We start from the raw sequence: 72,089 nt of genomic DNA, 5'->3' as shown, positions 1-72,089 counted from the left end.
GCATATAGCTCGCGTTCCTTCTGAGCCAGGATCAAACTCTTCTTTTGAGTATGATTGGGCCCTGCAGTGGTAGAACCTGGTGAAATGGGCGTACTATTTCCCAACCTTCTGTGAACTTTGCTTCTCTTATGATTTTTGCTACTCTTTTTTGGATAGTAAATATTGGTCTCGTTTAGAGTATCAATCAGTCACTCAACTAATCCACTAGTGGAGTGCGTTTGGTATAATAGTAGTCAGGTAGTTGAGACTTCGCCCCTTCTTCTTTAGTAAAGCCGAGCCCAATTATTATATTGATTACACCAAACATAGCTCTAGAAACCAGAATGAGTAGTTTGTAATTGATGTATGGGCTATACATCAATTGATGTATTTCACTTTTTTTGTTACCTTACTAAGGTCAATTGTAAAGGAGGAGTCCTCTAGCCAGAAACTCTTTTGAGCAGTCCACCATAAGGATGTTTAAGAACTGTGTAATGGAGGCCAAGGTTTATATCCTCCTCCATATACTATTTTTTTGTGGTATTAATAAACTGGTAGGGGTCCTGGCCTACCCCCCCCCCCCCCCCCCCACACACACACCATGGTGGTTTTTAATTTTTTTTTTTAACAAAAAAACATGCATTTGGGGTCTGTACAAGCAGTTCTAAGTTGTAATTTACAATAGGTTGCTGTTTTATGAAGGTGACTAGGAAGTAGCAAAGCTTCTATGATATGAAACTACATAATGTATAATCAAATTTAATTCAAGTACTGAGAAAGTGGATCTTTGGTTGGAACTTCCTCCGTTGGATATGATGATGTTGAACCAGATGATGAATATGATTATTTGGCATGTCCAATTGAACACGAAGAAGCTAGAAGAAGAAACAGAAGATGCATTAAGATTTGAACTCAATTGGACTCTTCAGTGTGCAATAATAAAAGATAGCAAGTTGGTTTCGGTAGAATTACCACAAAAAGAAATGAAAGCAAGTGCTGGTGTATATTAAATAATATATCTCATATTAAATTTCTAGGTGGAATATATACGGAGACACCTAAAGTTGACACCATTTTTCACTTAGACACTTAAACTAGGCCTCTTTCCATCTGAACTCATTTCTTAGGCATTTATTATACCAATTAGACACGTTTTGTGCAGGCTTATTAATTCACCAAGCGCGTGTTCTGCAATCTCCGTCTACGTGGAATAAATAACCATTATAAATCATGCCACATCATTTAATTGTCCACCCCACCGTCCACCTCACCTATATAGTCTTATTTCCACTAAAATACACAAATAAACAGAAACAAATTAACCCTATTCTTTTTACCATAGATGAAAACAAAGAAAGAAACCGCCGTTACTAAGCTTCTTCTTCTTTTCGTCAATGGTGTTGGAATCTAGTATTTCTACTGATTTCTCACGGTATTTACAACGCTTAAAGGTCCGATCTCTTCTTATTTTCTATTGCTACAGTTAGGGCTTTTTTCTTTATTGATAAAGCTAGGTTTTTTTTAGGATTTTCCTTTGTGCCGGTCCCTCATAGTCTTATGTAAGGGAATATTATGGATGACTATATTTTAACTTATTTTCACCACGGGGGTACATTTATCGAACAACTTGCCCCAATATACAAAGGGGAATTAGATGCCTTTGCTGTTGCTATCGATAAAGACCATTTTAGTGTTGTCGAGTTGTCTGCTTATGCTAAAGATCTTGGGTATGCAGTTGTCGAAGGGTTTTATTGTAAAAAGGAAAAAATGGTGAATTTATCAAAGTCGTATCTGACTTTCAAGTATATGAATTTGTGAAGATTTATAACATGGTGATATTTTGGATGTCTATTTGCGTCATGGGGCGAGTCAACCTGAAGTACTCGAAGACGTAATTGGTCTTTTATGTGGGACAGAAATAGGTGGGGGTGATAATGACCAATTTAAAGCTAGGGCAACACTTGGGAGTAATATAAATACTGAAGAACCTATTGAGCCGCCTGCTGAACAAACTCACAATGCTGCTGAACCAACTTTGAATGATGCTGAACCAACTCACAGTGCTTTTGAACCAACTTTGAATGATGTTGAACCAACTCACAATGCTTCTGAACTAACTTTGAATGATGCTGAACCAACTAAATGTATATATTCATACATATTTCATCTATAATATGACTTAGAAATAACTTACATTGTGTTTCATGATTTGGCAAACCGCAGCCCGGAACATCAAGTCAAAGAGTTATTGCAAGTGGTTCAACTTATAAGAGTGCAGCTCCAACATGAATAGACCTTGGTTTTAAGGCTAGAGGCTTGAGGTAGAAGGGTCAAGATGCTGTCACAACTTCCCTGTTGCAGCAGATGAAGGCAAACTTCAGCAAGAAGTAGTATCTTAGGAACTTATTTTGACTATATGATTATGTAGCAGCAACCTATTATATTTTGGGATCTAGTTTTGAAGAAGTAAACTCTTATGATTCTATTCAGTTGTGTAATCTTACTGTTCTTATTAAACTTGGTAAGGATCATTTGTTAGTGTTAATGCTACATAGCAGTAATCAATGATGTGGCTATGCCTTGTTTTATTTTGGGCAAACACCCTATAATTGGTGCTTTTTTGTCAATATTACATAGCAGCAATCTTCAACACTTCAACACAAGTCAGTTGTGCAAATTTTTTTATAGCAGATTAAAATAGAAGTCGGCTGTACAATAGTCAGCCAAACTAACACAAATTTATAGCTAATAGAAATTTATAACAAAAGTCAGTTGTACAAAAGTCATTTTAGCAACAACAACTGAAATTACATAGCAATGCTAAGATTACATAGAACATTTCATATCCAATAGTTTCAAAACAGAAGAACCAGCATTACATAGCACTGCTAATATTACCAAAGTGCAGCCAAATTAATCAACAACACCTAAAACAACCAAAGTGTATCAGTCCTACAGTTTCCATAAAACGAGCAACAATACAACAACAATAAAAGGATCAGTCTTCTTTTTGCTCGAACTTTCTCCTCTTCAAAAGCTTTGACTCTCTTTAATAAATCCTAAATTATTTTTTTTGCTTGAGTAGGCATCTCATCATCATACCAACAGAAATAATCACATCCATCCTTTTTCTACAAATATCACAAACACATTTATTCAATTTTTATCAAAGAAAATAATTCATAAAACAGAATACAAATTAAGAACAAAAAACTTACCTTTCCGATTTTGCAAGCAAAAAACCTACGACCTCGGTTTAGTTGGGTCCAAGAAGTATTCAACTTTGGAGAAACACCACACTTACAAATTCGAGCGGCAGCGCAAGGTGACATTGACGAGTTCGTCGATTTTGATAAGTTCGACATTAATGGGTATTATCTAAAGTTTCGACCTTAATAAATGTGGAAACAACAGAAACGAGAGAAAGGAGAGAAGAGAAGAAAATAATTGATACCAAGAAAAGAGCAGAAACGAGAGAAAGAAGAGAAGAGAAGAAAAGAATTGACAAGAAGAGAAGGAGAAGTGCTGGAGAAGTCTGAAATTGACAAAATTGGATTTTTAACAATTGGAAAAGGGATTAGGGTTTATATTGAGATGTATTATTTCACAATGTTACCGTTATGTGTGTAATTAGGAAAGGAAAAATCCCTTCCTGGAATCCTTCATGCGCTTAAACAGGTTGTAAGTCACGCTATATGCCACATGCACAAAACGTGTCTAATTGGTATAATAAATGCCTAAGAAATGAGTTCAGATGGAAAGAGGCCTAGTTTAAGTGTCTAAGTACAAAATGGTGCCAACTTTAGGTGTCTCCGTATATATTCTGCCAAATTTCTATTTGGGAGTTTTGTTCTCATAACCAATGGTTTAGCTATAATTGGATGCATACAATTTCTGCTAAACCAACTTAGATTTAAACCAGCATTATCAAGATAAATCATCATAATTTATATTCTTGAATTGAGCTCTAATAATTTGAACAAGCAACCTTGCAAAAACGAAACTGCAAGTTGATATACAACAAATGCACATGTGACCATACAATATATACATCTATTAAAATCATATAATAGTAAATAGTCCACATGGCAGGTGACTGGGCCCATAAATATATCACCTTTTATTCGTTCCATAAATTAAGGGATTTAATCCCAAACCTTAGCTGGTATATCATGAGAATAAGCAGCACAAGAGAATTCTTGAAGAATATTTCATTTCTTCAATATATGCCAATGTGAATTTTCAATCAATTTTTCGCATCATAATTGAACCGGGATGGCCAATCGGTCAAGTCAACTAATATTTGTTTCAGTAAACCTCTAGTTTATTTGTGGCATGTGATTCCATCATCATACTTATACGTGTGTAGTACAAATAGAAGAAACGTCGGGTAACCTTTTATATTTACCCGGTATAATTATATATGAAGATATTCAATCTTCCCTTCATTTATAGTCTTAATATGCCAACCACTTTGGCTAATATATTTGAATTTTTTTTAAGACTTACTACTATATCAATGTCAATGAATAATTTTATTCATCCGGGTAGTTGATGATAGGCTATAATTTCATATTTTAGTCGCTTATTACACTCGAATTTACTGCACTTTAATTGAGTTTGCGCTTAAATCGCTAGTGTTTTGCACTAATTGTGTGTTTTATGCCTTGTAGGTGTGATTCCGAGCTATATAGATGTTATGGAATGAATTCAAGTGATTTGAAGCTTTGAAGTCTGAGTAAAAGCTCAAGGAATTAAGCCGGGATCGTGTTCGGGGGTCAAATTTGATAATTAAGTACGAACGAAGACTTGAGGAGGCATATTGTGCACTGTCTAGTAAAATAGACATAACTTTTTGCTCAGAACTCCATTTGGGCTCCACAATATATGGTTGGAAAGCTAACTCAAAGGGCTACAACTTTCATGTTTTACATTTTTCCAAATTCCAAACGAAACAGGGTGAAAGACCGCGGTTTTGCCGCGACCGCGGCAGAACCGCGGTGGAAGGCATTTTCTGAAGAATGAAGAATCCGCGAGGGCGTTTGGCCGCGGTTCCACCGCGATCGCGGTGAAACCGCGGTGGGAAGCGTAAATTTCAAGGGCTAAAGTGTAAAACATGGGATTTTAAGTCCTAAGCCCTATATAAAACAAAGGAGGCCGGCCTAGAACAAGAGGAGGACATATTTTGGATAGAAATTAGACCTAAGGAGGCGGAGAGACACTACTTTAGGGTTAGACAACACCCTTGGAGGCAAGAACACATTGGGAGCAAGGCGGAGAATTCTTCTACGAGTTTTTCCTTCCTCTTCCTATTTTTCATTGTTGGTTATGACTTTTAGTATTGTAGTTTTACATACTATTATGAATAGCTAATTTGTTATCTAGAGTTTTGATAGAACCTTTTGTAGGATAAATTCTTGTTATGTTTTTATATAATTGAGCCATAGCTTTTCTCTATTTGTTCAACTACGTTTATATTGTGGTTGGTTGAAGAGCTCTCAATTAGCTGTGCCTATTTAGTATGCATAACTCGGGAGAGAGTGCATATTTAGGTAATTGTTGAACAACACCACTCCCAAAGTATATGAGGAATCAATAACCGAGGGTTTAAAGGCGGGATTAGGGATAACGAAGCCTTGGGTGCGATCTAAAGTGAGCTGTATTAAAAGCCAGCTAGCGTATCTCGGGAGAGTGCGTCTAGTAAATTGTCGTAATTACTCGGGAGAGATTTACGGTAATAAGAGTGCTCATGATCGGTAGAGAATACTTAGGCGAAATTATAGAAGACATAGCGGGAAGGATTCCGACAATTGGGGAAATCATAACTCTAGACCTCCTTAATCTTTTCTCTAACCCTCAGTATCGTTAGTTGTTAATTTACTATTTTAATTTGTTAGTTAAGTAGTTAAACACAAGAATCTTAATATCTATAAGTTAGGAATTGTTCAAGCTTGTCTTCTTGGTGATAGTGAACAGCTGTAGCTAAACCTCAGTTCTCTGTGGGATTCGACTCCGGACTTGTAAACCGGATTATATTTGCAGCGACCGCATTGTCCTTTTTATAAGGCATAGTTGGGCGTGATCAAATTTTGGCGCCGTTGCCGGGGATCGAACCCGGGTCACCCGCGTGACAGGCGGGAATACTTACCACTATAATTTTGGTGCCGTTGCCGGGGAACTAACGGTGTAGTTGTAGGTGTACATATTGCTAGGTTTCAAGTTTGAACTTTTATTTTATTATTTGATTTTTTTTATTTTTTTTTTCATTTTAGTTTTATTTGTTTATTTGAGAAACATGACATCATGGAATTATGAGAATTTTGTTGTTGGTAATTCTACTTTTGATCCTCCTTATGCATATTGTGAAGGAAACCACCCAGGGCAAAATTATCAAAATATTCTTGAGAGCGAGTTTTGTGCACCAACTCAATCTTATGTGTGGAATGTGTGTGATATGTGTGGTGGTCAAGATGGTCACTTTCACGGTTGTGCTCATATTTCTTACCTTCCCCCAACCCCTTACTTTGATGGTTCTTCTTTTTCTGGTGAAGTTAATAGGAACAAACAACCTAGGGAAGCTGACCTAAAGAAGCTCGAAGATATGTTAAAGTGCATTTTGGAATAACAGAGTAAATTACTACTGCGGATAGAAAGGCAGGAGGAAACTATTCACAACTTGAAAGTTCACATGAGTCAACTGGTTGAAGTTTTTAATGCTCAACAAGCCAATATTGTGAATAGTATCCAAGAAGAGCGTGAATTAGATACAGAAATTGATGAGCTAGAGGAGGAGGCTAGAGTAGAACACCAACAATCAATCACACTAGATTTTGAGGATGTCGATGTTGTAGAAGAGATACTAGAGTCAACCAAGGATATTGAGGATACATATTTAGTTGACTCTATTGTCATTAGTGTTGAGAATGTAGATAGTCCCAATGTTCATGTAGTTGAGCGCATTGGTCCTCACTCCAAGCATTTTTCCACATTGTGTTTAGATGATGATATGGAAATAGAGTCGTCCAAGCCATTTGAGGAGTCGAGGAATGAGGAACAAAGTGCTTACATTCCGGAATTCTTCCTTTGNTTATTCAAAAGGTCCAATCCGGTCCGGCTTTCTAGCAGCTTCTCTTCAAGGACCCGGCGCCCCTCTCGCTCCGCCTCCATTTTGTCCTTGATTCGGAGGAACATCGAGTGATATAGCACCGATGCCTGCAAAGAAAAAGTCTAAAGAGTCAGTACTGAGTCACAAGGCAAAAATGTTAGAAATAAAGGAAGAAGCAAATACCTTGAGCTGCGCCTGCTGGGCTTCGTTGAAAAGGCATGTCCAATCTACAGCCTCGGTTGCAGCCCGGTCTTCCTCCGTCATCAGGTGATGAAGATAGCTTGCAACCCCGACCGGGGGCCCCAGAGCCCGGACGTCTTTGGGGATAGCAAAAGTTACTATCCTGTTACAGTCCGGGTCCAGGCTCGGAGCCGGAAACCTATCAACAAGCTTGTTGACGGCCGAAGTCCCACTTGATTCGGCCTGAAGGTCTTTCCGGGGGATTTCGAGCCCGAAAGTGTTGGTGGAGGGTACCCCATCAAAAAAGGTCTCAAAGCTACCTCCCATCATCGGGATGTCGTCCGGCAGCTGCCCCCAAGTCGAGGAAGATGGGGGGGACGTAACCGGGTGATCGGTACCCGGGGATGCCCGCGCAGGGGCCGAGGGTTCACTAGCATCCTCAACCCTCACGTCCTCGGGAGGAGCCTCAACTGGATCGACCACCGGCTCAGGGTCCGGTCGAATGGATCGATGGCGGACGAGCTCCGGCTGCTCCTCATCGTCATCCTCTTTGTCATCCTCTTCCTCGGAGGACAAGACGATTTGGCTTTTTGGTTTGCGGGCGGCCCTTTTTGTCCGCTTAGTCTTCCTTTGAGGCTCGTCCGTACCGGACTCCCCGGGCCTTTTATTTTCTCCCGGAACCGGAAGGGGGCATAGTATTGAAGACCTCATCTCCGCGTCCTTGGGCAAGCCTGCAAAACACGAGGGTTATGATGCATTCCCGATATACAGGAAAAAATGCGCTACCGGTCAAAAAGAAGGCTTACCATGGTTTTTCGCCTCCCACCGACCTTTGGAGATTTCCTTCCAGTTTCGCTCCGAATATGGCCGCTGGGCCACTATCTTGTTTACCCAGCCGGCCAGATCCTTGACGGCAGCTGGAGTTTGGGTCACCGCTGCACAAGAAAAGGGGGTTTCAGGAAGAAGTTGAGGAAAACACACTCTAAAAGATGAACAGTGAGAAAATACTTACGTTTGAGGTTCCACCTCTCCGGAAATGGCATGCAATCGGCCGGAATCAGGTCGGACGTCCTGATCCGGACAAACCTGCTCATCCAGCCTCGATCTTTGTCTTCATCGATGCTGGAGAATGGGGGTTTACTAGCCCGGCGGGCCAGTTTTATTAATCCCCCTCGAAATATTCGGGGGCTGTATAGTCGAAGAAGATGGTCGAGGGTAAAGGGAAAATCGCCCTCGACTCTCTCAACAAAAAACCGAAAGAGATATACGATCCGCCACATCGAGGGGTGGATCTGACCTAAGGTCACCTCGTACCGCCGGCAGAACTCCACTATGATGGGTTCTAAGGGGCCTAAGGTGAAGGGATATGTATATACACTAAGATATCCTTCAACGTGAGTCATAATCGACTCGTCACGGGAAGGGGCGACCAGGTCTTTCCCTTCCCATCTACATTCAGCCCTCACCCGGTCTAGGCAACCGGGAGTGATTAGACTAATATACTCCGATGCCGGTTCGCCGCGGCCCGGGACCGATGATGGGTTTTCAACCTGGAAGTCGGCAGATACCGAGCAACCAGTCGGTGTGAAAGCTTTCAATGGGGGTTCTGGTGCAGGTTCATCAGATCTAGCGGGGCTCGCGGCCGAGCTTGGTCTAGAAGGAACACTTTGTGAAGTTTTCGCCATTTCTTAAAGCTTTACGAAGAGATGAAAAGAAAATACAACCAACGCAAAATTTGAGAAAGATAAGAAATGTTGAACCTGGAAGGGTCGTTTATACTTTTCCCATGAGGCGGTGGCACGAATCGCGAAGTCACAGACACGAAGCGACAGATAATTAAGAGAAGCATTAAATGCCTGCAGCAGGCGTGGCCAGAGCACTCGATGGCTTTTTCACCTGGCGTATGGCCATACGTCACGGGCATCACGTCACCGATCATATCGTTTATTATCATTACTCTCTAATAAACGAGGGGACTATCTGTATTGGGTGATACCCTTTTTTGCTTGAGCCCGACCGGGTTGGGTCCGGTCCGGGGCAAGTCGGGGCCATCGAACCCGACCTGGATGCAAGGTAGAACGACGGCCACGTCTACAACCGAGGTCGAGTCATTTCGAGACCGTTGCAGAGCTCGATATGAGTCACCACCGGATGGAGAAACACACAAGGTCGGAAGCCGGACTCGTAACGGATAACCAAGCGTCGCCGGATATCTCGCCCAAACGTGATTTTCTCAACCACTTCAGGCCATTAAGGCGTAATTACAGGGATCCACGATGTAATTAATTTACCTACCTTATTTTTACCCTTAATCGGAATGTATAAAAGGGGAGAAGACCCCATAAGGAGGGGAGGGAAAAAAAAAACCATTACACTACAGTACCATCTCTCTAAATTCTTGTACGCTATCAAGCACAATTGTTCTAAGCAATATTATATTCTGCGATTATTTACTTTAACAGCAATTGTTGAGTCTTTATCTTTATTTTACTCAACCTAAACCTTTTGTATCTTTTAGTTCACGGATCCTTAAAACCCCATATAAATTCAATTGTTATCCGGATTCCAGGGTAAACAGCCATGTTAGAGATTATGAGAACTTCATAACCCAAAAGTATCACATCCGTATAAATATCCCAATCTAATATAATAGCACCACTTGGAGTAGGGCGTTGACCGGCACCTTTCTAGTGTTCCTGTTTGGTCATTGTCTCACCACAAATAGACACGTAAAACCAAAATTCTACCAATATATAAATTGCTTTCATGTCTTGAAATAAAGAACCTTTTGTCAGAAACGGCCACGTTATTCTTTAGGAGAAAAGTTTTGCAAGAGAAGCCAAGTATGTAAAGCAAGGGTCTTTAGCCATTATTCATCATCTGACTTGTGTCCAGAATTAAGAATATTTCTGATTATCAGTGACACCAAAGCCCAAACGTATGCCTCTCTTTCTGTGTGATCTTCTCATCGGCTTCGTAAGGATACGCTAGTCAAGTTCCATTCCGCAACACAGTGGTATCACACAATCGCTACTCTTGAATTTTAATTTAAATTCCTTAAGATTGTTGGTATTTCTGTTTTCAAAATCGGAAAATTATAGAAGCAAACGAACGTTAGTTCAATAAACAAATCGTAAAATAATTCCGAGCTCACTGAATGCACAATGTATCCTTAAGGAATTTAATCCCCTCACTGTTGCCCAAGGTATACGGATTAATTCCTCCCAGGATAGAACGGAATAACTATTCTGTGATAGCGGCACTTCAAATCACAGAACTTCAGCGAACTCGACAAACGGAGCAAATCACACTTGATACTTATGTTTATTTAGAAAATAATGCAAAAATGTATAAAAGAGGCGAGAAGATTTCAGATTTTCCATATCTGATTTCATGTCTCAAAAATGAGGGCAAGCCTCTAAATTTATAAACAAAGGAAGGGTGATATGGAGAGCTGCAATCTAAAAGGTGCCTACGCAACATAAACAATGTCCCACAATATTTTTGTTTTTCTTTTTTTGAGTTTGATGCACCTAGTCTGCAATTACTAGTTACTCCGTATTATTAAACGACAGCGTGGTACGTAGTTTGACGAAAGATTTTTAGTTTTTGCAAAAAATTGAAAAATATATACTTGTGGAGTAGGTTTTTCAAATTTGTCAAAAACGTTCTATGGTATTTGGAACAAAAAAAATAAATAAAAATACAACTCTTTTTGGAACAAACGCCCGTCATTTTCAAGATATTTATCAGCTCGGCGCTCTTCTAACAGCGGATGAAAAAGAAAGCCAGCAAGAAAAGAGTAACGACAATCTCTTCATATTAATTAATTAATGTAATCCTACTATGTTATCTTAAATTTCATAAATAACTATTTCCTAGGTAAATAAGTTCAAAAGTTCTTTTCACGAAAGTGGTGATACATATGATAACTATGTTTAACTTATCTCGTAGTCCACTTGTTTTGTTGGAAAACGAGGGTCTTCTTAAAGAAAAAGAAGGAAAGCAGACAAGTTTGTTAGTCAAGATTCAAGTCATCATAATCAAAATCTTTATTGTGGGAGATTTATAGCTTAATTTAGTGTTTAATGGTGGACTCCGAGATAAGAAATTTAAAAACAAAAAGCTTGATAAAGCATATATGAGTTTGTCGAAACCTCAATGGTTGGGAAGTTAAAGAGCTAAAAAGCACCAATCTTCTCGTATGCCACTCTAAATAATTAATCTCAAACTCAAGTCTCACATACAGAGTTCTTGAAATTATGTCAGGTAGTAAAATACTATCAAATGGAAAAATAGTTCCTATTTGACAGTTGCTAGCGACAATGAGATGCACCCCGTGGAGATTCAGCTGCATCTACCTAGTTATGAAATGAAGGAACTATGCTAGTATATTCTAAAAACAAAAAGGACAAAGTAGAAGAAAAAAAGAAATGGTATAGCTCAAGGAAAACAAATATTTGTATATATAGATCGATGTATTATGTGGCTAGCAATTAATCTAATAACTGATACTCCTTCACCCGAGAAGCCCATGGATCCACTCTACAGATACCATCAAATCCTTTTTTTTTTTTTTTGTGTCAGCAGATTTCGCTCATAAAGTTCTTGTTTGATCTGATCTGCCCCTGTTAGAACACCACAATATTCCTCATTTGGGGCTAATGTTCTCAATGGTGAATCGATCATTCGATATCCTTTTCCTTCTGATTGTCATTGGACAAAGTTATAATTTTCCCATGAGAATGTTTGCAAAAAAAAAAAAAAATTGACATATCAAAATTAATTGCAATCATAAAAATAATGATATTTTTATTGATAAACAATTGTGAGTACAATTCTATTTGTTCTCTTGGTTCTTCTCTCCAGATTGATCTACATGATTCGAAAGGTTAAGCGGCGTATTTCTCGAACGTAGAATTCGTGTGGTTCTTTTTGAAGTATTTGATTGCCAAAAAGTGTCCCGCCATGAGCTGATCTTGAGGAAGAACGTCTCTTGATCACTTCAAGTCTAAGAAAGACAATATTTAATGTGTCAATCTCTTTGTAAATATCCCAAGAGTTTATGCGATTTTCGGGATATTTGTTAAAGGGAATATGTATTCCTTTTGCATAGACATGTGCTAGGGTTTAAGGCAGAGTAATTGTGACTTTTAGGCTTGAAGACCAAGGATTATACATGTCTGGTAGAGGTCGGACATAAAATTTAGCAGATTTTTTATGTCAACAGGGACTAAAGGAGCGAGGCAAAGAGATCTTCTGTTCTCCAATGTTGTTTATCCTTTGTGCCAAGATTTTCTGAAGCGGGCTCAATGGTAGCATATGACGCCCACGACAAAGGGCAGGCCAACGATCGCAGGTGAAACAGGACTACCAGGTCTCTAAGCTGGCAAAATTTGAAAGGGCGGGCATGGTACCTTAGGCTAATCCCTATCGGAATGGATGAGAAAAATGAAGAGCTTTGAGGCACAACATAACTTTGTATGACACACGCACTTTTGAGCTTGATAGTGGCGAGGCCCAAATGGCAAAACAGTGAAATCTGTTGGGTCAACATGAACAATACGTGTCATAAACTTGAATCGTGACATAGCACTTGTGAGTAAATAACAATAATCAGTTTAAGCTAGCAAGCCAATCAGTTAATTCTCAAAGAAGATCTTTTGTGCATCGGAAAGCTCATGGTACGCTGACACATATGGTGAGACAAGAATACGATCTTAAGCTTAGAGATATTTTCTATACTACATTTATATTACGTGCGTTGCGCATGTATCCTATCTGAACGGATATATTTAAAAGAAAAATCATCTATCATATATGTACGTGTATGTGGGTTTATGTTTGACAAAACTGATGATTATTTGATTTACACAGATCTTGACTATAATGTTAGAGCAATTATGCTAAATACTTTGGGCATCTAATCTAGACCAAGCAATTATGGGAGAAATTCAAAAATAGCCAGATTTACAAGTGGTCATTCAAAAATAGCTACAGTTTCAAAAGTAATTGAAATTTAGTCACTTTTCTTGTAAAGATAAATCTGAACGAATACACTGTTCAAAATCCGAAAAAATACTCCAATATAATATACCGGTCCAGCATAATATACTGGTGATTGGAGCATCGGTGCTCCAATCTCCAGTATGTTATACTGGAACTTTTCGCATGTTCGAGTTCCAGCATAATATGCTGGAAGTTCATACATAGGTGCACCGATCTCCAGTATATTATGCTGGAACTTTCCGTGTTGTAGCAAAATAGTGGCTATTTTTCAATGACTTCGCAAACACTGACTATTTTTGAATGACCAATATGAAAACTGAGTAGCCTGTGCTATTTTTACCGTAATTATGCTAGACATTCTATCAATTATTTTATTTTTCCAAGTTTTTATGAGTGGGACTTTCTTTCTTATTTATTGGCTTAATAGTGCTTATGATGCTTTATTGCTTGATCTTATGAAAACTAAAAACTTCTCATATTTAAGGTTACCCGAAAATCATTGTCACTAATTCAGAATTCATATTTATCATAGTTCCTTTAGATTATTCTTCAACAAATAATTTAATGTATTTTAGTATACCTTAATAGATATATATCACATATAGCACAATACATGCTATATTCTTATTTAATTCATACAAATTCAAGTTTGCATTTTACCAATTGGCTCTTAATACTATACAATAATTATTATTTTTTTATCGTTAATGCTCTTCTTACAGAAATAAAAATATATATCCTAAAACTTTTCTCAAATTTAAAAATAATTTTACTTTTAAGAAGAATTTGGAATTTTTTTGGATTGAATTAGTTTGTTAATTTAGTTAATTCAAAGATTCAGTTATTATATTTAATATTAAATTAATTTATTTTTTACTGATTCAAACTTTAATATTATCTCATCTTCATGCTTAAATATTTAGCTATGATTATAATTTTATCCACTAAAACTTCTATTTACAAGACATAAAAAAATGGAACTAACATTGAGCTTTGGATTGTTGTGTTTGCAGATATTATTATTATTATTATTATTATTATTATTATTATTATTATTATTATTATTATTATTATTATTATTATCAACATTATTATTATTAACATTTTCCAATAACTTTTCTTTCTCTCTTTCATATTCTTATTTCTTCTAACTATTGAGTATAATTTTAAAATTATTATATAAAAATAACAAATGAAAAGTTATTACTTGAATTAAAAAGCAATACAGATATAACATGAAAATATATATTGTAGTTCATATATATAGTTCAAATTAAAGATCATATTAAATGAACTATAGTTATTCACATGATTACTTTAAACACTCCTAAAAAATTTGATTTGAACAGAGCTTTAAAGCCATAATACAAATTAGGATAGAATTAGTTTTAGCACTTCTATGTTACTCAATTACACGAAAGAATCTCTAACAAGTTAGGCCTTATTTTGTTAACATAGTATTTTTCTTGAATTTCTATATTAGGACTTAAATATTTAGACTTCTAATCTAGTACCTAGCTTAAAAAGGAAAATATTTACTAACCAACTGATAATTTCAAAGTCTTAATATTTAGAATCCTAATATTTGGAAAATAAATATTTCAAATAAGAAAGGATTTAATACAAAAAATTTAGTTATTTTAAAAAACTTAAATCTATATATATANAATCCCAACTCTCAGCTGTTATATACCTGCGCCACTTGTTGCCAATGTAAATATTGGTTTAGAGTTATTGGTAAGTGTCTTATATTGAAGAATTTAATCTGTTAATCTTAATCCTACTACTTGAACGATATATTTGTTTAGATGATGCGGTTTAATAAGGGGTTCTTACAGCAAATCTATATCTATTTATTTATTTATCTTCTATAATATATTAAAAGCACGAAGCCCCTATCGAAATGTCATTCGCCTTTTTATCCTTTAGAAAGTGTATTTTACGTTGGATATAATTGTAATTGTTCATTACTAATTTTTTTTTTTTCTAATTTTGGGATAACACCAAAACAATCGTGTATCACAGTTTTTATTGGCTATGACTTTGCTTTATTTTACGTTTAGGATTCTTTAGGCGTTTTTTGTTTAGGATTAGAATTATTTACCAACGTGTGTGGCTTTCTTTTAGGTTTAGACCTCTTTAGGTTTGACTTCTTTGGAATATTTCATCCTAACTTTAGTTTCCTATCAACATGAGTTCAAGGTCTAAAATAAGCTAACTCTTCGAGATATTTAATGTTCTATAGATACTGATGTTCGTTTTCTACCTTTTTTCTTATCGATATCTATTTTTTTCTTCACGTTATTAGATTTCTTAGCTTTTTATAACAACATATATTCAACAAATTTATATGAGTAATTATTGGTCGATTATTCAATATTCTTGTGCAGTTGATGGAAGACTCATGTGGAGCCTGTGATTAAGACTTAGTGCCGATTAGGATCCGATTTTAAAGGCAAGTTTTTTCCGAAGTTTGTCTTTAATTTATATTGTTTCTATTTATGTTGTTAAGATTTTAATTACATGTTTGTACATATCATATGTTCAAGTTAATATTTCTTTTCCAGAACCATATTTATAAGGAAACAAATAGAAATTTCTTTGCCAAATTAGCTATTGTACGTTTTGATTTAATTTTTCATAAATATCTACCACGGTTTTCAAGTATATGGAACGATCGAATCTACTAATATTAGACATTTGGTTACAAAACTACAAAGACAGGCTTCAAAATCCAAAATTTGTAGGAAAAAATATTTAGGGTTTGAAGTTAACTAATACTAATAGAATTCTTCGAAACAAAAAAGAAAAAAAGAAAAAAAAGATCCCCCGTTGAAAATGAAATTATGCTCCGAGAGATGAATTGTATTTATTGAATCCGTCGGGACTGAGGGGGCTCGAACCCGCAGCTTCCGCCTTGACAGGGCGGTGCTCTGACTGATTGAACTAAATATAAATCCCACTTAAACAAATACAATGCAGAGCTGAATCATTGATATATATTTCTAATTCCGATTTCAAGTCGTTCTCTTTGAATAAATAAATTATTCCATCAAATAATAAATGAGTAAATAATTTGTGATGTGACAACCCGACCCGTCGTCTCATAAGTTACACTCCGTTTTCCCCATTTCCAACTTCTTTAGGCTTCATTATCCGTATCTTATGTGATCGAGTGGGTTTGGAGTGGTTTTGATAAGAAATGGGACACTTAGTCTCTTTTTAGAAGGCTTAAGTTAGAAAAGTCAACCGGAAGTTGACTTATGAGTAAGAGGGCTCGGATGTGAATTCCGGTGGTTGGGTTAGCTCCGGAAGCTGATTTGTGACTTAGGAGTGCGATCAAAATTTATTTCGGAGGTCCCGTGTAGAAATAGGCTTGATTTGGCGAAGTTAGTATTTTGGCAAAATTCCGGTTGATAGGTGAGATTTTGATCCGAGGGACGGAATGGAATTCCGACAATTTTTGTAGCTTGGTTAGGAGATTTTGGATGTGTGTGCAAAATTTCAGATCATTCGGAGGTGTTTTGGTTGGATTTTTGATCAAATGCGTGTCTCGAAAGATTTGGATGAGCTTAGGCTTGAATTTGGTGTAATTTGATGGTTTAGGTGTTAATTGTGGTGTTTTGATAATTTGAACAAGTTTGAATAACGTTATAAGATATGTTAGTGCTTTTGGTTGAGGTCCCGGGGGGCCTCGGGGTGATTTCGGATGGTTAACGGGAACTTTTAAAGTTGGAAAATTTCATGATAGACGAAAGTTGTAAATGAGTGCGCACAAGACCTCACTTTAAACGACCATATCTCAAGTTATATAAGAAGTTGGGTGATGCACCACCTATCAAATTAAAGCTCTTTGAGTCTAGTTTCCAACGCAACAAACCGTTCATCATTTGGAGGTGTATATAGAAAGTTATGGCCATTTTCGTGTTGTCAGCGCCCAAAATTTTGAGCTACTGGATCCAGCGCCACCTGTGGCGCCCGAAACAGCCTATAATACTCATTTCGGGGTTCATTCTTACCCATTTATTTTGGACGAACTTTGAGATTTTCTTCCACCCTCTCAAGACCTTCAACTCCCCCAATCTTCAAGGTAAGCAATCTCCATTATCTTGGTGTGAAATTCCATCATTCATATACTATTATTGATGAAATCCTCTCATAAAAACACTTAGATTTTCAAGAAATTTCTTCAAGAACTCAAAGGAGGGTTTTGCAAGATTTCTTCCAAAAGGTAAATCCTACACCTCAAACTTACATATATGGATATATTATGGGAATATGAGTATGAATCAAGTATTACAACTTATGGTATGGTGATTGGAAGTCATAAATTCCCAATATAAATACATAGTTATTGTAGAGATTGAAAGGTGGATATTTGATAGGATTTGTTGGTTGGGTGTGAATGGATGGTCATACATGTGTAGTTGGAAGTTATAAATTGGTTAGGAATGATGATGAGATGAATTGTTGGTTAATGGTGATAGTTGGAGGAACCAATACTATAGTTATGAGGTGTAAATATCTATGCCTACAAGTTGTTTGATAATATGCCTAAATGGCATAAGTTATGGAATTTATTACTAATATTGGCCCTATTGAATGTTGTATTGTAGATTGAAGTTACATAACTGTATTGCAAGTCCGCACATAAGTTAGCCCCTCGGGCACGTAAGAGCACTCCATCATGATATATAGGACAGTACAACCCTTTTTAGAAAACAGTAAGACCGTGAAAAATCCTTTAGAAAATATCTGGCTCAGTTTAAAAACCTCTTTTGAAAATATCCTTTTCCAACAGTCAAGCATATGAATGCGTTATCAAATAGTGCAAGTCCGCACATAAGTTAGCCCCTCGGGCACAACACTCTATTAACAAATAACACCAGGGTATCTGGTACGCAGTGCAAGAACAGCATGGATGCCAATGATATGAGAGTGCTGTATGTCATGCCACGTAGTACAAACAGGAAACAATGCATGAATGCAATGCAATGCACATGACCGCTGCGGCGCGCAGCCCGATCCATTTGGGTACCCGCGCTCACTGGGGGTGTGTACAGACTCCGGAGGGGCTCCTACAGCCCAAGCGCAATATCATCATAGCATCGCTGCGGCATGCAGCCCGATCCATCCTCAGTCCAGAACATGCAAATGAGCCACTCGGGCAATGTCAAGTAATAGCTTTTAACTCAAAACATCAGAAAAATGCAATTTAAGTCTTTAAACATTAGCAATATGACTGCACATTTCAAAACAGGGTTTAACTCAGGACTGAAATCATTTAATATGCTAAGTGTCATGAAAACAGTGATAATAACCCCTACAGGGTTCAAATAACCGGCACGAAACCCAAAACATGGCAATCGGCCCAATTCAAGATGCATCTAGCAAGTTTCAGTCAATTACGCAGTAAAATCCACAACCGGGACGGACCAAGTCACAATCCCCAACGGTGCTCTACCCCACGCTCATACCTGGCGTGCAAGTCACCATAATCCAGCACTATGATGTGCAAATCCGGGGTTTCAAACCCTCAGGATATCATTTACAAGTATTACTCACCTCGAGCCGGTGAAATCTCTGACTCGCGACGCCTTTGCCCTTCAAATTGATCTCCACGTGCGTCAAATCTATCAAAATCACACAAACATCGATGAAGCTCAATTTCTAAAAGACGGGGTTTTAGCCATACATATCTGAAATTCGCCCCTTAAATGATACTACAATGATCCAATACAGTTATGTAACTTCAATCTACAATACAACATTCAATAGGGCCAATATTAGTAATAAATTCCATAACTTATGCCATTTAGGCATATTATCAAACAGCTTGTAGGCATAGATATTTACACCTCATAACTATAGTATTGGTTCCTCCAACTATCACCATTAACCAACAATTCATCTCATCATCATTCCTAACCAATTTATAACTTCCAACTACACATGTATGACCATCCATTCACACCCAACCAACAAATCCTATCAAATATCCACCTTTCAATCTCTACAATAACTATGTATTTATATTGGGAATTTATGACTTCCAATCACCATACCATAAGTTGTAATACTTGATTCATACTCATATTCCCATGATATATCCATATATGTAAGTTTGAGGTGTATGATTTACCTTTTGGAAGAAATCTTGCAAAACCCTCCTTTGAGTTCTTGAAGAAATTTCTTGAAAATCTAAGTGTTTTTATGAGAGGATTTCATCAATAATAGTATATGAATGATGGAATTTCACACAAGATAATGGAGATTGCTTAACTTGAAGATTGGGGGAGTTGAAGGTCTTGAGATGGTGGAAGAAAACCTCAAAGTTCGTCCAAAATAAATGGGTAAGAATGAACCCCGAAATGAGTATTATAGGCTGTTTCGGGCGCCACAGGTGGCGCTGGGCGCTGCCTGTGGCGCTGGATCCAGTAGCTAAAAAATTTGGGCGCCACGGCTAGCGCCCGGCACTACACAAGGCGCTGACGACACGAAAAAATGGCCATAACTTTTTATATACACATCCAAATGATGAACGGTTTGTTTCGTTGGAAACTAGACTCAAAGAGCTTTAATTTGATAGGTGGTGCATCACCCAACTCCTTATATAACTGGAGATATGATCGTTTAAAGTGAGGTCTTGTGCGCACTCATTTACAACTTTTGTCTATCATGAAATTTTCCAACTTCAAAAGTTCCCGTTAACCATCCGAAATCACCCCGAGGCCCCCCGGGACCTCAACCAAAAGCACTAACATATCTTATAACGTTATTCAAACTTGTTCCAATTATCAAAACACCACAATTAACACCTAAACCATCAAATTACACCAAATTCAAGCCTAAGTTCATCCAAATCTTCCGAGACTCGCATTCAATCAAAAACCCAACTAAAACACCTCCGAATGATCTGAAATTTTGCACACACATCCAAAATCTCCTAACGAAGCTACAAAAATTGTCGTAATTCCATTCCGTCCCTCGGATCAAAATCTCACCTACCAACCGGAATTTTGCCAAAATACTAACTTCGCCAAATCAAGCCTATTTCTACACGGGACCTCCAAAATAAATTTCGATCACACTCCTAAGTCACAAATCACCTTCCGGAGCTAACCCAACCACCGGAATTCATATCTGAGCCCTCTAACTCATAAGTCAACTTCCGATTGACTTTTCTAACTTAAGCCTTCTTAAAAGAGACTAAGTGTCCCATTTCTTATCAAAATCACTCCAAACCAACTCGATCACATAAGATACGGATAATGAAGCCTAAAGAAGTTGGAAATGGGGAAAACGGAGTGTAACTTATGAGACGACGGGTCGGGTTGTCACAGTTTGTTTTCGTTTCTTTTGATTCTTTTGAAGAAAAAAAATTTACATTTCCCGATGACGGATTTCCTCGACTGTCTTCGTGAGGGATTAAAGTCGAAGAAGAAAAAAAGGGTGTCTTTTATTTTTATTTTATTTTCTTAGGTAATGAAATAATTTTCCCTTGGTTTTTCTTTGTGCCGCGGTTCTTTTCCAGGGTTTTTGCTTGAATCGGGTGTATTTATTTTTTCTTTTGTTAAGAATAGAGAAATCATGTTCTAGGGTATGAAATGGAGATAACTGCTCTTAACTTTGTTGTGCCTTGAGAATAGTGAGTGCTTAGTTGTGATGCCTAGGCTCAGTTCTTAAGTCATGTATTGTAGTGCCTTAAATTGTTTGATATTGACCTTGCTTAACTGCTTTGACTAAAGAGTCAGGATAGATCCGGTCCTGAGTGAGTTATGTGTAAATGTGTGTGTGAGGTTATTGTTGATATTCTATGTATTGCATTTGATGTCTAGAACTTGCCCATTATGTTTGCAAAGCGAAATAGTAGTTTTGTTCAGTCTAGGAAGTGATAGAGGCATTTCTTTGTGAGCCAGATATATGATTTTACCCACCTAATTAATGTGTATCGTAGTTAGCCCTTTTGAGCATGTAATACTATTTCTTTGGCAACCACACAACAAGCCTGGCCCTTATTGTTTGAATTGACCATCTGTTTGAACCGTTACCTCTCGTGAGCTCTTAAAACTGTTATAAGATTGTTCCGAGCTAAGTAGAGGTATGGTTGGGTTTTTTAGTGGAACTGAAAAAAATGGAGAAATGTGCACTGTTTGAAAATCGTGAGATCCATTTGTAGGGAACTGGAAAAAAAGAAGAAAAAAAGAGTTTGTATATGTATTAAAAAGAAGAAAAAAATTAATATTAATTCCTTGCTAGTGGTAGGTTCTCATTTTTCTTGTGCTTAAAGAAATTGGGAGATTGATGTTATGATATTGTGATTGATCGACGACGGAACGAAGAACGAAACATGAATGTTGGAGTTTGGTTCAACATAAGTGTGGGGTTTGAAGTTGTAAATTGTATGTATTAAAGTGCTCAGGGAGGTGTAGCTACTATTATCCAAATTGTATCCTACCCGTACCGCAACCTATATTACAACCAAAATAAAGTCCTACTTGATCCTTGACTGAATGAGCTGAATTAGTAGGGTGTTACACTACGGGTAAGCCTATGGTACACTCTCTGTGGTGCATGAATTTTATTTCTGAGAGTGAATTAATTCTTTCTACCTTGAGTTCCTATTTTTTCTTGAATTTTATTGTGTGTGGAACTATTCTCTATCTTTAGTGTGAGGGCACATGATTTGTGAAGGAAAGTTAATGCCTTTGGCCTCAGTGTTAGAGTAAGTGAGCAGATTTTTTAAAAAATACGTGGTGCTTTTGAGTCGAGTCTTGAGGCTAGGATGTTATGATAGGGTGCTTAGTCTGCTTTAAATATACTTGGCATAATGTGTTAAGGAAGTTGTTTGATAAGAAGGTCGTCTCTATGTGAAGTGCAGTTTGATTGCTCGAGACGAGCAATGGTTTAAGTGTGAGGTGTTGATGGTAGGCTAGAAATCCGTATTTTAGTCATAGTTTGCACTCTAATCACTGCATTTTACTTGTGGTTGAGCTTTAATAATGATGATTTGCGCTTATTACATGTTTTATGCCTTGGAGAAAATAATTTCGAGCTATTAAGATAATTTGGAGCTAATTTGAATAAGTTGGAGCTTTGAGGTCTGAGTAAAAGCCCAAGAAATTAAGTCGGGATTACGTTCGGGGGTCGAAGACCAAGTCTGGATGTCACAAAGTGAGAAAAAAAATTACTCTGAGAAAATGGCACTACCCCGCCGCGCCATGCATAGCGGGGCACGGGGCGCTAGTGCAAAATTCAAAGTGAAAAAAATAGGCCTCTGAACTTTCCCACTAATGCGGCGCATGGTGTGCCGCGGTAGTGTATTGTCTCGTCCAACTTTTCCCACTTCAGCTTGGAATGGCTAGTTTCGTTTGGACCCGTTCCTACATGGTATAGATACATCAAAAACACGAATTTTAGAGGACATTTGGCCTTGGAAGCTTTGGAGAGCATTGGAGGCTACAAGATACATGATTTCATCATCTTTCCATCAATTCAATACGGGAGTTTCGATTATAACGTTGGTGTTTTCTTATTCTTTAATTATATTTGTGTGATGTCCCAAAAGGTCATCACTTGCTTTAAATTAAAATTTGTGTTTCTAAGGCCTTAAAAACCTCTCTTAGCATCACCTTGATTTGCGTGCGCAGTCCAGGCACGTAGCCGGAAAGCCTAAATGTAAAAATCTGTGAAAAATGATAAGTTTTGACTATAAAATGAATTAATTTGACTTCGGTCAACGTTTTGGATAAACGGACCCGGACCCGTGATTTGATGGTCCCGGAGGGTCCGTAGGAAAATATGGGACTTGGGCGTATGCCCGGAGTCGAGTTCCGAGGTCCCAAGCCCGAGAAATGAATTTTTGAAAGAAATTGTTTTCTGAAATTGTTTATAAGGTTTGGAAATGAATTTTGATTAGAACATGTTGGTATCGGGCCCGTATTTTGGTTCCGGCATCCGGTACAGGTCTTATATATGATTTAAGATAATTCTGTGAATTTTGGAAAGAAACGGAATCCATTTGACGTGATTCGGACCTTAAATGCAAATTTGATGTTTAAAGAAGTTTTGAGAAATTTCATTGATCTTGAGGTTTAATTCGATGTTCATGATGTTATTTTGGTGATTTGAGTACACGAATGAGTCCGTAGGATATTTTTGAGGTTGTGTGTATATTTGGTTTGGAGCCCTCGAAGCCCCGAGGGCTCAGGTGAGTTTTGGATAGGCCACGGGGTGAAATTTTGGACTTAAGGAATTGCAGGCCTGCAGACTTCGCATTTCCCAAACTTTCTTCGCAATTCCCATGCTCGCATTTCCCAAACATTTTTCGCAATTACTAGGCTTGTTCGCATTTCCCAAACTTTCTTCGCAATTCCCATGTTCGCATTTCCCAAACATTTTTTGCAATTACTAGGTTTGTTCGCATTTCCGGAACTTTCTTCACAATTCCCAGGTTCGCATTCCCCAAACATTTTTCGCACTTACCAGCATTGTTCGCATTTCCCGAACTTTCTTCCCAGGTTCGCATTTCCCAAACATTTTTCGCAATTCCCAGGCTTGTTCGCATTTCCCAAACTTTTTTCGCAATTCCCGGGTTCGCATTTCCCAAACTTTTTTCGCAATTCCCACATCTGAGACCTGCAATTTTATACTTAGCCGATTTTAAGCCCCATTTTTCATATTTTGTCAAACCCAAACACACTTAGGCGATTTTTCAAGAATCCTTTCTTCTCCAAATCAATTGTAAGTCATTATTAACCAACTTTCTTCAATTCTTATCATCTTTTAACATGATTTCAACTTAAAATCAAGGATTTTCATGGGGGAAATTGGGTGTTTTTGGTAGAACCTAGATTTTTCAAAAATTGGGGATTTGGACCTCGATTTGAGGTCCGATTTCAAAACAAATTATATATTTGGGTTCGTGGGGGAATGGGTAATCGGGTTTTGGTTCGAACCTCGGGTTTTGACCATGTGGGCCCGGGGGCGATTTTTGACTTTTTTGGCAAAACTTTGGGAAATTCATTTTCATGCATTCAAATTGATTCAATTAGCGTTTATTGATGTAATTAAGTAATTTGTGACTAGATACGAGCGAATTGGCGGTGGAATCAAGGGGTAAAGCTATAATTGAAACTTGAATTGTGTTCGTGGCATTGAGGTAAGTGTTTGGCCTAACCTTATCTTGAGGGATTAGGAGTGTGTCCTATTTGCTATTTGTTTTCTCGTTGAGTACGACCTATAGGCATGGTGACGAGTATCTATACGTTGGTGTCGAGCGTGACCGTTGGTCTTATATTGTGATTTTTATGACTTTGTTGTATTATTCATGCCTTGGTGAAGATTTCTAATTGTGGTGCAAAGTTGTGAAAAGAACTGTGACCTATGAACATTGACGAGCGTTGACTCCAGTTGTATAACGAATTGTGAAAGTATAAGTGATAATTGAACCTCTAGAGCAGTGGCTCGAGTGATAAAGTAAATTGTGAAGTAAAAGTGAGAAAGAGAAGAGATCATTATGTTGCCGTTTGCCGGGCTATTATTGAGTTGTGGTTCCCTTGTATTGTGTTCTTAATTGATATTACTGATACTTAGGTTGATGATTTTTTGTGTTAGGTAAGGATTATGGTTATAGCTGAGGTAGTTAGATGTTGGAACAAGTTTGAGTATAGCTGAGGTAGATAGGTGTTGTAACAAGTTTGGGTATAGCTGAGGTAGTTCGGTGTTGTGACGAGTTTGGGTATAGCTGAGGTAGTTAGGTGTTGTGACGAGTTTGGGTATAGCTGAGGTAGTTAGGTGTTGCGACAAGTTTGGGTATAGCTGAGGTAGTTAGGTATTGTGACAAGCTTGGGTATAGCTGAGGTAGATAGGTGTGGTAACAAGTTTGGTTATAGCTGTTTCTTTTCCCTTGACGGGATAGTGTAGACCTTTTGATCCCTTGTCGGGACTCTCATTACAATTGTAAGTATATATATATGGATCGGGTTGCACGCCACAACAATATTATATATGGTTCGGTTGCACGCCGCAATAATATTATATATGGATCGGGTTGCACGCCGCAACAATATTATATATGGATCGGGGGGATCGGGTTGCATGCCGCAATAATATTATATATGGATCGGGTTGCACGCCGCAATAATATTAAATGGGAGCGGGTGGTACGCCTACCACGAAATATAATAAAATGGGAGCGGGTGGTACGCCTACCATGAGATATAGGAAATGAGATCGGGTTGCACGCTTGCAACAAGATGTGAAAAGAAAGTGAAATATGCCTTTGTTTTTCCTTACTCTCGTTAGTGGTTGGATTTTGATTCCTTTACATTCTATTGATATTCTGTTTTTGCCTATTTTTCCCCGAAGCATGTATCCCCCTCCTATCTTTACTTGTTTATTTCCGTGTTTCTTTTCCGCTATATATAATTGAACTGCACAGGTTTATTTGGTAGTCTGGTCCTAGCCTCGTCACTACTTCGCCGAGGTTAGACTAGGCACTTACCAGCACATGGGGTCGGTTATGCTGATACTAAACTCTGCACTCTTTTGTGCAGACCCCAGTGTTGTAGACTTCGGACCGCAGTGGGATTGCTGATTCTCATTCATCAGGCGACCCGAGGTAGTCCTGCAGGCGTCCGCAGGCCTTGTGTCTCCTACTATTTACTATTCCTGTTTCTTTCATACATTTCCAGATACAGTGTTGTATTTAATTCTTTCAGACCTTTATTTGTAGTATTCTTAGACCGTCTGTGAAACTGTGACACCAGTTCTGGGTAGTTGAGACTCAAACAGTTGTATTAGATATTCATGTTCAGATAGCTTATTGTTTCTTTCTTCCGCTTATGTTAAATTGCTGTTTAAATGTTATTATATTGAAATTGTTAATGAATATAAATGGGTAAAAAGGATAAATTGTGAAATTAATTGGCTTGCCTAGCTCGTACTAGTAGGCGCCATCACGACTCCCGAGGGTGAGAATCCGGGCCGTGACAATTTGTGATGACCTGCTCCATGATTATGGAGTAGTTTCCCTTAGGATTTGACGGATATGGTATTTTGATAAATATTTGTGGATTTTAACTCTAGTTCTTTGCTTGAATTCATTTATGGAGCTTAGAATTATTGCAACTTTATTCACCGGTCTATTTAATCGAAAGAGGAATATTTTGATGATTATCTTTGCATTATTTTGTTTGATTTAGTTCATCGATTCTCTTAAGTAATCGAAGAGCTTGTTGAATTGTTGTTTAAATCAAGTTAGGAGAATATTCGAGAGACATTTTCCTAAAGACTAATCCATTAACGCATGCTTGCATACTTTCACTATGCTTATATTAGTTCACATCGTAGAGTTAAATATTTAATCGAGAGAGAAGTCTTGACTACACGTTTGAACTAATCATCGAGTGAATTTGAGAATTATTAGAATATTATAGTGAATTAAACTAGAGTTAAATCCCAAATAGCTATCTTCCACCTATCATGTCAGACCCTTATTCGTCCTATTGATAAGAAACAAACTCTGCTAATCTCTAGTTCTCTGCAGTCAATTGTCAATTGCTTTACTTTAGTAGTTAATCATAATTGGTAATCAATCCAAATCAAGTTTTGATCATCCTGAATAGCAGTTAAACCATAAATTACTAGAGCATTGTTTAAATCCAATCCCTGTGGAGACGATAATTAAACTATACTATCTTTGGCTAGCGAACATCAAATTCGTGTTGTATTTTGCGCTCGTCAACTACACCATTCAATTAGGGGTACAACAATAACAACAAACCCAGTGAAATCCCACAAGTGGGGTCTGGGGAGGATAGTGTGTACGCAGACCCTCGACTCAAGAACAATGAAGATGAAGCAATATGCAAACAATAGCAACAAAAAGGTAATAAGACAATAGAAGCAAATGATACAACAGAGTAATAACAGAGATCCAGGAATACAAAACTACTAGAATAGTGCCAATCCTAGTTATAATAATCACACACCGTATAAAAACAAGGGACTAGGAATATGAAAACATACGACTAGTTAATACTAATGGTAAGACAAAGCGAAACTCTAGACTGTCGGTCAACCCACCACCCTAATTTTCTATCAAGGGTCATGTCCTCGGTAAGTTGGAGTAGAGACATGTCCTGCCTAATCACCTCACGCTAGTTCTTTCTTATGCCTCCCTCTGCCCCTCCTTGTTCAATTAGGGGTGTTCATGTATAACCTAAAAATCGCACCAAATTGTAAATGACACTAAATCAATATTTTCTTTGGTTTGATATTATACTTTGGGAAACTGATAGTTAGGAAAAGCAAAACGACCAAACCAAACCAATGAAATATACACCTATAGATACAATTTACTTACATGATACTCTATTTTTGCTGGCATGGTTTTTTTTCTTTTTTCTTGGTGAATTTTTTCTCTTTATTTAGTTGGAACACAATCTTAATTTACACATTCCTCTAATTTAGTTTCTAAATTAATATTACCTATAATTATTTGTTAGTATTAAATGTGTGGTTGACTAAAAATAAATTATCTTAGGACAACAAGTTAAAAACCAGGATTTCAGTTATTGCAGTTATTCTCGGTTGAATATCTGCACAAACTCAACGACAAAAACGGTTTTCCAATTGTTTTTTTACTAGAAGTCTCATGTGGTCCTTTGTTCTCTGGCTCTTTTGCACCTTTGCCACTTTCATCCCCTAAATTTGTAAAACAGGGGAAAAAAATAATACAAATAAAAACACAAAAACCACAAAATTATCCAAACAAGTAAAATTTCTTCGTACCTCAGCTAACAAATGAAAATTCCTGAATTTTACTTGCAAAATTCCATTACTGGGACGAAAATTTTCCAGGAATAGTATGGCCAATATTTTCCATGTTATGATCAAAACATGCCTTATTTGCATTGTTTTCTTGATCAATTACCCTATGCCTTCAATTTCTGTTACACATACTGAAGCCTTATTGAAATTGAAACAATCATTTACAAATGCAGAATCTTTGGATTCTTGGAAACCCGAGACCGATCCATGTGACAAAAATAGTCGTTGGATTGGTGTTATTTGTCAAAATCAAATTGTTAGGAGTGTTCTACTTGGACGAATGAATTTATCTGGAAATATTGACGTTGATTCATTGTCACAACTTCCTGGTTTACGAACACTTAGTTTTCGTAGTAATTCGTTCTCTGGACCGATACCTGAATTCAATCGAATGGGTGCATTAAAAGGACTTTATTTGTCAGCAAATCAATTTTCTGGTGAAATTCCATCGAATTATTTCGATAAAATGCAGTCATTGAAGAAGTTATGGCTTTCTGGCAATAAATTTAGTGGTGAAATTCCTTCATCAATATTACAACTGCATCATTTGATTGAGTTACATTTAGAGAATAACCAGTTTTCAGGTCCAATCCCAACGTTGAACCAGTCGACATTGTTATCACTCGATCTTTCGAATAATAATTTGAAAGGGGAAATTCCAGAGAGTTTATCAAGATTCAATGCAAGTTCTTTTAAGGGAAATGCTGAGCTTTGTGGAGAGAAATTAGGCAAAGCTTGTGATCATCAGCCCCCAAATAGCAATAATAATAATAGCACGAATAATAAAAGTCATGGAAATTCGAATAAAAGCATCTCAATTTGGGTCATGATAGCGTCCATTGTACTGTTATTGATCATGGTAGTAGGAATATATTTCATGTGTCGTAGGCAACAAAATCGTCGTGCTGCTATTGAAAGTTTTGAAGAGCCATCACTCGGGAGGAGGATTTCGAGTGATAGCAAGAAATCATTTGAATTAAGTCGAAGAGGCAGCTCGATACGCAAAGGATCAATAAATGGGAAACGCATAGGCGATTTGACAATGGTAAATGATGATAAGGGTGAGTTTGGGTTAGCAGATTTAATGAAAGCTGCAGCAGAAGTGTTAGGGAATGGTCCATTGGGTTCTTCTTATAAAGCAATGATGGCAAATGGATTAACAGTTGTTGTAAAAAGGATTAAAGAAATGAATAAGATTGGAAAAGATGGTTTTGATGCAGAGGTTAGGCGTTTAGGAAGATTAAGACATAAAAATATTCTAACACTTTTGGCTTATCATTATCGTAAGGAAGAGAAGTTGTTTGTGTATGAGTATATTCCTAAAGGCAGCTTGATGTTCCTACTTCATGGTAAAGTACCTTGCTCTTAACTATTTTAAGTCATTTCTCTTAAATATTATCTGCACACATATATATACTTGTGTATAATAAAAATCTAGCTATATGATTTTGTTAAATGTCTCACATTGGTTGACAGAATGAGCGCAACCCGCACCTTATGAGCTGACTTTTGAGATTCGGTTAAGCTCAATGTCCTTTTCCTTAACATGATATCAAAGACACACTCATTCCTAATCTTGGATAATCCTAGGGCTGTCTAATTTGGCCAAGTCCAAATAAACCCGCCCAACCCCCCTCCCAAGTTGGGCTGGTTACTGACCTCCCTGTCTACTGAACTCAGCCCATTTTGATCCAACCCATATAAATTCGGTTGAATTTTAGTCTTAATTGATCCATGAGTAATTTTGCCAAAATATCTTAGAAATAATTCTTTTTTTTTTTTTTGATATGTTATGTAAGACCATAACAAAAGAAAAAAAATCTTACTATATGTTGTAATTGTACAATTTATAATAAAATAACACATAAATAAAGTTTGATAAGAGTTGGGCGGTTTGGGCTATGACCCAACTTTTTTAGCCCATCTTGACCCAACTAATTTCAACCCAAGTAACTTTGGCATGTTATTTGTTTATTTAGCCCATTTTGAGACTCTCAAAGTCGGCCCAACCCGCTCATTTGACACCCCATGATAATTCTCACCTCATGAACAAATTTTTGGAGTTGAGTTGGCTCATACTGAGCCGGTGAGCCCCCATGGTATGTTGTTCAAGCTCTATATGTCCGGTCCTGGTTGTAGGGACCATATAACGTTCTGATTTGATTGAGGGAATGAACTATTAACTCCTTATATTGTTTAGGATTATCCCACCTCGTGACATGACTTTTAGCTTAGGTTGAATAAGACCCAAGATTCATTTCCGTAACAACATGAAGCTATGTTTACTCTGTATTTGTAGTTTGGCCTGCACATGATTTATTTGTGATTTAAGTATTTCTTATTTTGATTGCTGCATCCTTTATGAATGATTACAGGTGATCGAGGAATTCCCCATGCTGAGCTCACCTGGACAGTGCGTTTAAAGATTGTACAAGGAATAGCTCAAGGATTAAGTTATCTTCACACTGAACTTGCCTCTGATTTGCCTCATGGCGATCTGAAATCGAGTAATATACTTATAAACACAGACCACGAGCCAATAGTCACAGGCTACGGATTCTACACCTTGATCAACAATGCACACGCAGCTCAAGCACTAATCGCGTTCAAATCTCCAGAAGCAGTACAAAATCACCAAGTTACACCCAAATCCGACATTTATTGCCTAGGAATTGTCATTCTCGAGATATTAACAGGGAAATTCCCGTCTCAATATCTAAATACCGGTAAAGGAGGGATTGATATAGTACAATGGGTGAAATCCGCGATGGCTGAGGGAAGAGAAGCTGAATTATATGATCCAGATATAATAGCAAGTGCCAAAAATTCATCGAGTCAAATGAAAGAATTACTTCATATTGGTGCAGCTTGTGTAGAGAGTAATCCACAACAAAGGATCAATATTACAGAAGTAATTAGAAGGATTGAAGAAATACAACAACAAACGGGACAAACGATTCAGATAATGCCATCATTGAGAGATGGATGTGCGGAAATACCAGTGTCACAATCCCCTACAAGGAACACTTAATTGGGAATTTCGCGACTGGTAATTCAAGCCGTGGTTAATGTTGCAGCTTCTCCTATGGTCGTCAGACTAATGATAGTTTATTAACTAGTTGCTAGTACATATATTACTGACTAAATTTTTCTTTGCATTTGTGTATTTTTTTTATTTTTGCTTTTTTAGATGCTCCATTATGTATCATTTCATTACCAACCTCATAGAGAGCAGCTGCATCCTGTGGAGAGATGAAAGAGCATATGCTTGCTTTTTAGAAATGTCAATGAAATACAATTTCCTATTTCTATCATATTGTTGAGTACTAACTCTTGTAGATAAGAAATTTCTGAAGTACAAAATACAATTATGTTCTCATGTGGCATTGACACTGAGGATTTATATAGCCAGAGCCGGAATTATGCTAATATCGAAAGAGGTCACCGGCGCCCGTAAAGTTCGGCAAAAATTTCATGTATACATATATGTGTTTTTAGGAAATAGGGATATATTAGTAGTGGACACCTTATATACAAAGCAGATTTTGGTTGCACCCAAATAGTGCACCTCGACTTTCAAATCCTAGTTCTGCCTCTGCATATAACCGACTCAATTTGCTTGGGTTGAACCGTAATGGTTGTTGTCCGTTTATATTTTTCACACAATTAATATAGAAGTGTGAAACATCAAACCGGATGACTAGTTATTTTAAATGTAAATGAAGTTAACTGGCGTTTCCAGTGAACAATACTGCATAGATTTCTCTTTAGTTTTTGTTTTCTCCCTCTTCCTCTTTAAATTCTGATGCCTGGTAAGTTATTTATTTTGCAAGGGGTAGTCAGTGATTGTCTTTACATTAAAACATAAATTAAAATTATACACTGGAAAGAGTAGAGTTTTTATTTTAAGATTATTTTAAAAACGCATTAAATGAAATGTGTGGATCTCTCATTGGCAATGTATATGTACGTTGGTTGACGGTGACCTCACTGATGATGAAATTATACATTACAGCTGGAGATGAAAGAACTAAAATGTCACACACAAACTAATCTGGCAAATAACAATTAGTGCCCGTTTGGACATAAAATTTGATGGAAGATTTTTCCAAAAGAATTTCACTTTTTTTCGAAATCAGCGTTTTCATAAAATTTTCAATTTTCACTTGAAGATGTATTTTGAAAATTTTTGAAAATTTGAAAAACTGCAAAAGCTGTTTTTCTAAATTTTCACTCAAATCACTCACAAAACTTCAAAATCAATCCAAACTGAAATTTATGTCCAAATACAATTCTAAAGTTCAAATACCATTTTCACTTGAAAAATTTTTCACAGTTTTTTGGAATTTTACAATGCTTATGTCCAAACGCCTACTTAATATCACACCCTGTTGTATTGGAGGAGTTTGCATCTATAGATTAAAAATTATTTGGTATTCTCTTATATATATACAACAACAACAACATCCCAGTAAAATCCCACAAGTAGAATCTAGGGAGAGTAGTGTGTACGCAGACTTTATCCCTACCCTAGAGGAGTAGAGAGGTTGTTTCTGATTGACCCTCGATCGGTTCAAGAAGAGAGGAGACAGTAGATCAGTAACAACAAAAAAAAACAGAAAGATAATATTTTCTTATATAAGATATCTTAATATATATGTGAATGTACATAGGAAACAGTAAGAAAGTGTAACAAGTTGTATCCAAAACCTGTCTGAATACAGAACCAAACAGGTTGGTTTTCGAAAATGTATGAGCTGTTTTTTGGAGCTGAACACCACAACACTAGTATTTCTATATACACCAATTTAGGATTTCAAAAATTGATCCATTAAACTTATATATTTTCGAGTTACTTACTAGTACTAATATAATATTAAAACACACAATTTGAGATGATAGATTTTCGAGTTGTTAATTAGCTATTATACTGCAGCACTCGTGTGATCCTGACTTGCTTTCCTAGATTGTTTGCCAGCTATGAAACAGCTTTTGTTGCACACATAATTTTGGATCATTTAATGGAGGAAGAAAGGAAGCACAAAGCACAAGTTAGCTTAGCTAGATTCCTCCTTTTTTTACATTTTCAAATGTATCGAAATAATATTGCTTGCATTTCACACATACAAAATATGAATTCCAGCTTTCATTATTGTCTCACTCCGTCACTCCATCACGCGTACGTACGGTTCAAAATCAATGACGGATTCAGAATTTTGACGTGTTGCATATCAGGGCGAGCTAGCCGCGTGCAAGATATGAGGTTAGCCGGATTCAGTAACTTTGGTTCAAACTCTACATTTATCTTAAGAAATTCATTTAATATGTATAAATTATTAATTTGGAACTCAGTAACCTAAAATTGCTAGAATCTCGAACCAATAAGCTTCAAATCCTGACTCCGCACGCCCTTTGTTGCAAACATTATATATAAAAACAGGGATTTTTACACAAATAGCATGTCATATTCCTTGTTTACTTAATTTTTCTATCTATATACATAGTTTATACATTGATTATACATAATTATACACATATAATCCATAAATTATGCATATGTTATACCTTCATCGGCTATATTTAGTTTAAGCAGAATATAGTTTAAGCAGTTTAATGAGCGACTATTTGGGTTAATTCTTCATAAAAATATGACAAAAAATTAAACATGATATTGAAGCAGACAAATATCTCGCATTTCAATTGTCACCTATTATGAAAAAAAAGATTTCTAATTGTTTGCAACACTAGGTTATGTCGAACATGTTAACTCCACAATCAATTATGTTATTGTTCAAATAAGATGTTCATACAATTCAATACATTATGAGTCCTATACTTATTTTTTCGCACATATATGTAAGTTTCAACTTTAAAACACTAGGTTATATGTTATTGTCTGAACCCATAGCTGAATGTATTATTGTCTGAAATTATTTAGTATATGTGTATTGTTTTATGAGCAAGAATTGTGTACGTGCAAGCATGCACGCACGTGAATGCCACACAGTACGTACATAGATAAGTTGACTTCATTAAATTCTATCATTCGTTTACTGATCTCATTAATTAGTTTTTGCTGTTGCCTTTCTACGTGTCCTGCCTTGTATAGGTAACCAAACTAGGTTAAGGATTTAATTTAAGTTAAAACTTAATAGGAATGTATGCTTTTTTCCCTTCATTTACGCCTTTACTCTTCATCGCACTAATTGAACAAAATGCACGCAACTTGAACTTGTTAATCTCAAAATTAACGGTGTTCGGATTGGCTTATTTTAACTGTTTGAATTGCTTTTTAAGTATTTTTCTAGTTTGTGTGGTATTTGACAATGATAAAAAGTGCTTAAAGTATTTACTTTTAGGCATAAAAAGTACAAAAATAAGCCAAAACCCAAAAATTGATATTACCAACTTATGACTTTTGGCTTTTAGCTTAAAACTGCTTTTTAAAAGCCAATCCTAACACTCTCTTATAGCCTGTTTGGCGAAGCTTAAAAGGTGCTTTTTTTTTTCAAAGTTGATGTGTTTGGCAAGCTTTTGGAAGAAAAAAAAATGCTTTTGAGAAGAAACAGAAGCAGTTTTGGAGTAGAAGAAAAAAGTAGCTTCTCTCCAAAAGCACTTTTTTGAAAAACATTTTTGAGAAAAATACACTAAGAAGCAGTTTATAAAAACTTGGCCAAACACTAATTGTTGTTCAAAAGTGTTATATAAATTAATTAGTCAAACACAAACTGATTTTCACCAAAAATACTTTTGAGAAAAATCACTTCTCAAAATAAGCTGTTTTTTGCAATTTGGCCAAATAGACTATTGGTCATATGTATCTAGCTCCACAACTTTTTCAAAATAACACATTGAAGCAGTGACGGAGGCAGGATCTTTGCAAAAGGGGTTCAAAACGAAAAATTTAAAAATAATTGTAGCATGTAAGTATTGAACCCATGATCTTACAAAGGTTTTAAACTCCCTTGACCACTATACTACACTTTTAGGATGTATTATGGGGATTCAAAACATAGTATATAGAGGTAAAAAATAAATTTTGTCTTATAGTAATTTTTCGACGATGCCCTTAAATCCGCCCCTGCATTGAAGTACTAGCTGTTAATTCGTGTATATTGTAGTCAACGGATTACTACCTTTTCAGATTTTCAAAAGTTGGTCAACAAGAGTGTAACATATGTTATAGGAATAACTTAATTATTGTTCGTAAAATTTGGCTATTTTCAACTTATTGATAATTTGATAAACTCAAATCTTTCTTTTTGTTTCACTTTCTTACTCTTACATGCTCATTATTAATAAGAATAAGTTATAGTTAATGGTTTGATACAACTTTTTACTTCTGCTATGTAAAATCCGTAACATTCATATTTATGAGATCACTTCGTTGTACTATAACTTAAAAAATAAATTATCCATCATAAAAAAAAAGTTTTGGAGCAACCGTAATGTTAATTCTGTGTATGACCTACAGGTCAAGTATTCAAGTCGTAGAATCCGCCAATAACCCTTGCACCTAGGGAGTGCGACACTTTTTCAGATCATGAGTAACACAAAATATTTTGTGCATCAAATTACCTTTTTTAGAGAAAATAATGACAAATAAAAATAAAGTTGTAACCATACTACACCCTCCGTTCACTTTTACTTGACATGTATACTAAAAATAGATTTTCATTTTTACTTGTCACTTTACGCATATCAAGAGAAGACAAAAAAAGATTTCCTGTTATTATACCCACATTATTTATTACTCATTTCAAATTATTTTCTCAAATCCAATAAAATTTGCATCAATTTAATATGGCTATCATGGTAAATTATGCACTTTATTTATTATTTTTTAAGGGGCATGAAAGTCAAAACGCGTCAAGTAAAAGTGAACGGAGGGAGTATTGTGTTAGATAAGAAAAAGAAAATTAAAAAATTAAGTTGAGCTATTAAAGTTTTCAAAAGATTCGTTCGGGTGAAGTCAAGTTTAGTCTAAATTCGGACAAATTTACTTTTAACCGGACAAATAGAAACGATACTACAGTACTCTTCTCAGTACTGTACTTTTTTTTTCTTAGCTCTGAATTATTACCACTGCTAAAATTGATAAATTAATACGTACGGAGTATGTAAAATTCAATGCGCATCCATTTTTTGATTCCTCAATCTTCATCATCATTAATAGGCCTGCATCTTCTTCACCAAAAGCTCGAATCCTTTTTTTGTTTCTTTTTCAGATTCTGAATTTCAAAAATTTAGAATCATCAATGGAATCACCAGAAAAAAACGACGCCGTTGCATTTGAGTCAGCAGAGAAGATAATTCTCCGGTGGGATTCAACGGTATCTGAAGAAGCTAGAGAGAAGATGATATTCAACGGCGATCGTCACGAGATCGATCGCTATTTACAAGCCGTTGATGAAATCCAACGGTCAATGGAGTCCACCACACTCTCCGTTTCCGACGACCACGATAAAGCCAACACTGCGATCCAGATCGCCATGGCTCGTCTCGAGGACGAGTTCCGCAACATACTCATTGCTCACACAAACGCAATCGAAGCCGAATCATTAACTGATCCAAGTCTTTCTGAAGAAGACTGCCGCGATACTCCACGCGCCGGCGACGATGATTCGTTCAGCAAAGAGCTGGAGAAACAAGAGAGTAGCACCAGCAGCAGTTATCGATCTACTAACAGCATTCGTGAAGTCGATCTCATGCCGTCAGAAGCAATATACGATCTCCGGTGTATCGCGGAGCGTATGATTTCAGCTGGATATCTCCGGGAGTGTATTCAGGTGTATGGCAGTGTACGCAAGTCTGCTGTGGACTCGAGCTTCCGGAAGCTTGGAATAGAGAAGCTGAGCATAGGAGATATACAAAGACTTGATTGGGAGACTCTCGAAGCTAAGATTCGTAGATGGATACGAGCAGCAAAAGTATGTGTTCGCATACTTTTTGCTAGCGAGAAGAAGCTCTGTGAGCAAATCTTTGAAGGTTTGGGGACGGCGACGGATGATGCTTGCTTTATGGAGACTATTAAAGGTCCAGCTATTCAGCTGTTCAATTTTGCTGAAGCCATTAGCATTAGCAGGCGATCGCCTGAAAAATTGTTTAAGATATTAGATCTTCATGATGCTTTGTCGGATTTATTAACTGATATTGAAATTGTTTTTGAGTCAAAATCTTCAGAGTCAATTAGAGTTCAGGCAGTAGAGATATTGTCTAGGTTAGGGGAGGCTGCTAGAGGGATATTATCGGAATTTGAGAATGCAGTGCTTCGTGAACCTTCTAAGGTTCCTGTCCCCGGAGGGACAATTCACCCCTTAACTAGGTATGTCATGAACTATATAAGTTTAATCTCGGATTATAAGCAGACGATGGTTGAATTGATTGTTTCCAAGCCTTCAACGGGATCAAGGTATTCGAGTGATCCTAATACACCTGATATGGATTTTAGTGAGCTAGAAGGGCAAACCCCATTGGCGCTTCATTTGATTTGGATTATTGTCATTTTGCAGTTCAATTTGGATGGTAAGTCTAAGCACTATAAGGATACATCTTTGGCTCATTTGTTTATGATGAATAATGTCCATTATATTGTTGAGAAGATTAAAGGATCACCTGAGTTAAGGGAGATGATTGGGGATGATTACTTGAGAAAGTTAACTGGGAAATTCAGGCAAGCTGCTGTCAATTACCAGAGAGCAACATGGGTGAGGGTTTTGCATTGTTTGAGAGATGAGGGATTACACGTGAGTGGGAGTTTTTCATCGGGGGTGTCCAAGAGTGCATTGAGAGAGAGGTTTAAGGCATTCAACGCCTTGTTTGAAGAAGTTCACAGGACTCAGTCCGTGTGGTTGATACCAGATACTCAGCTCAAGGAGGAGCTGCAAATTTCCATATCCGAAAAGTTAATCCCAGCATATAGATCGTTTCTTGGACGGTTCAGGAGCCATATAGAAAGTGGGAGGCATCCAGAAAATTATATAAAGTATTCTGTGGAGGATTTAGAGAATGCTGTCTTGGATTTCTTTGAGGGGTACGCTGTATCACAGCACTTGCGGAGAAGATCTCAGTGAAAGAATACAAGTTTCACCATTTAGTACTTTAGGACATTCTTTTGAATTTTTTCATGGAGTCATTCAGGGGCTGAGGTTCTGACATTTTGGTGTTTCTCGAGTTTGTGCATTCATTTGTAGTATTCCAGCATGATGCGCTGCTGAAGACTTCGGGAAGATCAGCTGTATCTATCAAGAAGGGTCAATGCCTCCAGCCTCTGGATGCTCTGCCCTGTAAGCATGGTGTTGTTGTATTTCTTCCATACTTTTAGATTTTATCTTAATTTGTCCATATCTGAATTGTTGTATTGGTTCACTTTCTTGAAAATTTTATCATAATCATGATTTTATTAACTTGAGTCCAGAATTTAGTTTAGTCTCGAAAATCAGAATGTGATTGAACTTCCTATGAAGGCAAGAGCTTTGGAGACACAAAGATAAATAAAACCACAGGTCTTAAGAATTCGAAGACTTGAAATTTAGCATATTTGCTTACTGCTTTCTTCTTATTGTCTGCAAGTCTTTCTCAGTGACATGAAAGAATTCTCCATGAATTTTCAATCATTACACTGAAAACGCATGACTAGTTGTCTACTGCTTGATATATGGGCGTGCTGATTCCTCGAAATGTTTTGTTTATACTTATTTTGTTTTCCCAGCTGAGACGGCTGGTGCAGTGGTGCTTATTAGCTGTCTTTGGATAAGCTAATACTAATTAGTTTTATTGACATGATTTTCTCAATCGTGGAATGGTTGAACTGGACATGTATCATGAATGCTGTTCTTGTAAGCTAGAAATTGAACTCCATGAAGATTAGATTAGAAGGGGCATACTTTTGCCTTATTTGCTTCTGCAAGTACTGTTCAGATGTTGCAGCACATCCTCTGTGCTTATTTATATATGACATTACCTTACCTTTTCCCAGAAAAGAAAAGAAATTGAACTCTCCCATTTGCTTTGCTTCGCAGTCATAATAGAAGAGGCTAATTTGTGCTTACTAGCTGACTAATCCGGTAGATATAGTGCAGCAGATTCATGCAATCCTTGTTGCTTGTCCGCCGAATGTTTCATCTCTATGTGGCCTCTGTTTGAAACTTTGAAGTCTACTACATCTGACAGTAGAACTTAGAAGGTGTACATTCCTACGTTACAATCTTCCTGTTACCTCTTCACTCACCATGTATCACTGTTTCTAATTATCAGTTTCCAGAACATAACGTAAGAAAAAGGACAAAGTCGAGTTTGCACAATCTTTTTGTGGAGATAGCTATTCATTGCCCATGCTTGCCTGATGGATCCAAATAGGATCTCGAATTCTTGTGTATTCTCAAATGTGGTAATCTGTGTCCAAAGTAGAAATCTCCCTCTATTCTTACCTAATTGCAGAAAATGTAGGATATTTAGTGACAAAGAAGTTCAATTTCGAACCTGTGCAAATGTCATTACTCTAAAGTATCTGTTAGACCAAGATCCACATTTCTATCTTTACCACTTTAGCTGGTATTGCCTCTTTAAAGTACATTGTAAACTGGCCCTTCCCATTTATGATGAGTTACAATGCAAGATCCTTTAAACCAATAATTCTTGTGCCATGTTCATTCTTCTGTCTCAACAGAAAATAGGAACGTTGAGCAGAGGCAGAGTCAAGATTTAAAGTTTATAGGTTCTGAATTTGTCTCGGAACCCATAGATCGTCTTAGTTACTGGGTTCGCAATTAAATATTTGTACATATTTTAGAATTTCTTAATATGAATACAGTGTTTAAGCAAAAGTGACTGGGTTCGGCCGAACCTGCACCTATAAGGCTAGCTCCGCCTCTGACGTTGAGTGTGGATGTTGCCTATTTCTCTGACTTGGATTTAAAAGTGATAGGCGACCTAATAGTGTCTTTTTGAACCCAGGGGAACTGGATATTTAAATTTGGAAGTTCAACTAGTGTGATGCTTCATCTGCCATCCATCTGACCTCTATTAGTCCTTTTCAATTCTCGTGGTCCTTATTTGTCAGTTTCGAAAAGAGCCTATGTGTTCCATTATTGAATGAGCTCCAAAGGTCACAATGGACCCAAAGGGATAAGAAAAGGATCAGTTAAGTAAAACATATTCCCAATTAATTGCCTTGCCTATAAAGATCTTTTTCTTCCGTGGATTCCAAGAGATTGTAGGGTCCTTTCAGAGAACTTCATGCCATGTGATTTTAGGTCTATCTCGTTCTCTGTTAACATCTTCATTTACCATGGTTTCACACCTACGAATAAGTGCAACTAGAGGTCAACACATGACATAACTAAATCATCTCACATGATTGTGTGCTACTTGCACTTTCTAGCCAATGCGGTCGATTTTTTATCTTGTATGACCGCACATCAATCTTAACATCTACATTTCTGCGACGTGTTGGACTTTAGCCGTCCAACATTAAGTAAATCACTGTATAACATTTTTGGTCTTATAACTATTCTCTCAGTACTCCTGAAGAGGGTTTGCATGATTACCTAAAATCAATAACGAATGCCACTAAAGAAAAATTATGCCAACTTTGGGCAGCAAAACAAGTGCTAATATAAAGTGAAAAACTGAAGGCTATCCTCTGAACATGAATTCGTGAGTACCTTGAGCCGTATTATAGTATCGTAGGCAGCGCCGAACCTAGGAATTTCATTTAGGGTGTTCAAACTTGAAATAAGTAAAAAAAAAATCCCCGATAAAGGATTTCAATACGTGTTATATACCATTAAAATCTAATATTTTACCTATATATACAGTGTAATTTTTCGACGAAGGGTAGTAAGTGGACCACCCTTAAGGCTATGTACCTTCGCCCCTGATCGTAGGGATACAACTTGGTTTGGGACTCCAATGAGAAACAATAGCTTATTTGTTGACATATCATTGCTACGTAGTCATGTTATCAAGCAATAAAAGATGCAAAAACAGACTGTTAAGGCTCAAAATCAACATCAAAGATTTATATTTTAGAATTGAATTGGACAGTGACCACGTCCTTGAATATGTCTGGTGATTTTTTAAACCAGGGACCCGCTATAGACGTCGACGGTAAATGAAATTTCCAATTTATTGAAGCCATTTCTTCTGACAAATTGGGGGAGCTTATTATGCAACTTAAGGATTTCATGATACAGGAGAACATAAACGGAAAGGGAGATCAAGAATGGAGTAACGTATGGGTGCTGGAGTATTAAAATTCCAAATGGTTGAGACAAATAAAGCCAATAAATATAAGAAGAGTGGCAAGAGAGATCAAGCCATTCTGAAATTAATTCTTTGATGATGTAACTAACATCTTATAAGATAAACGAACATTACTTTTGAAAAACAACAATACAAATTTGTCTTACCTATTGCCTTCTCCTGATTAACCTTCGTACTTTTTATACAGACAACACGAGCTACAAGATTCTAACAACAATTTACTCAACTCATGGCACCTCTCTTTATCATACTATAAAAAAAATTGTGTCTTGCTTTACTCTGTCTTGTCTTCTACTTCATCACCAATAGGTAACCCATCGTTACCCAGTGTTGGCCTCACTTCAGGTTGGCTTCTAACATCCTTTGGCAGAGGGGAGGGCTTTATGAGTGTCAACGTAACATCCTTGTCGAACTCTTCACCATCATCGGAGTAGGCATATCTGTTATGTACGCGTATAAAATAAACCAATGAGATTATAACACCAGAAAAGAACGAATATTTCCTGAATTAGATCCCATTGTAAGGCCAACTTTTATCATAATAAAGACTCGCTCTTTTGATATTTTGAGGAAAACAAAGAGATATTGTGAGATGGTTCGAACAAAATGATTCAGGATCTTTCAGTTTGAAAGTTTCCTAAGTACAGGAAACGATAACAAATGAAGGTTTGGATCCCATTTTCTGGTTTCTAAGAAACCCAAAATATAAAGCTGCAGCACCAAATAACAATTTAATTAAGTCAACATTTGGTGGCAGATAGGATGAAATGACAGTGCAACAATAGTGCATCAAGAGCTTTTATCATAATTATTCTACTGTCAGGCTGTGAGAACTCTGTAAAATGCATATACATGCATAATAAGGTGGAAGCAGGGTAATACCTCATGGAGTTTTGAGATGGTGCCCAAAGAGCGCAGATTATGCAAAGGAGAGAGAAAGATAGCACTTGCCAGAAGGCAGGAATAATCCAGGCATTCTGCCATCGCTCATTGTACACATCAGTGGACTTGAAGTATAGCTGCCAAAAGGGGAAAAAATGGTTAATGCTTTGTGCTATAATACAATAACAGGAAATAGTTGTGAAACTTAAGAAACCTATGTCTGATGTAGTCAGAAGAATATAAGACTGATTACACTCAGTTTCTAGTAGGTGGCAGTGGGCTCTTTTCTGAAAGAACATAAGCTAGGAACAGCAACAAAGATACTTGACAACAGAAACTAAATGAAAGAACCAGCCTCATCTTGCAGAAATTGAAAATTACCTCGTAGCACGTCCATCCAACAGATACAATAACAGCGACGACCAATGCATTTGTGAACTTCCGGTAAATGTCTAATTTGGCCAACAACCTTCTAGCCTGTCAGATCCCAAATCCACAACTGAATTAGGACTAATAGAGCCTAAATTGAATGATAGTAATAATCGAATGACGTCATATCATGATCAACCCCAATCTCAAACGCTGCAAGATAATGAAAAGAAAAAGCCTTCCTTTATTGCAAGAATCAGCTGCAGACCAGCGTATCATCCACCATGCATACGTAGATACACAGTGAAGGGCTCATAAGTAATCGACGAACCAAAACATGCAGCACTCAGCTAATTCTTTTTCGTATTTTAATCAAATAAAACTACACCGACCAAAAGGTCACCAGCACATCTTTTTTAACAAACTTCATGATTGCAATAATATTTAACATAACGTAGAGCTACTTAGCTTAAGAGCCACAAGTGTTTTAACACAAACCCATACGATGAGAAAATAAACTCCTATCACCTATAGATCTCTGCTCATGCAATAAGACCTGAAGCAAGTAAGAAGTCCAGAAACAAAAGCCTTCTCTAACCTAGCAATTGGCAAGCAAATGGAACCAAAGTGATAAACAGAAGTCACCAATGTACCTGAAGCTTATTCAAAGTTGCTGACAGGGAGGTGAATATCCAAAGGATAAAGAAAGCATCCAAGAATGCCACAGGAAGTACGAAAAATATCCTTGCTTTTCCTGAGAAATCACTGACTGCACCAACATTTTCTACCAGTTCAAGTACTTCAGAAGCCAAAAAGAAAGTTCCTCCAAGCAAAAGGACCTTCGATGTGAGACCACCTAAAGTAGGTCTAACGACACCAAAGCCCATAGAGACCATCAGAATGACCAAACGTGAAACTGTGCGCTTTACTGTACCAAAGGTCACAGCCCATACAGTGGTACCAGTGGGCCTGATTCCAGTTTCATTGAATTCAGCATAGTCAAAGTACCAAAAGGCCATTTCAAGCATGCCCAATGTTATCACGAGTGTAATACAATTTTGTAGAGGAATAACTTCTCTCCAGAATCTTGCATACTGCGAAAACCAAAAGATCCCAAGTAACACGAATGCAAGAGACATGAACCCATAGGAGTTCATAAGGGGGGCCATTCTACCAGGTAGGTAACCAGTAGGATTCTTCCATATGGTTTTCCCTTCAACAGTAATATCCTTAAGATATGGTTCACAGTGAATAAAATACACATTATACATCCCAGTTTTTGTAATGGGGATCGATCTGGACTGCAGTGCTACTTCAACCTCATCAGTGCTGAATGATGCACTAAAAACTTTAGGCCATCCGGGATTATTAGCAGATGGGCGGTGAATAATTTGCCCTTGTGTACAAACTCCAAGTTTTGCAAGATCTGCTGTGCAACAAACAGCTCTTTGGCCACCGTAGGCTGAGCCCCCAATTGACTCTCGATCATCCACCTCAAAAACAATTGCATGAATTGGGTCTGAACTAAAGTTTGAGAATTCTTTTGGCCTCCGAAATACAATCTTTTCAAACCTGTTGAAAATGAGAAAGGTCAGAAATTTTACAGACTACTACTAACAAAACTGGGTAAAAACATGAAGCATCATATTCATTTCCAAAGTCTAGCATGAATCAGAAAATGCATAAAAGCAAAATCAAGCTCATTAAATGCCATTGAGCATAATTTTGGAAACACAAACGTTACTCGATCAGCGAACCTTTGGATCGTCTGTATACAACAATGACCCAGTAAAATCTCACAAGTGGGGTCTGGGGAGGGTAGTGTGTACGCAGACCTTACCTCTACCCGAGGGTGTAGAGAGGTTGTTTCCGATCGATACTCGGATCAAGAAGATAAAAAGAGAATATATCAGTATCATGAACACAAATCATAGAATTAATAACATTACAAGCACCGGTAAATAGATGGAAAGCAAAAACAATAATCAATGTTGGGCCTTATTTACTGATCAATGCTGTGTTCACACTACCCAGTCCTATACAACATGGCCGGTCTAACCACAGCTCTATAAAACTTATTTTTGGATCGTCTGTATGAATCCTTTATTTCCATCTAGCTCTATTCGGCCCAAACAGGGTACGAACTACTTAAGATAGTGAGAAAGCACAATTCACTTATCTTCTTTCATCCAACTATAGATTCCATGCATAAGCTGTGAATTAACAAGGATAATTTCAACATAGATGGTTAAACTAGGTATGCTTTTAGCAGCAAAGGAAAATTTAGCTTTAATAGTAACAGTGGATTTAGGCTTTTCTGATCGATATATTCAACTTAAGAGTGAATCTAACTACACAAATCCAAATTAAGCAGAACTTTACTTCTAAATACTTAGTAAAAAGGACAAATTGATTAACTTGATCCTCGAAATTTAACATAAATATTCATTCTGGAGTATGAAATTAACAGTTTTCACATAGATCTGGAAATATTGCATTCTGGAGAGGGCGATTACCGAATGAAAGAGTCAGAGGAAGGAGAATCAGTGAAGTTAGGAGTAGAGGCGTAAATTCCTTCGCTGCCGCCGTGGACAACAAATGCATTGCCTTTGCTCACGAATTTCTCACCATTGTAGTCATGCACTGAAGCTTCTATGAAATGGAGCAAACATAACCACAGTAGGATTACTCCTGAAGCTCCAACTGACTTCAACCACCGCATTTGCCCAATTTGAGAGATCAGCTCAGCTCAGGGTGAAAAGTAAGTGAGTGTAGATCTGCTGTTGCTAGAACAAGTAGGAGAGAGAGAAACAGAGAGAGAGAGAGAACTAGAAATCTAGAACGGACCCACTAACGACTACATATCACTCCCTCGTTGAAGTCAAAGAATCGTTTAACAAAGATTAATTGAGTATTTTGTTGCAATTTTTAGGGGCCGTTTGGCCATACAAAAAATTTCACTTTTTTTCTGAAATTAGCATTTGGCCATGAAATTTTCAACTTGAAAATGAATTGTGGAATTTTTTTAAAAATTTAAAAGACTATTTTTCAAAATTCTCACTTCAAATTCAAAAACACCCAAAATTGTATTCATGATCACAACTTTAACTTTCAAATACCATTTTCACTTGGAAAAAAAATCACTTTTTCCTAAATTCTACAATTTTTATGTCCATACGCCTTACCTCCAATTTTTCACATGACATTTAATACCACAAGATTAAGGATATTTTAGTTATTACACATATTTTAGCTTAAGACCACAAAGATTTAAAATTTTCATTTACTTTCTTAAACTTCATGCTCAATCAAACTAAGATGCATAAATTGAAACGGGGGAGGTACTACATAATATATGAGTTATCACTTCTTTATTTAAGTTTAATACATTATCATCATAACAAATAAAGTAAAAATAAAAAATAAATTATATATATATATATATATATATGGATATTAGAAATCACAAGGTGTATATATATATATATATATATATATATATATATATATATATATATATATATATATATATATATCCTTCTTGAAAATAAAAACCCACATACATCTCATACTTTAAAATTAATACTTTATAAGTAGTTTGATTGGAGGACAGATGACACCGATTTCTCAAATTTGTAACGTATTCCATTTTAGTTTAGAAAATATAAAGTCGATGTCGGCGTCGTCGGTTGGTCATTCTTTTATAGTACTGGTAATTTTCTGGTACTCTATTTGATGGACACACCTTATACTGTATACATTATGCAGTAATAATCGCGGTATCGTTCCGTTACGTCAAACTTGTATTTGTTGCTTGTATCACAACTCCCCAAATTATATTTTTCAAGTTTAACTGCCCCTCTCATACCAAAACTAAATAAAGATTTCATCTATATTGAAGTGACTCAAAAAGTGCCAAGAACAGAATGAGGACAACTCCTTATGTGTTCATTTAAGACGTGTATGTACCCAAAAAATTGATCGTGCCAAAAGGGTATAAACCAGCAATTACCTAAATAATTAGTATTATGATTTGAACAATGCTAAACTACAATGGTAAACGTGATTAACAAAATTACATAAGAGTAATTGTTTTCTGAAAAGGCAAATGCCAACCTCACAACATTTAGGTTCCAGTGGCCTACCATAAAAACTAAAGTTCCTCCAGACTAGCATAAAAAGCAAACGGAAGAACTCTCGATTTGTTTTACCATTTTTATGGTCCGCCGTTTCCCATATCACCAGGTATAATACCAGTTCATGCCAGTAGATAAGGAGATGGGCAACCTTCAAACATATAACCACAAATGAAAAATCCAATAATAGTGCAGATGTTACAAAGAACACTTCATGTAACAGAGAGCACAGCCCAAGAGAAAAGAGGAATCCCAGGAAACCACGCAGCAACCACAATAATATTTGCAGGAGGCATGGAATGATCCCTAGCAAAATCCAACATAAGCAATAAGAAACCTCAATCCATATCAAGGAATTCCATCCTCTTTCTCATTGTGCCTTTAAGATCTGTAGCATCCCTTTCTGCTTTCTGTGCCTGACATATATGTGATATATATTAGAAACAGTATTACACTAATTAACAGCATCTTGTCTTATCTACGACTATATTGGTCAATCTATTAGGACGGTTACCCTCATCTTAACCATGATTTTGCACTTGAAAGAACAGATGTACAGATAGATGGAAATGTTAGTTTGAAATAATTATAAAACATACAGACACAAAGATATAATATATACAACAAAGATACTATTAAGGAAGACTACTGGCTTTTCTTCAGCTTTATAATTTCTTTGTGTTGCAAAAAGGGAAAAATAGTTTGCTACAAATAACATAAACCACTAAAAATAAAAAGACAAAGGAAAAAATGGAGTTAACCCTCTTTTAATAAACGACTATGGAATGTCTTTGACTTAGTGAATCACTCACTAATGATCGGACAAATGTGTGCAGTTGCTGGTGGTTTAACAAAGTGATTATAGAGTATAAAAGAAGATCAGGTGCTGATGCAACCGTATCGACATTTTTACCTTTGCCTCTCCCCACCCCCACTGTTAAAAAATTGACTTTTCATCCCTAAATTTCTAGAATTTCACAAAATACCTTCAATATTTGTTCTTCTAACTAAATCATCACCAATTTTCACATTTAGTCTTTTTCCTATATAAAGTTGCCCCACGCCGCAAACTTCACAAGTCATGTGCCTAACACAAATCCATAAAACATCGCTAGTCATGAAACTAATAATAACAGGATCTTACCCTTCTTATTTCAGCTTCTGAAACACGTGTCATATGGGGTGGAAGTTCCTCCTTATCTACGTCCTGACCAGTCATAACAACATTTTATAAGACAAAGGGTATAGGGTTATGGGATAGCAAGAAGCTTTCTGTATTGATAAAGAAAACAAGACCTACCAGTTCACCAATTAACACGACATTTTCCCCACGTATAATATAAAGACCTAATGGGATATCACAATATAGATCACCAACAATAACACGGTCGCATGCACCTTCAAGAACAGCATTAGCTACAAATAACAGATGATGAAATTTTTGTCAGCTGGTTAACCACTGTCATGAAATAGAAAGTAATGACACGAGAAACCTACCAAATTGGTCAAAAGAACGAAGTGTTCCTAAAAGCTTCCGCCCATCTCGCAGCAGTACAAGAAGTTTCTCTGTGCATTATATTAAGTCAACTCAGAAAAGCAAGAAATAAAACTAATGAACCTATATACAGGTTTGGTTAATGCTATTAATATATGAGCACTTGGACTTATATAAAAAAAAATTGGCACCCCATTTATATTTCTTATGAACTGGCACCCCAAGAATTATAGCATTAACTCTTGCATTCCATCCATTAACTAGTACAGATATGATGTACCTGTACTAATCGTGGTTTCTACCATTCAAGCAGCCACGACAGGATGCGGGAATAGAAGAAAAAGGATGAAAATCATTTTTTTATAAAAGTAGTGTCCGGGCCAACTAGCACACACTTTGACTACTCCGTTGGGTACCTGTTAACCCCTCACCAATGCAGGTGTCGAGTAATCCTGTCCACCTTGGCTTAGGCAGATGGGAAGAAATCACCGGAGTAGTATTTTTTACCTTTGCTGGATTTTGAACTAATGGGGAAACTACTGGGTTTTTTGTTGTTGTTGCTGCTGGATTTTGAACCCCGGTCTCCATGGTTTGCACCCACTTCATTGACCATTAGGACATTGGGTGCAAAAAGTCATCTTTTCCATAAGGAAAAATCATATTGAATTCAAAAGTTGCACAAATGTCAAGACTACACTCAACAATCCTTACTAAGAAAGGCGCTTGTTGAGTAAGGCAGGAACTCAAGCCCAAGCCCCTTGTATAATCGAGTGCTTGAGTGCAACTTTCATTTATCTTCAGCCATCAAGGCTTTCGAATTTTCAATACCGGGTGAAACACAAACCAGTATGTACTTTTTGTAGCCTTTGATGCAACAGTAGAAAAGGCCTATTCTACCTTAAAGAAGGAAATTACTGAACACCCTACTTCCCTCACAATATATGATCTTCTCAAGCAGTGAAAAATCTGCACTTTGGTCATTACAGAAAGTATACACAGGACATCGCCCATAAAGCACATCGACAGGGAAAGGCAATGTGGTGGAAGATGGATTAGCAAAGCAAGGTTGCATGAAGGAGACTTTTGAAGGCTTAAAAATCCACGGGGAAGAACCTGATCAGAGTTCATAAATAACCACGCGATTACATAATTGAAACAGTGAATGATATTTGTTCATTCAACATCAGAGACGAGTAAACCAGCGAAAATCGGGTGTAATTTCTAATTGTGAACGCTCATCAACAACTTTATCAAAGAGTAACAATCGAATACTATTAAACAGCCTAAAAGAACCTAGCAAGATCAGCAGCACAATCTAGCAAGACCAAATTTTGAACACAAATAAAAAGTACGTACAAAACTTTAAACATACAGCTTAATCACGGCACGGAATATAGCGTTGACAAAAAAAGGGAAAAAAAACTCACTGTCAAGATAGCTTGCAAGAGAAGTAGAGAGATAGATATCTTCTGGACTTGCCCAAGACATTGATGAATTTTACACCTTTAACTTTTTCGGTATTCCAAAAACAACCGAAAAATTCTCAGATTTCAATTCAATTTGCATTGGCAACTCAGAGAGCCCACTGATAATGCTTTAACAAACACTTCATTGAGAACATAAACAATTAAATCCTACTTAATTCTATCAATTAACCAAGAATTAGAAAAGCTCCAAAATCCTAAACCCAATAGGAGTTTGAAAAGAATGGAAATAAATTATTGACTTTTGGTTGCTGAGATCTGTAAAAACCCTAACTTTGGCCTATTCCCAAATTAGGGGCAGAGGCATACACAATTTGAAGAGTCATACGATCTGCGGCTCTTTCCGCTTCTTATTTTTTAGGAGTGTATTTTTTCTGCCGGGGCCTTCTCTTGCAAAGTTATTTATAATTAACCCCTTGAAATATGAGAGTATTACGTATGTGGCCTCTCACTTTTAACTTTTTGCCTCATTGAAGACCGGTTTTTTTTTTTCTTTTTTTTTTTACAACGTACTATTTTATTGTATTATTTATATGCACTACATTGTCAATTTGTCACCATATGTACTATAAGTAATACTAATTGACTTTCAAAATAATAGTATTAACTAAATATATTGGGGGAGGGGGGGGGGGGGTTGTGTGTGTGGGGTCTTTGGGCGGTGCTTTCTCGATCAACTAGTAGACTTGCATGAAGAAAGAGACTAAACAAAGCGGAGTACTTATTTAGAAGTAGACTGAACACCAACCCAATCTCGAAAAATAAAGAGAAGTACAAGCAAGGACATTTTCTCGATCAAGATTGAACTTCTCGACGCACCTCTATCAATTCCTTCTTTGCCTCATCTCTCTTATGAAATTTCTTTTGTAACAAGAAGCAGGATGCTATAACTGACTCCATTGAGTCCGCTATGAACAATCTACCCTTTTCTGGATTATTGCCGATGTAATCATAAAAAGCGAATTTTTCAGGGACCGGATAAACTTTGATTTTCGGCTAACCCATCGCCAACTCTTCAATAGATTTCTTGCTGGAGTTCCGTCCTTTAAGCCAGGGAAGCTGCATCTACTTTAATTGATGATTTCTCACCTTCAGCCTCTATACTATATTACATCAAATAGAAGCGATGGTACAGATATTGACCTAACCAAGCTAGTATGAATCATCTCAGCTCCGATCATGGTGAAGGTCCTGCGGGAGATTAGTTTCAAGCCACTGCCTCGAGAGCTGCCTACGAAATAGTTCCGGCTATGCCTGGCCATCATAACATTCATAAACGAGATTGATAGATGAATAGAGGAGTCCAGCCACAATCATTATTGATTCGCCTGGGAGGAGTTCAACGAACTCAGAGAGATGAGCCTAACAGTGCCCGGGGGGAGGGGGAGAATAATCTAATTAGTGATGAATTATGATGTTTTCTTCTAGACTACTATGTTTAATTTGAAATAAAATACATATAATTAGGGGAGAGGGGGGACGATAATCTAATTAGTGATGAATGGTGATGTTTTCTTCAAGTTTACTATGTTCAATTTGAATAAGATACACACAGTAGCACACCTCTTCGGTTAATTATAAGTTTCTAATCATTACTAAGCTCTATAAACTATGGAAGCATGGATGATTCTAATTATAAATAACTAGCTATAGGATATATTTTCTTCAAAATTAATCACCTGCGCTATGTAAATTGATCAATTAAAATTAAACGCTAATTACTGTAATGTACTCTCTTTGTTGAGTAATTGATTTTCCTCTCTTTTTGGATTGAAGTTCCAAAAGGAAACTTATCCCCAAAAAGATAACAAACTTCAATATTCCCCATGGCAATTGGCTTCAAAATTCGATATTAGCAACATTACACATCATGAATTGCATATGTAAAAAATCAATTTAACTTTATAATTTGAGAAATTTTTACATTTTTAGTACAATTAACTTAAACTCAACAAAATAATTTGTGAGCGCACTTGCATTGTGTGACCAAATATCGAAAGTGAAAGGCGTACTGCATGGCACCGGCAGTGCTTGAATCCATAATGAAAAAGAGGACAAATATCATTATGAAAATTAAACTGGCCATGTCCACGCGTCAGCATAAGATAAGCCCATCAAATCATACTAGAAGGAGTTTATCCGGAACTCATTTCCCCAAAAAATTACATCCTGATAGTATAACATAATAAATTATATACTTATTTATATTAAACGATAAATATTGAACTTCCTTGACTAATTAATACTATATATATCTATATTAAATGTTTTTTGTAAAATACGCGTTTGCGCCTCTAATTTAAGTATTTGCTATTTTCCCATAAATGCCAGATTTCTTATGTCTTCCTCTTACCTGTAGGTGGGGCTTATTTTACTGAAGTTGACTAAACAATTTGCTTTTTATGATTAACAGTCCGTTTGGTCAAACTGCCAAAAATTGTTTTTTTGAAAAATATTTTTTTCTGAAGTACTTTATTTTGGAAAAAAACAGCTTGTGTTTGACCAATTCATTTTGCATATTTCAAACATATGATCCTAAAGGAAAATAGTCTAATTCTTGCAATGCTCCTTGCCAGCTCTTGATTGTCCTCCCTCTGGTATGTATGTGCATTACTATCTCTCCGCAGATACTGTTCTCTTTGAGTACTCCCCCTTGAAATCTAATCACATTCCTTTCCCTCCAGATTGTGTATACCAGCATACCAAATACACATGTAACAACAGTAACCAAATTTCCTTTTTGCAGCCCTGTTGATCCATTGGACCTCCTCCTGCCAAGCCTGAATAGGCCTAGGATGGCCAAGCCATTTGAGTAGCATGGTCCATATTTCTCTTACTTTAGGACAGTCAAAAAATAGGTGTTCAAATAGTTCATCAGATTGCTTGCAGAAAACACAAGTCTGAGACACTTGAACTCCAAATTTGATGAGTCTGTCCACAGTTGCTAATCTTTTCTGTAGTGCCAGCCATAGTATGAATTTATACCTAGGATGTAGATGAGGTTGCATAGTGATACTCTTCCAAGGTACCTTTTGTAGTTGAGGAAACTGCATATGGTATAACTTGCTGATACTGAACTTCCCTCCCTTTTGTATTTGAACAAGTATGTTGATCAGATCTCCCTGAATTCCTTGTAATTCAAGAACAAGGTTTCTTGTCTCCATTATCTTCCTGACCACCCAAGCAGCATTCTTGGGTATTGGACTGCTTTCCACTGTCCTGTTTCTGATGTAGAAGGTGTGAATCCATCGAATCCATAAACTATCCTTCTTCATTGTAATTGCCCACATGTGTTTTGTAATTGCTGCTTTGTTCCAGTAGTACATGTTAATACATTTAATCCACCTGCAGCTTGTGGCCAACATACTCTGTCCCAAGCAACTAGTGCTTTCTTGGTGATAGTTGTTGTACCAGACCATAAGAATGATCTACATATGGCTTCAATCATATTCAATATCTTCTTAGGCAGCAAAAAGATTTGAGCCCAGTATGATTGTACCCCAAACAAGACTAATTTAATTAACTGGAGCCTACCAGCATATGAAAGCAGTTTTACTGTCCAACAGTTGATCTTCTGTGTAATCTTCTCTACTAACGGCCAACATTGGATGATAGACAACTTCTTAGATGCTAGTGGTACACCTAGGTACCTAAATGGCAAAGTACCTTCAGTGTACCCCAATTCTTTCATAATGTCTTGTTTTGTGCTGTCTGAAATACCTACTAGGTATATAGAGCTTTTTTCTGCATTTGCCTGGAGGCCAGATGAGCTTGAGAACTTGAGAAATGTCTGTTGCAGTAGTCTGATAGATGTAATGTCAGCTTTACAGAACATCAGTAGATCATCAGCAAAACAAATGTGCATTGCTCCCAGTTTCTTACACCTGGGATGGAATTTGAAGTTCTTGTTCTTTATCAGCTGTGCAAGTTCTCTTTGCAGATACTCCATGGCTATGACAAACAAGTAAGGAGACATAGGGTCTCCTTGTCGAATATTTTTTCTTCCTTGAAATGGTTTTGTCAGTCCTCCATTCATGTTGAGGGAGTAGGTCACTATAGTGATGCACTCCATTATCCAACTGACAAATTTATAAGGGAAACCAAGCTCTAGTAGCATTTTTTCAAGGAAGCTCCAATCTAAGGTATCATATGCTTTCCTGAGGTCAACTTTTATAACACACCTTGAGGAGATCCCTTTCCTGTTATATCCTTTAAAAAGCTCATGAGTAAATAAAATGTTATATGCAATGCTTCTTCCTTCAATGAAGGCTGATTGTGACTCCCTAATGAGGTCTCCTATTACACTTTTTATTCTGTTGGTGAGCACTTTGGTTATTATCTTGTATAGAGTGGAGCAACAAGCTATAGGTCTGAACTCTTTTACATGGTTGGGGTTAGGCACTTTTGGAATAACAGTGACTGCTGTACAATTCATGCCTCTATGCATTTTGCTTGTTTCAAAGAATTCCTTGACTGCATCACATACTTCAAACCCAACTATATTCCATTGTGATGTGAAGAACTCAATGGGAAAACCATCTACCCCTGGGGCTTTGTCATGAGGCATATCCTTTATAGCTGCTAGGATTTCCTCATTTGTTACATTTTTTAACTAGTGCCTCCTTCTGTTGTTGGTCCAGACATCTCCCTTGTTTAATCACTGTAGTATCTGGACATCTATGGGTTCCTCCACTTTCTCCCATAAGATTTGTGAAGAAAGATATAAACTCCTCTTCTATTTGGATTGGATCAGTTAGCTTAATACCACTTGCATTGTAGATGGATGCAATGTGGTTTCTGCTTGTCCTCATTTTCCATTGAGCATGGAAGTATTTGGTGTTTGAGTCTCCACATTCTATCCAAGTGGCCCTTGACTTCTGCTGTAATACCTGTTCTTCTATATGACTCCATTTTTCCAGTTCTGTCAAGACTTCTTTTTCCTGATTGAACAAGCTCTGGTTCAGAGGAGAATTTTTGAGTTCTCCCTGTATTACCTCCAGTTTTTGTCTAGCCTGATCAATTCTCTGCTGGTAGGAGGCCATAAATTTGTTCAGGTCCTTAAGTCTGCTTTTGAGTATCTTCAATTTCTTCCAGATTTTGCTTATGGGTTCTCCTTGAGTTCTATGCTACCATACTTCTTGCACTATGTTCCTGAACTCTGGATGTTCCATGACATGTTTGTAAAGCTTGAAAGGTTTAGGGTGCAATCCTTTTTTATGTTGACTGATATGTATAAGGATTGGTGAGTGATCAGACACCCCTGGGTCCAAAAATTCAGCTTCTATGTGGCTATATTGTTGCAACCATACATAGTTGCCCATTGCCCAATCTATCTTGTTGTAAACCCTTTTATCTTCCTGTTGTTTGTTGCACCATGTAAAGAACCAGCCAACACTTTTTAGTGGAGTCAATTGCAGCATATCAACTAAGCTTTGAAAGCCTTGTGTCTCTGATAGAGTGACCGATGCTCCTATTCTGTCCTCTGAGGTTAACACATTGTTAAAGTCTCCACTTAATAACCAAGCACCCTGTACATTTGTTCCTGCTTGTGCAAGTTGATTCCATAGCTGATGCCTGAGAGTTACATCATTCCTGGCATACACCACTGTTAGCAGTGCTTTGAAACTATCCTTTTGCACCTCACAATGTATATATTGATCTGTAGTCTCAATGATCCGGATATTTACATTGTTCCTCCACATAAGCCAGATTCTACCATTTGGGTGGTCTTTATAATTACAGCAAACATTCCAGTCCCTGGCCACCTTCTGTATGATTCTCCCAGCTTTCCTCTCCTTTACTCTTGTTTCTACACATCCAATTACATCTATTTTGTACTTATTCAGAAAGATTCTTAGCTCTTTATGTTTAAAGGGCTTGTTAAGCCCTCTTATATTCCAAGTACAGATGTTCATTAGTGGGAAGAGCTGGTTGGCCTAGCATCCCTTGGTTCCTGATCTGATAGTTGCTTTTGTAGGATTGCAAACCTATTGCTAGAGGTAGTTGCAACAGCTGTAGTGCCTCTAACAATGGTAATCTGTTTTCCTTGCCCTGTTCCTATCTTGCTGAAATCTATGTTTGGATTTTCTGTAGGATCTTGATTTTTAATGACCTGTACTCCTTCAGCTGTGACCATTCTCACCTGCTCTTCTTTCTGAGTCCCAGATGATTCTGCCTCATTTGAAGAAGAGACATGTATCTTCTGCACCGATTGTTTAGTGATTTGCTTCTTTTTCCTGTTCCTTCTTCTTCTTCTTGGTTGCTCCTTAAATTCCTCTTCAGTTGCTTGCTTTGTCTTTGCCCAACACTCTATTGTATCATGACCAAATCTAATACAATCACAGCAAAATTTGGGTCTCCAGTCATAAGCAATTTTTTGCTTTATCACTCCTGTTGGTGTTTGCATCTCAAAGCTCTCAGGAAGTGGGTATGATACATCAGTTTCCACCAGTACTCTTGCATAAGAGGCCTTCTCCATTTCAGCTGTTACCCTATCAGTATATAGAGATCTCCCTACTACACTAGTGTGAGCACGTGATTTTTGCCCTATATGAATTACTCCCATAATTTCAAAACAAAATAAGTCTCTTTTCGTTGTTTGCAATTTTATGGATTTTCGTGATATTTTTGTTAATTGTTTGCATTTTTATCTCTGCATTTTAATTAATAAAAAATACAAAAAAATATATGCATTTACATCTAGGGTCTAATTTTGCATTTTAAGAATTAACTAGTAATTAAGTTATTTTACAAAAAAAAAAAAAATCACAAAATAGTTTAATTTGCATTCTAATTTCGATTTTGAGTAGTTTTTCCTTTTAATTTGTTGGTTAATTAATTTTGATAATTTTTATTTAGGTTTAATTAGTGTTTTTTAGGTTAATTTGGTTTTTAGGATTTAACTTTGATTTTAGTTTAATTTCAAAAAAAAAAAGAGAAAAAAAGAGAAGAAAAGGAATTAAAATAGAAATAGGAGGAAATTGGAAAAGGGAAAAGAATTAGAATCAGATTCTGGGCCAGTCTCATATCAATTAAGCTAGGCCCAGTCCGTTTTCCCTTGTAACCCGTTAAGCCAAGCCCAACCCGTCCCTGTTAACCCGACCCGACCCCAAATTATAACACAAATGAATGGACAGCCCTAATCTCCCAACTCAAGAAACGCGACTGTTCTTCTTCTCTAAAGAAAATCAAATCCAGCACCAAATTCGTCCCAAAAATTGCCAAAATTCAGGCGAGTGAATCCCAAATCCCTAACCCACGCGTTCCCCCCATCCCTCCTCTTACCGTTCTAACGGTTTCTGACGCCAAGATTCCCCTCTCCTCTCACTCGCTCGAATTTGAGTTATATCTCACGACTGGAAGGTTCTGGGGACGATATGCTGGATGAGTGTGAGGCGTTGGATTGATTTCACTCAATCCGAGCCCCACATTCATCAAGGATTCATCTTCAAAAGGAGCCTTATCCGATTTTGAGAGGGGGGACTCTGCTAAAAATTGAGAGAAAAAAAGTGAAAGGTTTCTGGAACTGATGGTTTTCTGAGTTTATTTTTCTTCTTTGACGAGTTCTTTCAAAGTTGAAGAGAAACATATATACAATTTTTATTTTTTGAATCCAGATTTGAATTCCAAGGAGATACAAATTTAAGTTCGAGCTTGGTTTTCTACTGTCGTCTTGCTGATTTGCTGCTGAACCTCGCTAGGATTTGGAGTCGAGAGTTGTATTGTCGAGTTTATAATTGTTATAAAGGAAATTTGCAACTTCAGGTTCAATTTTCCTCTCTTTTATTCTATGCGACTCTATTTTGTTCCAATGCTTTTGAGCTATGAGATTCAGTTTATAGTGGTCTGTTTTGTGTTATAATCGAATTTCTTGCGAGTGAATCTCTTCGCAGTGGTGATGTATTTGAGTATATTCAGTTAGTAAAAGCTGAGGTTGAAGGGTCGTCCTCTATGCTTTCTATGCTTTAACTGTTATTTTGGTGTCGAGTTATCATTATCGAATCAAGATGTCATCGCTTTCAAATAAACGATGAGTTCAGCTTTGAAAAATCGCGAGCGAGGATGAAACTATGAGGTTACTTCTCATTATATGTGCTTTCCGGACTCTAAATGACCTGCTTCTGTGAACTCTCTTTGTTTATCAGATTTTCTTTAAAAATTAGAATTCAAAGAATTGTTTAGTTTTCTCTTTCCCTTGATTTCGTAACTATTTTGCCCTGTTCTTGCTGGTCTGGAGTTGCTGAAGCTCTCCTCGATAGTATGTGCTCTTCATGGCTTACCAAATTGAGATGATCATTGAGGTTCTTGTTTCCAGCAGCCATTTCTGCCTGTTGAACTTCTTAAAATAGAATTTAATATGAAATTTGTCAGTAGTGTGTTCTATTTTCCTTGAAATCAGTTTGTATTTGCTAGCCTCTCCTGAATCTTTTGGCATGTTGAAGCGTAAAGGATGAGATTCCATTCACTGTTTAAATGGTTAAGTGCTTTGATCTAGTCGATGGATGAGGCATGTTGTTTTATTTTGGTTTTGTTTTATAGAAGTTGACAGTGTCTAGCCCGAGCTAGCGACTGAGTCACGAGTTTGAAATCAGGGAAAGTTTTTCTTTAACTGCCATCTTGTTTGAGAGTATAAGTGTGCATTGTTGAATCCTTGTTTATGAATCTGTGTCGACCTGTGAAAGAGATAGATGAGTTGGTTTAATGAGGAGAGGAGTTCAGAGATGGATTGCTGGATGAAAATCCTAATTGTGCTTGGGTTAACTTTGATTGTTTGATAGTTCTTGTGTAGAATGACAACAAGCTGGATGTGATGAAGCTTGACGACATGGGCCTAAATAATTTTAAGTGTTTTGTACTCTGAGCGGTGAATTTACATATCAAACAGAAATTTTTTAGTTGCTGCGTGACCTCCCAGAGTTGCTGCTACAGATCTACTTTTCCTATTCTTTGGTTGTATTCTGCATCAGGTTGTCTTTTCCATTTGGCTATCACTAAGGCACACACATACCATGAACTTGAATTACAATTATGGAGATAAAACAATTGGATTGTTTTCGATCCTAGTTACTGTCCGGTCTTGCCTTTTCCTCCTAGCTTGAAGTCTCTCTTTTGGGTATTGGCACATGATTTTCTTGATGAATCCTTCTACTTTGTTTAACTAAGGTTGTAAATTATTCTTCAGTGATTCTTGTCAGCTCTCATCTTTAAATTTCTTGTATGTGTTGGAGTTTCTTCAAGTAAATATATGAAAATGGCGATTCTATGGTGCAAATCCCCCTGGCATAATGTTAACTGAATCATTCACTTTTGGGTGTCATCTGTTTATAATCGAGTTCAATCTGGATCTTGGCATGCTCCTGTTTTGTCCATTCTTTGTCCCTGGTTCATTGAGAAAATCCTGATATGGTTTGTTCCTTTTGTTGCTTATATGGTCGTTTGTAAAGCTTTTGCTATTTTGTTGGAAGATTATGACAGTTTCATTCTTATGTCTAAATACAAAGTTGGTTAATGGATGCAGATATTGGGGTGCTACAGTATAAGTTCATTTTCTGGTAGTCATTCGAAAATCAGAGACCCTAGTGGTTTGAACAAGATATTAGTTGGTTCCAGTTTAAAAATTGAAGAATTAATAAACATCCGTAGTTTGCTTTAGTTGAGTACAATCCTTTAAAAATAGAATCGAGGCGTGCCATTTAGCAAATTTTTATGGCCCTCGCAAAGTTGAAAACGCGTAGTTGCTTTAGGCGCATTGTTTTAATAATTTGCCTTCCTAAACTCGGGTGCACATTTATGTGACCCAAATCCAAATCTCAACGTTAGATAAAATGTGTTATGGGCTACGGGTGCATTTATGTGACGTGATCCGAAACATATTTTAAATGAGTTTGCAATCCTCCTTTAATTAATTAAATAAAAGCGGTTAAAAAGTTAAAATTGCACATAGGTTTAAATTGTTTTAAAATCAGATAATTAAGCTGAATATAACAGTTGAGCGACCGTGCTAGAACCACAGAACTCGGGAATGCCTAACACCTTTTCCCGGGTTAACAGAATTCCTTACCCGGATATCTGGTTCGCGGACTGTTAATCAGAGTCATTCTTTTCCTCGATTCGGGATTTTTGAACCAGTGACTTGGGACACCATAAATCTCCAAGTGGCGACTCTGAATCTGTTATTAAAATAAATCCCGTTTCGATTGTCACTTCAAGTTGGAAATAACTTCCTTTATTATACCCTCTTCCGGGGGTGTAGTCAAAAAGGAGGTGTGACAGCTCTGGCGACTCTGCTGGGGACAAGAACTCAGAACTTCGGTTCAGGGTTCGAGAATTCAAGCTTGGAATAATTGTTGTATTTGGCTTTATTTATTATCTGATTTTTATTACATGTTTGGGCTTAAATGTGCTAAATGTTGCTTTTTACCGCTTTGATATTAGAGGTGGGCATCTATCGGGTAAAACCGATAATCCGAATTGTTAATTACTTATTGGGTTATTGGTATTGGGTTATTGGGTTAACGGTTCGATAACGGGTAAATTTTTTTTTATTATTGGTTATCGGTTCGGGCTCGGTTTAGCAATTCTGTTATTGGGTAAACCGATAACCCAATACGGGTTTACTAATTTACTAGTTTACCCTTAGGTATGTACATACTAGGGTTTCATTTTCATATACATGGTTCAATTTCTCTTTCTCAAATCTCAGTTCTTTCTCCGCCAGTCCGCCTCACTCCCTGAGTCCCTGTCACCCTCACCTTCAGTCCTCAGTCCTCAAACCTCACCAGTTGTCCGCCACCGGCCACACGTCTCAAGCAACTTCCGGGCATGCAATTAACATAAGCAAATGGTCTTGAGATTGGTTCTTATCCTGTGTGTGCTGTGTTTGAATTGTGAGAGTACTATTGAAATTGTCAAATCTACTGGTGCTACTCAACTCTTCTTCAATCATTTATATGGTCAGTTCTGTTTCTCTACAAAAATGAATTCCCTTTTGTAGTATTTAATTATTCTGTTTGACTTGATTATTCTTTTCCTATTTTTTATGTTGTTGTTTAAAAGTTTAATATATTGTAATGGGATGGCTTTAATTGAGATTGGTGCTTGTTGTATGTCCTATACGAATAAGATAATGAATTGTCTTCTGTGTAAATAATAAATTATTGGCATATGCTTTCCTAATTAACTAATGAAATTTAGGTACAGTGCTTGTATCAGAATCATAGTAATCTGGATGGATTTGTTGTACTAAACATATTAGATATCCTTATTATTTGATATAATAGAAACAGAAAAGGTATTGCTAAACATTTGATATGATCATCTCATGAAGCGGCCAATATTGTGAGAAATACTGTCACAGCTTTGCAAATATATATCAGCACTCTTAATTTTAGTTTTACTTTATCGGGTAAACCGATAACCGAACCGATAATGATCAACAACCGATTAACCGATAACCGATAATCAATATCTTATTGGTTTGCTTATCGGTTTATCATATTTATAAACCGATAACCGATAGGCAAAATCGATAATATTCATAACCGAACTGAACCGACAGATGCCCACCCCTATTTGATATTATCTGAACTGCATATATAAACTGTTACGAAACCCTTCTCTTCTCATCTCCGGGGATGTGCTCGCTGGTCGAGACTCCCTATTCTGTTAGTGTCATACCTTGAAATAAGAAAGAGGCTCGGACAAGTTACTAAGCCGGATAGCCTTTTGGTTCCCGGTACGTAGCCCCCTCCTCGACTCGAGTTGTCTGCTCGGGTACACAGTCTAGAACATATACCCAGGTTTCAAACCTAGAATAACTCAGCCTCATGCCGGATCCCTAGTAGGAGCGATTTGTTGCATCACATGCATTTGACTTAGGGGACTCAACACAGGGGTTGGGTCCGTCTAGGACAGGTGTACCCAAAATAACAGACCGTCCTGATGCATATTTTACGTGCCATTTGTTGCATTTATTTGCTTCGGGTTTGCATGCTGACCGGCTTTTGAGTGATGGGAGAAAATTGGACAAACGAAAATAGCAGTGTAAGGGTTAAGTGAGTTAGTCACCTCTTTTTGGAAAAAGAAAAACCAATGTCCAAATTAGTACCGAAACCCTGCCGAATTTTTGAGAAAATGAAAAAAAAAAGAAAAGGTTTTTTTTTTAAAATAGTTGGTTTTGTTTTATTTGCCCGAATTACGCCAGTTTGATTCCCATAGGGCGTGGGATACGTAGGCAACCCTCATCGGGTCCAACTTCCCTTTTGCAAAACTAGCCCAAAAAGAACAAAATTTTATGGTAAATAAGTAAGGTGATGCCATTCTTGTCAAAATAGCCGAATGTCCCTAAAAGGGCGCCGAAAGGCTGTTTTTTCAAGAATAGCCACCTTTGGTAATTTTTATTTTTTTTTGTTTTTGGCCGGTTAGCGAACACAGCCTTAAAATCTTCTTCCTCGAGGTGCTGAAAGGCCGTATTAGCAAGGCCGGATATTTTTATGAAAAGTTTAAAAAATAGTGATAATACTTTTTGAGGTAAATGAGTCTTGATTTTTCTTCTGTTAGTTTCTTTTGAGTCTGTCAGTTTTTGTAATCAAAGCATTTGTTTTTTTATGAAAAATTGAAAATCCCAATATGTTTTTGTTATATATTTTTCACTTATGTCCCCAAGAACTACGCTTGGCCTGATTCATGCGGGGTCATGATACGTAGGCAATCTCCATAGGATTCGACCGTAACCAAATGAAAAAGAGAGGAAAAAAAAGAGGAGGAAAAAGAGAGGAAAAACAAGAGAGAAAAAGAAAATAAAAGAGAAAGAAAATAAGAAACCGTGAGAAGGAAGCAACGGCAAAAAAAAAGAGAGAGAAAAATGATAGAATAAAGAACAACGAGAAACTGAGCAAAGAAAGGCGGGATTGAAAAAAAAAAAGAAAGAAAGGAAAAACAAGAGAGAAAAAGAAAAAGAAAAAGAGAGAAAGAAAATAAGAAATCGTGAGAAGGAAGCAATGGAAAACAAGAGGGAGAAATGAGAGAATAAAAACAAAGAGAAAGCGAAGGCAAGAATGAAAAAAAAAAAGAAGAAGTTGCAAATGGAAATAAGGAAAAGCCGGGATGACGCAAGCAACCGATCAAATGCATAATAGAAACGGTTAACTACTTAGGTGCATTCATTCCCCAAATGTGCGGTTACTAATCTGTTAAAGCCATAATCGCTAACAAGGTTGTTGTTGATGTATTGAGTACAGGCAGGTGGTTAGTTTGTGGCATTCGAGCGAGTCATCCATGTACGCTAGGTCAAACAGCAAGACAGCCATGACTAGTAAGGGATCGGACATAGGTGTTGTCGAATCGGAATTTGAGTTGAAAGAAGAGGCCCAAAGGTTGAAACGCCAGATAATGGAGATGTACCAGGCTTGGATTAGTGGGCACCCTCTACCCTCGTTCCCCACTAACTACATCGAAAATCTTGCCTCCGTCCCGCTACCACCACAATCCCAGATTCCCAATGCTGCTAATTTCTCCCCACAACATACCCCAGGCTTTACCCCTTGCCACAACTACCCTGGCATCTTGTCCCAGCCTTTTCACGCTCCACCCGCCAATACAAGCGTGTCATTAACTACTCCCGTTTGTGCAGCTCCTCCGCCAACACCCCTCTATCTTCTAGTGAAACCTTGTTCAAGGTTCCTGATGCCCAAGACTATGGTACAAAACCAACTTTCAAGACCTCGGATCCATACTGTTGCACTCCTCATTTCGGGCCTCCCATTGAAATTAAGATTGTGGAGCAAGATGAAGTATCTAGAAAACGTGTGATGTTTGCAAAAGGGTCTTCGAATGATGTTGGGGTAAGTCGGAAAAAGCCCAAGTTGGTGGTACTTGGGGTGCCGAGCAAGCCTGTTGTAGTTGTGAAAGGGTCTCCCATTACCCCTGTTGCTATTAAGTCGATGACTCAGTTGCCAGCGGTTGAGACAAAGGATGTCCCGGGGAACTGCAAGCGAGCAATAATGGCACACAAAGGAAAGGAAGTGGAGGAAGAATTTGTTGAGATTGGAGGATCGACTCATTTCGGAGGATGTCTTACCTCCAAAGAACTAGGGAAGGCCAAGCTCTCCAAGGGTAGCCAAATGACAGTAAGGAAATCGGTGACCGAGGAGGAGGCCGAAGAGTTCTTGAGAAAGATGAAAGTGCAAGACTATTCCATTATTGAACAATTAAGGAAAACTCCAGCTAATATTTCTCTGTTATCTTTGTTGACACATTCGGATGAACACCGCGGGGCCATAATGAAGATTCTAAACGAGGCACATGTTCCTGATAATATCACAGTGACTCAATTAGAAAAGATTGCTAGCAGGATCTTCGAAGCAAATAGGACCACATTTGCGAACGATGAGCTTCCTATAGAGGGTACGGAACATAATCGAGCTCTTTGTGTCACGGTGAAATGCGAAAATTATTTTGTCACAAGAGTGTTGGTGGATAATGGATCCAGTGCAAATATTTGCCCTCTGTCCACTTTGCAAAAGTTGAAGATAGGCACCGAAAGAATCCACATGAACAGTGTAGGTGTTCGAGGTCTTGATGGGAAAGGAAAAGGTTCTGTTGGAGATATAACGCTTGAATTGGTGATAGGGCCAGTTGGTTTCAGTGTGGAATTTCAAGTGCTAGATGTGGTTGCCCCGTATAATTTGTTATTAGGTAGGCCTTGGATACATGCGGCTAAGGCAGTGCCATCGTCGTTACATCAAATGGTGAAATTTGAGTGGGACAAACAAGAGATAGTTGTGCGTGGGGAAGGGGATTTATCCTTTCATAAAGATTCATCTGTTCCATTTATTAAGGCTGGAGATGATCAAGGACCTTTAGCTTATCAAACTTCCGAAACGATGTCTGTCAAAAAGATTCCTGAAGGAAAATGCATTCCAAGGCCGAGGCTATCACCTTTAATCTGCATGGTAGCTAATGAGATGTTGAAGTATGGTTTTGTGCCGGGTAAAGGTCTGCGCATCTTTGCAAGGTATTGTGCAGCCAGTATCTCTACGTAAAAATCTGGGTACATTTGGTCTGGGGTTCAAGCCTACAGGGGATGATGTGAAGAAGGCTACAAAGTTGGAGAAGAAAGCATGGCCGTTCTCTAGGCCTATCCCACACCTCTTCAGGACTTTTGTCAAGTCAGGGGCAGTGAAGCGTTCGGTGTGAGCAGTTCCAAAGCCTGTGGTTGTCTTTGATGAGGAGTTGATTTGAGAGGGTCCAAAGTCTATTGGATGAAGTGAAAACGGTAGAAATTGGGGAAGGTTCTGGTGACGAAGATGTGCAATTTGTCAGGCCAAGTGCAAAGATTAACAATTGGGAAGCTACTCCTCTCCCTACCCGGAAGGAGTTTTGGTAGTTTGCTTTGATTTTTCTTTCAGTTTATCAGGATTATTCCAGGGTTGTAATTCAGATTCTATGTTCCGTCCGTTTGGATGTATAAACCTTGTTATCTCTTAATTTCAATGAAATGCAATTTCCCTTCTTCTTCATTCCTGATAGTTTTATTTTTGTTTTTCTTTTCTTTCTTGTACAGCTCTTTCTATGATGTTTTCTATGACATGACATGCATGAGGAATCTTCGGCCCAGTCCTAAAAGCCAATCTAATTCTGAAATAGTAATACAAGAAATTGAGTGTGATGATGAATTGGAATATGATGATGATGAGTGGGTCAAAACCCGCCCGGAACAATTGAGTTTGATCGATGAGAAAAGATTGGCAGCAGTGTGTCATGGCTAATTGTATCAACAGAGAGTGGCAAGAGCATATAATAAGAAGGTGCGTCCACGAAAGTTCGAAGTGGGTCAACAAGTGTTGAGACGTATCCTTCCACATCAGGCTGAGGCCAAAGGCAAGTTCGCCCCAAATTGGCAGGGGCCGTTCATCGTGACGAGAGTGTTGTCCAATGGTGCTTTGTATTTAACAGACATAGAAGGCAAACGTGTAGAAATGGCCATCAATTCTGACGCGGTCAAGAGATATTATGTATGATTTTCTTTGGTTTAATTGCATTTGTTTGTACTCGGCATATTTTGGAGATTGGAATGACGAATGCGTTTTGTTCTGCTATCTAAACACTTTATCCTTTGTTACCCCTTTGAGCCTTATTAATTTTCTTTCGTACCCCTCTTTTGGAATCAGTGGCAAAGTTCAGAAACGCAAGCGTAAAGGATACGTAAAGGAAAAGAGAGAAAAGAAAAATGAAAATGAAAAAGAAAGAATAAGAAAAAAAAGAGTAGAAAAAGAAAAAGAAAAGGGAAAAAGAGAAAGAAAAAAAAGAAGAAGAAAAGGCAAAAGAAAGAAAGGAAAGAAAAGAAGAGAAAATGGAAGAAAAAGAAAGAAAAAATCACAACAACAAAGTAATTTCTATGACATGAACTACGTTCGACCTGATTCCTTTTAAGGATACGTAGGCAGCCTCACGGTCCGGTCCCATCAAAGCAAAAATCCAAAAGTCCCAAGCAAGGAACTGGGGCAGAAGTTGCGGTTGTTGCAAGAAATCTGATTACGAGAGTTGTAATTTTGAACCCATTTGAATTGTTTTGAGCCTTTAATATCCTTTCTTTCTAACCCTATCCAAAAGCCCACATTACGGTCCAAAGAAAGACCTTCTGATCAGTCTTCAAAAAATGCCAAGTCGAGCAAGAAGAGGTGATTCATATCAGGGGCAACACTCAAGTCCAAGCAGGAAAAATAATAAAAGTGAGAGAGTCTTATTGGTGAAAACCCTCGCGGGCACCGTAAGGTGACGGGAGCTGAGAGAGATGAAAAATGAGATTCTTATTGGTGAAAACCCTCACGGACACCTTAAGGTGAAAGTGAGTTTGAGAAGTGAACAAATGAGAGAGGTCCGTGGGTGAAAACCGTTCAGGACACCGCAGGATGAACAAGGTTAGGGTGAAGAAATCAGGTTATGGAATTCTGGGGCAACAAAGTATGGCAACTGAAAGTTGACTGGTTGGATGGATTGGGCTGATTAGTCCGAAATGCATGTCATGATCAATGCTACCAGCTGTTCCACTCAGATAAGTCTCTTTTCCTTTCTTTTCCTTTTAGCAAGTCGTCCTGTTTTGGATTTTCTTTATCCTTTACTCTCAAGGTCATTGCATTTCATTTCTTTTGGGGTCTGGTTTCTCTAAGATGTTTCAATGTCAGTCTTGTTCAAAGCAAATAAGAAAGGATTTCAAAGCTCACTACCAACTTCCAAAATTGCAAAGCACAGTGTGGCCAGAACATACCAAAGATAGCATGATGTAAAGTGGAACACAAGGAATCACCGGAAGTTTTCATCGGTGGAATGATTTGGTAATGTCATGGGAGATGCAAAGGTTCAGATAAAGGGGTCAGAGAGGTAAAACAACGGGTTGGGTATGGAACACTCGGATCATCAAGGGTCATGAGGTTTAAAAGTCAGTCAGAAAGTCAAGCGGTTCAGGGCCAGTTCGGGGAAGCAGGTCAAAGCAAAACACGGCAGTGGAGACATCTTCAGCAAGAATGCCATCAACTAACCACCATTTTAAACTGACAGCATTTTTCTGTGATTGAAACAGGGGTAGAAAATTTCGTTTGTCTCGGAGGAACTCTCCGTAAGGAAAGAGCAAGCACCAAACAGGTTTGACCGTAAACTCTCAGAAGTGAAATGACTTAGTCAAGAGATCGATATTAGGATACCGGCAAAGGAAGAAGGTGGATAGTACTTTGATTCCGATTCGGGCGGAGGAAGACTGATTTAGAGGGGTAGGCATTCTTATCCACCCTTACACAGGGCCCCCCCAAGAAAAAAGAAATGCGATACCGGCTGTGATCTGCCAGGCACTGGACAGGGGTTAGCTCTATAAATGTGTAGAGCCAAGTGTAGTGTGGTGTAGTAGTAGGCACTTCTAGGCCGCTTCCCGGCTACTGGATCACTCCAGTGCTTCGGGTACCTCGCAGAAATTCTAGCTCATTGAAGAGGAATAAAAAAAATGGTAGTTTTCCTATCAAGTACCTGGATGTTTTCTTGTCCCTCAAGAGAATAAAGAGAGAACCTTCCTCTACTAGAGAAAATGAAAAAGAGAATCTCAGATTGGAAAAGAAAATTGTTGTCCTCCGGAGGTCGACTAAGGCTTATTAAACATGTTCTAGTCTTCCTATGCACATGTGAAAGTTTTTTCCTAGAAAATGTGTCTTAGTTAAATTTCAAAACAATCATGAATAGCATAAAGGAATGTAAGTTGGTGTCAAAGTTTGCATGTTTAAGATAGGATTCAATTAGGAGTTTTCAGGACCTTCCTGGATAATAGGATGTAGTTTAAGACCCTCTTAGATAACAGGACTTAGCGGAAGTAATACCTTTAGAAGATATAACTTAGATCTATAGTTGTCATTTAATTAAGAGTTGTCAGGACCTCCCTGTATAATAGGACTTAGCCTTCAAATTCTTAATAATAGTTGGTAGAATGATTCAGTTTAACACTCACCTATGTGCCCGGCTACCAAATTGGGGCAGAAAATTTTCTTTGTTTTGTCTGTTTTGTTGAAGTCAGGAGCCCGCCTGGAGAACACGGGAATACATTCAAGTCAGCAGTCAGGAGCCCGGCTGGAGAACAGGGGAATACATTTCAAGTCAGCAGTCAGGAGCCCGCTTGGAGAACAAGGGAGCACATTTCAAAGTCAGTAGTCAGGCGCCCGCTTGGAGAACAAGGGAATACATTTCAAATCACCAGTCAGGAGCCCGCCTGGAGAACAAGGGAATACATTTCAAATGCAGCGGTCAGGAGCCCGCCTGGAGAACAAGGGAGTACAATTCAAGTCATATCTTTCAAGTTTTTACTGATATTTGGAAACATGATTTAGTTTACAACCACATGTGCACCCAGCCACCAAACTGGGGAAGAAAATTTTCTTTGTTTTTGTCTATTTTGTTGAAATCAGGAGCCCGCCTGGAGAACAAGGGAATACATTTTAAGTCAGCAGTCAGGAGCCCGCCTGGAGAACAGGGAATACATTTCAAGTCAGCAGTCAGGAGCCCGCCTGGAGAACAGGGAATACATTCAAGTTTAGCAGTCAGGAGCCCGCCTGAAGAACAGAGGAATACATTTCAAGTCAGCAGTCAGGAGCCCGCCTGAAGAACAGAGGAATACATTTCAAGTTTTAGCAGTCAGGAGCCCGCCGAAGAACAGAGGGAGTACAATTCAAGTTTTAGCTTTCAAATTCTTAATAATGTCTGGTAATATGATGCCCAGCCACCAAACTGGGGCAGAATTTTTTTTGTTTTGTCTATTTTGTTGAAGTCAGGAGCCCGCCAGGAGAGCAGGGAATACATTTCAAGTTTAGCAGTCAGGAGCCCGCCTGGAGAGCAGGGAATACATTTCAAATTTAGCAGTCAGGAGCCCGCATGGAGAGCAGGGAATACATTTCAAGTCAGCAGTCAGGAGCCCGCCTGGAGAGCAGGGAATATAATTCAAGTTCGGCTGTCAGGCATCCACCTGAAGAAAGGGAAAACATCTCAGATTACAATTCAAGTCGACAACAAAGGAATTTCACTAGGAGAATACAAGTCAGCATGGCAACAAGAGCTGCAGGATCAAGTTTGAAGATATAGATAGGTTTTGTAATTCATAGACCATAGTTTAGTCTAGCTTCTTTTTATTTTGACATGGTGTAATAAAGGATTCAGTAAGCAGTAGCAGCAGCAGCAGCAACAGTGAAACCACAGCTTCATGGTAGTCCCAACTACCAGACATTCCTGAACTACACTGACCTGATTCCTTTTTAGCCAAGGATATGTAGGCAACCTCAGAAGCAGGGTGCGGTCAAATCTTTCAAAAATGCTTCCCACGGAGTATTCAGATGGGCAAAAATCGCTCGCATCCGCTCACTTTATCTTTGCACGAAAACTCTTCGTGTTTCCGAGCAAAGAGGGGCAGCTGTGAGCACGTGATTTTAGCCCTATATGAATACTCCCATAATTTCAAAACAAAATAAGTCTCTTTTCGTTGTTTGCAATTTTATGAATTTTCGTGGTATTTTTGTTAATTGTTTGCATTTTTGTCTGTGCATTTTAATTAATAAAAAATACAAAAAAATATATGCATTTGCATCTAGGGTCTAATTTTGCATTTTAAGAATTAACTAGCAATTACGTTATTTTACAAAAAAAAGAAAATCACACAATAGTTTAATTTGCATTCTAATTTCGATTTTGAGTAGTTTTTCCTTTTAATTTGTTGGTTTAATAATTTTTATTTAGGTTTAATTAGTGTTTTTCAGGTTAATTTGGTTTTTAGGATTTAACTTTGATTTTAGTGTAATTTCAAAAAAAAAAAAGAGACAAAAAAAGAGAAGAAAAGGAATTAAAATAGAAATAGGAGGAAATTGGAAAAGGGAAAAGAATTAGAATCAGATTCTGGGCCAGTCTCATATCAATTAAGCTAGGCCCAGTCCGTTTTCCCTTGTAACCCGTTAAGCCAAGCCCAACCCGTCCCTGTTAACTTGACCCGCCCCCAAATTATAACACAAATGAACGGACAGCCCTAATCTCCCAACTCAAGAAACGCGACTGTTCTTCTTCTCCAAAGAAAATCAAATCCAGCACTAAATTCGTCCCAAAAATCGCCAAAATTCAGGCGAGTGAATCCCAAATCCCTAACCCACGCATTCCCCCCATCCCTCCTCTTATCATTCTAATGGTTTCTGATGCCAAGATTCCTCTCTCCTCTCACTCGCTCGAATTTGAGTTATATCTCATGATTGGAAGGTTCTGGGGACGATATGCTGGATGAGTGTGAGGCGTTGGATTGATTTTACTCAATCCGAGCCCCACATTCATCAATGATTCGTCTTCAAAAGGAGCCTTATCCGATTTTGAGAGGGGGGACTCTGCTAAAAATTGAGAGAAAAAAAAAGTGAAAGGTTTCTGGAACTGATGGTTTTCTGAGTTTGTTTTTCTTCTTTGACGAGTTCTTTCAAAGTTGAAGAGAAACATATATACAATTTTTATTTTTTGAATCCGGATTTGAATTCCAAGGAGATAAAAATTGAAGTTCGAGCTTGGTTTTCTATTGTCGTCTTGCTGATTTGCTGCTGAACCTTGCTAGGATTTGGAGTCGAGAGTTGTATTGTCGAGTTTATAATTGTTATAAAGGAAATTTGCAACTTCAGGTTCAATTTTCCTCTCTTTTATTCTATGCGACTCTGTTTTGTTCCAATGCTTTTGAGCTATGAGATTCAGTTTATAGTGGTCTGTTTTGTGTTATAATCGAATTTCTTGCGGGTGAATCTCTTCGCAATGGTGATGTATTTGAGTATGTTCAGTCAGTAAAAGCTGAGTTTGAAGGGTCGTCCTCTATGCTTTCTATGCTTTAACTGTTATTTTGGTGTCGAGTTATCATTATCGAATCAAGATGTCATCGCTTTCAAATAAACGATGAGTTCAGCTTTGAAAAATCGCGAGCGAGCGTGAAACTATGAGGTTACTTCTCATTATATGTGCTTTCTGGACTCTACATGACCTGCTTCTGTGAACTCTCTTTGTTTATCAGATTTTCTTTTAAAATTAGAATTCAAAGAATTGTTTAGTTTTCTCTTTCCCTTGATTTTGTAACTATTTTGCCCTGTTCTTGCTGGTCTGGAGTTGCTGAAGCTCTCCTCGATAGTATGTGCTCTTCATGGCTTACCAAATTGAGATGATCATTGAGGTTCTTGTTTCCAGCTGCCATTTCTGCCTGTTGTACTTCTTAAAACAGAATTTAATATGAAATTTGTTAGTAGCGTGTTCTGTTTTCCTTGAAATCAGTTTGTATTTGCTAGCCTCTCCCGAATCTTTTGGCCTGTTGAAGCGTAAAGGATGAGATTCCATTCCCTGTTTAAATGGTTAAGTGCTTTGATCTAGTCGATGGATGAGGCATGTTGTTGTATTTTGGTTTTGTTTAATAGAAGTTGACAGTGTCTAGCCCGAGCTAGCGACTGAGTCACGAGTTTGAAATCAGGGAAAGTTTTTCTTTAACTGCCATCTTGTTTGAGAGTATAAGTGTGCATTGTTGAATCCTTGTTTATGAATCTGTGTCGACCTGTGAAAGAGATAGATGAGTTGGTTTAATGAGGAGAGGAGTTCAGAGATGGATTGCTGGATGAAAATCCTAATTGTGCTTGGGTTAACTTTGATTGTTTGATAGTTCTTGTGTAGAATGACAACAAGCTGGATGTGATGAAGCTTGACGACATGGGCCTAAATAATTTTAAGTGTTTTGTTTACTCTGAGCGGTGAATTTACATATCAAACAGAAATTTTTTAGTTGCTGCGTGACCTCCCAGAGTTGCTACTACAGATCTACTTTTCCT

General features: G+C 37.5%; 4 protein-coding genes across 4 annotated transcripts; 2 read left to right on the top strand and 2 right to left on the bottom strand.

Moving 5' to 3' along the window:
• Positions 1-27,970: 27,970 nt before the first annotated feature.
• On the top strand, positions 27,971-31,422 carry LOC109211046 (pollen receptor-like kinase 3). The gene is made up of 2 exons (XM_019374546.1): positions 27,971-29,457; positions 30,484-31,422. The coding sequence occupies exons 1-2, from the start codon at positions 28,146-28,148 to the stop codon at positions 31,137-31,139; spliced, it is 1,968 nt and encodes a 655-aa protein (XP_019230091.1). The 5' UTR covers positions 27,971-28,145; the 3' UTR covers positions 31,140-31,422.
• A 4,692-nt stretch (positions 31,423-36,114) lies between these two features.
• LOC109211044 (exocyst complex component EXO70A1-like) lies at positions 36,115-38,645 on the top strand. The gene has a single exon (XM_019374544.1). It carries the CDS (start codon positions 36,367-36,369, stop codon positions 38,179-38,181), a length of 1,815 nt encoding a protein of 604 aa, XP_019230089.1. The 5' UTR covers positions 36,115-36,366; the 3' UTR covers positions 38,182-38,645.
• Positions 38,646-41,376: 2,731 nt separating this feature from the next.
• On the bottom strand, positions 41,377-45,502 carry LOC109211042 (transmembrane protein 87A). The gene is made up of 5 exons (XM_019374543.1): positions 45,142-45,502; positions 43,279-44,197; positions 42,638-42,733; positions 42,257-42,393; positions 41,377-41,814 (listed from the first exon to the last, which is right to left on the bottom strand). Exons 1-5 carry the CDS (start codon positions 45,345-45,347, stop codon positions 41,649-41,651), a joined length of 1,524 nt encoding a protein of 507 aa, XP_019230088.1. The 5' UTR covers positions 45,348-45,502; the 3' UTR covers positions 41,377-41,648.
• A 1,107-nt stretch (positions 45,503-46,609) lies between these two features.
• Positions 46,610-50,119, bottom strand: LOC109211045 (sm-like protein LSM1B). Its single transcript, XM_019374545.1, has 5 exons — positions 49,684-50,119; positions 48,259-48,327; positions 48,062-48,177; positions 47,906-47,968; positions 46,610-47,177 (listed from the first exon to the last, which is right to left on the bottom strand). The coding sequence occupies exons 1-5, from the start codon at positions 49,742-49,744 to the stop codon at positions 47,100-47,102; spliced, it is 387 nt and encodes a 128-aa protein (XP_019230090.1). The 5' UTR covers positions 49,745-50,119; the 3' UTR covers positions 46,610-47,099.
• Positions 50,120-72,089: the final 21,970 nt, after the last annotated feature.

Source organism: Nicotiana attenuata, unplaced genomic scaffold (genome assembly GCF_001879085.1).
Source record: "Nicotiana attenuata strain UT unplaced genomic scaffold, NIATTr2, whole genome shotgun sequence".
Classification (NCBI taxonomy): Eukaryota; Viridiplantae; Streptophyta; class Magnoliopsida; order Solanales; family Solanaceae; genus Nicotiana; species Nicotiana attenuata.
Note: the sequence above shows the minus strand (reverse complement) of the source record. Positions and strands in the feature narration are given on the sequence as shown.

What these genes read in the sequence shown, in the direction of transcription:
- LOC109211042 (XM_019374543.1), bottom strand. Translation starts at nt 45,347, where the DNA reads ATGCGGTGGTTGAAGTCAGTTGGAGCTTCAGGAGTAATCCTACTGTGG. An exon ending in TCCTCTGACTCTTTCATTCG is followed by an intron (nt 44,198 to 45,141) that starts GTAATCGCCCTC and finishes CATTTTCAACAG; the next exon opens with GTTTGAAAAGATTGTATTTC. An exon ending in CAACTTTGAATAAGCTTCAG is followed by an intron (nt 42,734 to 43,278) that starts GTACATTGGTGA and finishes GGGATCTGACAG; the next exon opens with GCTAGAAGGTTGTTGGCCAA.
- LOC109211045 (XM_019374545.1), bottom strand. Translation starts at nt 49,744, where the DNA reads ATGTCTTGGGCAAGTCCAGAAGATATCTATCTCTCTACTTCTCTTGCA. An exon ending in TCGTGTTAATTGGTGAACTG is followed by an intron (nt 47,969 to 48,061) that starts GTAGGTCTTGTT and finishes ATGACTGGTCAG; the next exon opens with GACGTAGATAAGGAGGAACT. An exon ending in CAGAAGCTGAAATAAGAAGG is followed by an intron (nt 47,178 to 47,905) that starts GTAAGATCCTGT and finishes CATATATGTCAG; the next exon opens with GCACAGAAAGCAGAAAGGGA.
- LOC109211046 (XM_019374546.1), top strand. Translation starts at nt 28,146, where the DNA reads ATGGCCAATATTTTCCATGTTATGATCAAAACATGCCTTATTTGCATT. An exon ending in CTTGATGTTCCTACTTCATG is followed by an intron (nt 29,458 to 30,483) that starts GTAAAGTACCTT and finishes GAATGATTACAG; the next exon opens with GTGATCGAGGAATTCCCCAT.
- LOC109211044 (XM_019374544.1), top strand. Translation starts at nt 36,367, where the DNA reads ATGGAATCACCAGAAAAAAACGACGCCGTTGCATTTGAGTCAGCAGAG.